The sequence below is a fragment of the Procambarus clarkii genome, chromosome 11 (genome assembly GCF_040958095.1).
Source record: "Procambarus clarkii isolate CNS0578487 chromosome 11, FALCON_Pclarkii_2.0, whole genome shotgun sequence".
Classification (NCBI taxonomy): domain Eukaryota; kingdom Metazoa; phylum Arthropoda; class Malacostraca; order Decapoda; family Cambaridae; genus Procambarus; species Procambarus clarkii.
Window position 1 is genome coordinate 3,368,450 of NC_091160.1, and position 72,089 is coordinate 3,440,538.

The following is a 72,089-nucleotide window of genomic DNA, read 5'->3' on the forward strand; positions in this document are numbered from 1 at the left end:
TGGCGGTGATGGCGGCTGGTGGTGGTGGTGGTGGCGGCTGGTGGTGGTGGCAGCTGGTGGCGGTGATGGCGGCTGGTGGTGGTGGCAGCTGGTGGCGGTGATGGCAGCTGGTGGTGGTGGTGGTGGTGGCGGCTGGTGGTGGTGGCAGCTGGTGGCGGCTGGTGGCGGTGATGGCGGCTGGTGGTGGTGGTGGTGGTGATGGCGGCTGGTGGCGGGCGGTGGCGGGCGGTGGCGGCTTGTGGCGGCTGGTGGTGGCGGCGGTGGTGGGTGGTGGTGGTGGTGGTGGTGGTGGGTGGTGGTGGTGGCTGTGGTGGGTGGTGGCGGTGGTGTCGGCGGCGGCTGTGGTGGGTGGTGGCGGCGGCGGCGATGATGGGTGGTGGCGGCGGCGGCGGTGATGGGTGGTGGCGGCGGTGGTGGTGGGTGGTGGTGGCGGCGGCAGCTGGTGGTGGTGGGTGGTGGTGGTGGGTGGTGGCGGCGGGTGGCGGTGGTGGGTGGCGGTGGTGGGTGGCGGTGGCTGGTGGCGGCTGGTGGTGGGTGGTGGCGGCGGGTGGTGAGTGGCGGTGGCTGGTGGCGGGCGGTGGCTGGTGGCGGGTGGCGGCTGGTGGCGGGTGGCGGCTGGTGGTGGGTGGTGGCGGGTGGCGGCGGGTGGCGGCTGGTGGTGGGTGGTGGCGGCGGGTGGTGAGTGGCGGTGGTGGGTGGTGGTGGCTGGTGGCGGCGGGTGGCGGCTGGTGGTGGGTGGTGGCGGGTGGCGGCTGGTGGTGAGTGGTGGCGGGTGGCGGCTGGTGGTGGGTGGCGGGTGGCGGCTGGTGGCGGGTGGTGGCGGGTGGCGGCTGGTGGCGGGTGGTGGGTGGCTGGTGGCGGCTGGTGGTGGGTGGTGGCGGCGGGTGGTGAGTGGCGGTGGCTGGTGGCGGGCGGTGGCTGGTGGCGGGTGGCGGCTGGTGACGGGTGGCGGCTGGTGGTGGGTGGTGGCGGCGGGTGGTGAGTGGCGGTGGTGGGTGGTGGTGGCTGGTGGCGGCGGGTGGCGGCTGGTGGTGGGTGGTGGCGGGTGGCGGCTGGTGGTGGGTGGTGGCGGGTGGCGGCTGGTGGTGGGTGGCGGATGGCGGCGGGTGGCGGCTGGTGGCGGGTGGTGGCGGGTGGCGGCTGGTGGCGGGTGGTGGCGGCTGGTGGTGGGTGGTGGCGGGTGGCGGCTGGTGGTGGGTGGCGGCGGGTGGTGGGTGGTGGCGGCGGGTGGTGAGTGGCGGTGGGTGGTGGCGGGTGGCGGTGGGTGGTGGCGGCTGGTGGTGGGTGGCGGCTGGTGGTGGGTGGCGGGTGGCGGCTGGTGGTGGGTGGCGGGTGGCGGTTGGTGGTGGGTGGCGGCGGGTGGCGGCTGGTGGTGGGTGGTGTCGGGTGGCGGCTGGTGGTGGGTGGCGGCTGGTGGTGGGTGGTGGGTGGTGGCGGCTGGTGGTGGGCGGCGGGTGGCGGCTGGTGGCGGCCAGCTGGGACACACCCTTCACCACTGAAGGTCTGAGTACAACTAACCATGTCTCTCTCACCCACCAGCCCAGTGTTGCCAGCTCGCGCTCTCAAAATGTTTCCTTCAAAGATTGTATATTATCTTTGAACAACAAGTTTGATTATCAAGGAAATAATGCATATATTATTGTCACATTAATACTGTGCAATATCTTATTACATTCCTGCTAAATAATTATAATTTGAAACAGGACAAAAAATCCAACATATATATAAAAACCAACATTAGAGATCACGAGGCCTAGGCCTCGCCTGTGACCACACATCCTGCCTCCCTGGCCTGCTACCCTCTCACACCTCACACTCTTAACTCTCTCATAATCACTCTCACTCTCTTACTCTGTCACTCTTACTCTCTGTCACTCTTACTCTCTGTCACTCTTACTCTCTGTCACTCTTACTCTCTGTCACTCTTACTCTGTCACTCTTACTCTCTGTCACTCTTACTCTCTGTCGCTCTTACTCTCTGTCACTCTTACTCTCTGTCACTCTTACTCTCTGTCACTCTTACTCTCTGTCACTCTTACTCTGTCATTCTTACTCACTCTCAGTCACCCTTACCCATTCATACTCACTCTCTCACTCTTACTCTCATACTCTTACTCTCAATTACTCTTACTCTCAATTACTCTTACTCTCAATCACTCTTACTCCCAATCACTCCTACTCCCAATCACTCCTACTCTCAATCACTCCTACTCTCATTCTTACTCTTACTCCTACTCCCAATCACTCTTACTCTCAATCACTCTTTTTCTCATTCTTACTCTTACTCTCACTCTTACTCTTACTCCCAATCACTCTTACTCTCAATCACTCTTACTCTCATTCTTACTCTTACTCACTCTTACTCTCAATCACTCTTATTCTCATTCTTACTCCTACTCCCAATCACTCTTACTCCCAATCACTCTTACTCTCAATCACTCTTACTCCCAATCACTCTTACTCTCAATCACTCTTACTCTCAATCACTCTTACTCTCAATCACTCTTACTCTCAATCACTCTTACTCTCATTCTTACTCTTACTCACTCTTATTCTCATTCTTACTCCTACTCCCAATCACTCTTACTCTCAATCACTCTTACTCCCAATCACTCTTACTCTCAATCACTCTTACTCTCAATCACTTTTACTCTCAATCACTCTTACTCTCAATCACTCTTACTCTCACTAACTCTCAATCACTCTTACTCTCATTCTTACTCCTACTCACTCTTACTCTCAATCACTCTTATTCTCATTCTTACTCCTACTGTCACTCTAACTCCTACTCCCAATCACTCTTACTCCCAATCACTCTTACTCTCAATCACTCTTACTCCCAATCACTCTTACTCTCAATCACTCTTACTCTCAATCACTCTTACTCTCAATCACTCTTACTCTCAATCACTCCTACTCTCACTAACTCTCAATCACTCTTACTCTCATACTCACCCTTACTCTCAATCACTTTACTCTCACTCTTACTCATTCTGTCACCCTTACTCTCACTCTTACTCACTCTGTCACTCTTACTCACTCTCAGTCACTCTTACTTATACTCACTCTTACTCACACTTACACACTCTCTGGCACTCTCACTCACCTTCAGTCACTCTTACTCACTCTTACCCTCTCTCGCTCACTCTTACTCACTCTAGTTAATAAGAACACGCCAATATAAGACAACAAAACGTTTTCAGATTCTTTCTCACCACTTTCCAGCAACTTTTATAATTTATATAAATTATCTTAGGGAATAATACATAAATTATATATTTAAACATGATATTAGTGTTTAGTGGAATGCATAAGGAGTCAAATTGTGTTAAAAAGAGCGATTTTTAGAAAATTTGGAAAACTACTTTTTTCTGTTCATATTATAACTAAATGGATTTTAAAGGTTTCACTCAGCCAATATATATCATTCACAATTTATTAATGAATTTTACAAAAAAACACCATAAATTTTATATTTAAACATGTAAAAACTATTTGTTTTACATTTGGAAGAAAATAATTGTAGAAAAACTATTTATAATTAAACCTTTGTGTTTGGATTTTTTGAGTAAAAGTTTCTCAAAGGCTCTCCTGCACCATTCTCAATGCAAATCATTCCCACACCTATGGGAAGAGATAGGCGAACGTTGTGTAGATGATTTGTGTTTGCTGGGTATCATTTCATAAGAAAAAAAATTGAGAAAATATATTAATTCAGGAAAACTTGGTTTATTAGGCAAATCAGGCCTTGCATAGTAGGCTGAGAAGTGCGTTCTGGCTACTAGGTACGACATATATATATATATATATATATATATATATGTCGTACCTAATAGCCAGAACGCACTTCTCAGCCTACTATGCAAGGCCCGATTTGCCTAATAAGCCAAGTTTTCATGAATTAATGTGTTTTTGACTACCTAACCTACCTAACCTAACCTAACCTAACTTTTTCGGCTACCTAACCTAACCTAACCTATAAAGATAGGTTAGGTTAGGTTAGGTAGGGTTGGTTAGGTTCGGTCATATATCTACGTTAATTTTAACTCCAATAAAAAAAAATTGACCTCATGCATAATGAAATGGGTAGCTTTATCATTTCATAAGAAAAAAATTAGAAAAAATTTATTATTTCAGGAAAACTTGGCTTATTAGGCAAATCGGGCCTCGCATAGTAGGCTGAGAAGTGCGTTCTGGCTACTAGGTACGACATATATATATATATATATATATATATATATATATATATATATATATATATATATATATATATATATATATTTATATATATATATATATATATATATATATATATATATATATATATATATATATATATATAACTGAAAACTCACACCCCAGAAAGTTTGCATATAGTCCTGGGGACCATTCAGGCTTGTTCGCATATATATATATTATATATATATATATATATATATATATATATATATATATATATATATATGTCGTACCTAGTAGCCAGAACGCCCTTCTATGCCTACTATGCAAGGCCCGATTTGCCTAATAAGCCAAGTTTTCTTGAATTAATATATTTTCTCTAGTTTTTTTCTTATGAAATGATAAAGCTACCCATTTCATTACGTATGAGGTCAATTTTTTTTATTGGAGTTAAAATTAACGTAGATATATGACCGAACCTAACCAACCCTACCTAACCTAACCTAACCTATCTTTATAGGTTTGGTTAGGTTAGGTAGCCGAAAAAGTTAGGTTAGGTAGTCGATAAACAATAAATTAATGAAAACTTGGCTTATTAGGCAAATCGGGCCATGCATAGTAGGCTGAGAAGCGCGTTCTGGCTACTAGGTACGACATATATATATATATATATATATATATATATATATATATATATATATATATATATGTCGTACCTAGTAGCCAGAACTCACTTCTGAGCCTACTATGCAAGGCCCGATTTGCCTAATAAGCCAAGTTTTCATGAATTATTTGCTTTTCGACTACCTAACCTACCTAACCTAACCTAACCTAACTTTTTCGGCTACCTAACCTAACCTAACCTATAAAGATAGGTTAGGTTAGGTTAGGTAGGGTTGGTTAGGTTCGGTCATATATCTACGTTAATTTTAACTGCAATAAAAAAAAATTCACCTCTTACATAATGAAATGGGTTGCTTTATCATTTCATAAGAAAAAAATTGGAGAAAATATATTATTTCATGAAAACTTGGCTTATTAGGCAAATCGGGCCTTGCATTGTAGGCTGAAAAGTGAGTTCTGGCTACTAGGTACGACATATATATATATATATATATATATATATATATATATATATATATATATATATATGTCGTACCTAGTAGCCAGAACGCACTTCTCAGCCTACTATGCAAGGCCCGATTTGCCTAATAAGCCAAGTTTTCATGAATTATTTGTTTTTCGACTACCTAACCTACCTAACCTAACCTAACCTAACTTTTTCGGCTACCTAACCTAACCTGACCTATAAAGATAGGTTAGGTTAGGTTAGGTAGGGTTGGTTAGGTTCGGTCATATATCTACGTTAATTTTTACTCCAATAAAAAAAAATTGACCTCATACATAATGAAATGGGTAGCTTTATCATTTCATAAGAAAAAAAATAGAGAAAATATGTTAATTCAGGAAAACTTGGCTTAATAGGCAAATAAGGCCATGCATAGTAGGCCGAGAAGTGCGTTCTGGCTACTAGGTACGACATATATATATATATATATATATATATATATATATATATATATATATATATAATTATATATATATATATATATATATATATATATATATATATATATATATATATATATATATATATATATATGCGAACAAGCCTGAATGGTCCCCAGGACAATATGCAACTGAAAACTCACACCCCAGAAGTGACTCGAACCCATACTCCCAGGAGCAACACAACTGGTATGTACAAGACGCCTTAATCCACTTGACCATCACGACCGGACATAATGAGGTGATAGCCGAGGCTATTTGAACCACCCCACCGCCGGCACTCGGATAGTAATCTTGGGCATAGCATTTTACCAAATCACCTCATTCTTTGGGGCACACGTGAGGAACACAAATGCGAACAAGCCTGAATGGTCCCCAGGACAATATGCAACTGAAAACTCACACCCCAGAAGTGACTCGAACCCATACTCCCAGGAGCAACGCAACTGGTATGTACAAGACGCCTTAATCCACTTGACCATCACGACCGGACATAATGAGGTGATAGCCGAGGCTATTTGAACCACCCCACCGCCGGCACTCGGATAGTAATCTTGGGCATAGCATTTTACCAAATCACTAGATTTGATTAAGATTACTAATTTGATAAGATTACTATCCGTGTGCCGGCAGTGGGGTGGTTCAAATAGCCTCGGCTATCACCTCATTATGTCCGGTCGTGATGGTCAAGTGGATTAAGGCGTCTTGTACATACCAGTTGCGTTGCTCCTGGGAGTATGGGTTCGAGTCACTTCTGGGGTGTGAGTTTTCAGTTGCATATTGTCCTGGGGACCATTCAGGCTTGTTCGCATTTGTGTTCCTCACGTGTGCCCCAAAGAATGAGGTGATTTGGTAAAATGCTATGCCCAAGATTACTATCCGAGTGCCGGCGGTGGGGTGGTTCAAATAGCCTCGGCTATCACCTCATTATGTCTGGTCGTGATGGTCAAGTGGATTAAGGCGTCTTGTACATACCAGTTGCGTTGCTCCTGGGAGTATGGGTTCGAGTCACTTCTGGGGTGTGAGTTTTCAGTTATATATATATATATACATATATATATATATATATATATATATATATATATATATATATATACATATTTATATATTCATTGAGGACGGAGGATATTTATATATACATTGAGGATACATTGAGGACGGAGGAGGGGGAAGGACACGTGGTGAGCAAGGTCCTACACTTGAACCAATTTCAACGAGGATCACGATGCCTGAGCCAGCCAAGACTTGACCTGTGAAGGTATGAATACCTGCTGAAGGCCCCGGGGGTGACAAGAAGAACCGTATCTCCTTCATTCCAACACTATGAACGTTGAAAGGTGCGTTGTCTGAGCTTTGTGTATGGCGAGGCAGGTACAGTGTATGGGTGAGGGTGAGGGGAGGGTCGCCGCCGTCTCAGTGCCGCCACCCACCAGCCCCCAAGGCGGGGTACGGGGGGAAGGGGGGAGTGATGGGGGAGGCTCTCGAGCTGCCTACAGTGATGTTAGTGGAAAGTTAGTGCGTTCATAAGCAAATCGGTGAGTGTAGTGTTAAAAACAAAGTGCACTAGTGATTTCCCCTAGTGTTTGATAGTGTGTAACAAGTGTGACGGCAGCCTCCCTCGTGTGCCCCCCCTCCACCACCCCCGCCCGTCATCTTCCCCCACCCCGCTACCTGCGCCCTACCCAGCCAGCCGCCCATCAACACACAGCCTACCCACACACGGTGCCCAGGCCATGCCCAACTCCCCCAGGAGGGTAATGCTTACCGTGTTACTCTCCATCTGGGAAGGAGAGGGTGCACTCAGCGGGCAGCCAGGCGTCATCACATCTAGGCATGGCACATGTCGCACCTGACACACAGCCTCTTTCCAGCCAAGAAGATGGCCACCCAAGAGGAAACTGTCAAGTGTGTGACAGACGGTATCGTCTCAATTCAAATGGAACTGTCCGCTATCATTCTCTCAATTCAGGTGGTTGTCTAGGGTCTAGGCGCCTGCCCCGGGGCAGTGACGATGGACAACCTGCTGCAGGAGCGAGGAACAATACCTCCCTCAACTTCATTTCAGCAGATAATCTGCTTGAAGCAATCAAAGCGACGTCCACCAGGACCTTGCCCCACATCCCCAAGGCTGCCCGTCATCAAGCAGCAGCCAAACTCACCAGTCTGCTGACAAAGGTCAACAATGCTCCTAGAACCATTGGAGCATGGCACAATCTCCTTCTATTTGGGAATGCATGCCTAGCATTACCGCCCAGGAGAGACAAGTCATTAGCAACCTCTGTAATCAGAGCTCTTAATGAATTCCCCAGAGCAGACAACCTGGTCCGCCTCCCCCCTCGTGCCAAGAACACCAGCCGCAGGACGACCAACAATAACTCATCTGAGAACCACAAAATGAGAGCACAGATCACCAGGAAAATAGAAGAGGGCAATACCACAGGTGCCATCAGAATCATGACCAGCGATGACACTATTGCCCCCAGGAATGCCACGACAGCAGAGGCTCTTCAAGACAAACACCCACCCAGAGCCCCCAACAGCAGCAGGGATCCCCAGGAAAACAATGCTGGCATAGAACCCTTGACTGTTCGAGAATCTGAGGTGTACAAAGCAGCCATGTCTTTCCCAACAGGTTCAGCAGGGGGCTTTACAGGCCTAAGACCCCAGCACATCAAACAAATGCTGAACCCGGTGCTTGGAGAGGCTGCAAAGGACCTTCTAGTGGAACTTACCAGATTCTCCAACATGTGTTTGGCTGGCGGCATCCCTGAGGACATCAGGCCTGTCTTTTATGGAGCAGCACTCTGTGCTCTAAAGAAGAAGGATAGGGGAATCAGGCCCATTGCCGTTGGCAACACCCTCCGACGCCTTGTAGCTAAGGCTGCAGTGAGATCTATCAGCCAGGAAGCAGCCACCTTGCTGAAACCTCATCAGCTCGGGTTTGGGATTCCCCTAGGTTGTGAAGCTGCAGCACATGCAGCGCGGGCTTACATTGTTGATCTCCCGGACCAGAAGGCACTAGTAAAGCTTGACTTCAAAAATGCCTTCAATCAAGTCAGACGAGACGCTGTCCTCAGGGCTGTACACAACCATTTCCGTCCCCTTTACTCCTTTACATCCGATCGTGCTACAGTGGGGACTCTAAGCTTCTTTTTGGGGAGCATGAAATAAACTCCTGTGAAGGTGTCCAACAAGGTGACCCCTTAGCCCCCCTCCTTTTCTGCCTAGCTATCAATGAGGTCACTGATAGTCTGACAAGCGAGCTAAACATCTGGTACCTGGATGATGGCACTCTAGCTGGAACTCCGGAAACCATTTTGGGGGATATAAGGAAAATCCAGGAGCAGGGAGCAGCCTTAGGCCTCATTCTCAATGCATCCAAATGTGAAATAATCTCCCGCAACCCAGACATCACTGGGCAAATACAAAATGCTCTTCCAGACATTCTCGTTGTCGAGCCACCGGACTGTACTCTCCTGGGTGCCCCCATTGGCCCACGAGCAATCGAGGAGGTCCTGGCTGCAAAAATCACTGACCTAAAGAGAATGCAGGACAGGATTGACAAGATTGATGCCCATGATGCTCTCTTTCTCCTTACAAGATGCCTGTCTCTCCCTAAGTTGACCTACTTTCTGAGATGTTCTCTATCCTACAGCAGCCCTAAGTTAAATGTGTATGACACCCTTCTGAGGTCCATGCTGGTGAAAGTCCTGAACCTGCCATTGGACGACTCTCAGTGGGAGCAAGCAACCCTTCCTGTAAGACTCGGCGGCCTTGGTGTCCGCACAGCCTCCCAAATTGCTCTACCAGCCTTCCTTTCCTCCTCTCATGCATCGCACGACCTCGTCAGAGATATTTTACCTGCAACCCTGAGAGATTCAGCAGGAATACACGATCCTGCTTTCACTGAATGTTCAAATCAGTGGAATGTTCTTGCAGCCCCAGCAACCATTATAGAGCCAACAAAACAACACAAACAGTCCGGCTGGGACCACCCTCTAGTGGAAAAAGTAGCTGATGCCATGCTAAGCGTCGCAACATCAAACAAGGAGAAAGCCCGCCTCAGAGCAGTGCGTGCCCCCCATGCAGGAGACTTCCTCCTGGCAGTACCCATGTCTGCAATGGGCACGCGCCTAGATCCAGAATCCCTTCGTGTAGCAGTGGCCCTCCGCCTTGGTGCCCCAATTCACACTGAATACAAGTGTATTTGCAACAGGGTGGAAGCAGACCAATACGGACTGCATGGGTTGCATTGCGGAAGCACAAAGGGCTGGCATGCAAGACACAACGAGGTCAATGACATCATCAAGAGAAGCCTCGTCTCAGCTGGGTGCCCAGCGGAGAGAGAACCTCGCATCCTAGGGGTCCAAAACCCGGATTTCCCAGCACTTCGCCCTGATGGCATCACCATATACTAATGGAAGGAGGGTAGACAGTTGGTGTGGGACTACACATGTGTATCCACCCTGGCTGACACCTATGTACACTTCGGAGCTGATCAAGCAGGTGGGGCGGCCAACCACAGGGAAACAGCAAAATCACTCAAGTACAGGCGACTGGAAGGTCAATACCTCTTTGTTCCCATAGCGTCTGAGACGCATGGCCCCTGGGGCAAGAGTGCCTTGGGATTTCTCAAGGAATTGGGGTCCAAGCTCATTGACGTCACCAGAGACCCAAGGGCTTCCAGTTTTTTATTTCAGCGTCTCAGTGTGGCGATCCAGAGGGGAAATGCTTGCTGCGTCCTCGGTTCCTGTCCAGAAGCGGAGGAGCTTCAAGAGATCCATAACCTTTAGGCATTTGTCTTGTATGTTTTGTAACCTTCAAATACACAATAAAGGAAAAAAAAAAAGGAAGGGGGCGGTAGGAGAAAAGCACACAGAAACTGTATTGGAGGGGACTCACATTCCCTCCAATGCGTTATGTGTGGTTTCCTCCGAGGCTATGGGTCCCCCTTCTTCCAGCCAGAGGTGGTACTCCCTTCCTTATATTTAAAAAATATATATATATATATATATATATATATATATATATATATATATATATATATATATATATATATATATATATATATATATATATGTTGTACCTAGTAGCCAGAAAAACAATTAATTCATGAAAACTTGGCTTATTAGGCAAATCGGGCCTTGCATAGTAGGCTGAGAAGTGCGTTCTGGCTACTTGGTACGACATATATATATTTATTTATATATATATATATATATATATATATATATATATATATATATATATATATATATATATATATATATATATATATAAACGTTTGTGAGGGTACCACCTCTGGTGCCAATGTGGGGACCCATAGCCTCGGAGAAGAAAATAAAAAGTATTCAGAGGAGACCTTGTGGTTTCTCACTGGACACTAATATTATCCTCTCCTACCACCCCCATTCTTTTGTATGTACACATATATATTTACTTTATTTGAACTTTGTTACAAAAAAGGAGTTACATATGGGTTACAAAGATGGTTTTCATAGGTTGTCGAGTTCCTCCAGCTCCTCAGATGGCGGGCAGGAACCCTGGATGCAGTGCGCATTTCCCCTCTGTATCGTCACACTGAGGCGCTGGAAAAGAAAGCTTGCAGCTCTTGGGTCCCTTGTTGTTTCAATGAGCCTAGAACCCAGTTCCTTCAAAAAACTGGTAGCACTTTTACCCCAGGTGCCGAGTGTCTCAGAAGCAATGGGGACAAAATTGTAGTGGTGATCCAGTTCTCTATACTTACGGGATTTGGCTGCTTCCCTGTGGGTGGCAGCGCCACCTGGTTGTGCAACACTGAGGTTAATGTAGGTGTTAGCCAGGGTTGATACGCACATGTAGTCCCATACCAACTGCTTGCCATTCTTCCAGGGGTTCACTGTGATACCATCTGGGCGACCAATAAGAGCATCAGAGTTACGGGGCGTTAGGTAACGGGGCTCTCTTTCAGCTGGGCATCCAGCTGTGGTGAGGCTCTTCTTGATGATGTCGTTAACTTCATTGTGCCTCGAGTGCCATCCCCCTGTGCTTTGGCAGAGTAGGCCATGGTGGCCGTACCTATCAGCCACCACCTCGCCGCAAATACACTTATATCTGGTGTGGATTGGGGCAGCAAGGCGGAGGGCCACAGCAATTCGGAGGGCGTGTGGTGTGAGACGCGTGCCAGTTGCCGACATTGGGGTTGCTAACAGGAAATCCCCTGCATGTGGTGCTGCTACTGCTGTGAGGCGAGCAATGTCGTGTTGTGTTGTTGCAGCACCCAGGCACTCTGCAGCAACTTGGTCTACAATGGGGCCATCCCAGCTGGATTGGCTGTGGGCTTTTGGGGATGGTGGTTGAGGTGATTGGCCTGCACGAGAGGCCCACTCTGTGGCACAGCGTGTAAAATTGGGATCATGTACACCTGCCAGCTGATGTAAGTGGGCAGGTAGAATTTCCTTCACAAGGTCGTCGGATGCTGATAAGGAGGACAGGAAGGCTGGAACAGCGATTTGCGTTGCTGTTCGAACTCCGAGGCCCCCAAGTCTTACGGGAAGAGAGGCTTGTTTCCACTGTAGGTCATCGAGAGAGAGGTTAAGGGCTTTTTCTAGCATTGATTTCAGTAACCGGTCATACTCCCTTAGTTTTTGGCTACTGTAAGATGGTGAACACCTCAGAAAGTAGGTTAACCTGGGGAGGGACAGACATCTGGTGATGAGGTAGAGTGCATCATGAGCATCAATATCCTCAATCCTCCCATCCATCCTCTTAAGGTCGGCGATTTTCTTATCAAGGACCTCATCGATGGCTTTCAACCCCAGGGGAGCTCCTAGGAGTGTGCTGTCTTCAGGTTTAGTTTTATGGATATTTGGCAGAAGACCCTCTATTCTCTCTACGATGCCCTGGTTGGAACATATTACTTCACATTTAGAAGGGTTCAGGGTGAGGCCTAAAACTGCACCTTGCTCCAGGATTTTTCTGATGTCCTCCAGGAGGGAGTCTTGGGAACCAGCTAGGGTACCATCATCCAAGAACCAGATGTTAAGCTCGCTGGACAGGACCTCTGTGACTTGTTTGATGACTAAGCAGAAAAGGAGAGGAGCAAGGGGGTATATATATATACATATATATATATATATATATATATATATATATATATATATATATATATATATATATATATATATATATATATATATATATATATATATAACTGAAAACTCACACCCCAGAAGTGACTCGAACCCATACTCCCAGAAGCAACGCAACTGGTATGTACAAGACGCCTTAATCCACTTGACCATCACGACCGGACATAATGAGGTGATAGCCTATTTGAGGCTATTTGAACCACCCCACCGCCGGCACTCGGATAGTAATCTTGGGCATAGCATTTTACCAAATCACCTCATTCTTTGGGGCACACGTGAGGAACACAAATTCAGGCCATTCAGGCTTGTTCGCATATATATATATACATATTTTTTTTTTTTTTTTCAAATTAAAGAGTACCACCTCTGGCTGGAAGAAGGGGGACCCATAGCCTCGGAGGAAACCACACATAACGCATTGGAGGGAATGTGGGTCCCCTCCAATACAGTTTCTGTGTGCTTTTCTCCTACCGCCCCCTTCCCTTTTTTTTTTTCCTTTATTGTGTATTTAAAGGTTACAAAACATACAAGACAAATGCCTAAAGGTTATGGATCTCTTGAAGCTCCTCCGCTTCTGGACAGGAACCGAGGACGCAGCAGGCATTTCCCCTCTGGATCGCCACACTGAGACGCTGAAATAAAAAACTGGAAGCCCTTGGGTCTCTGGTGACGTCAATGAGCTTGGACCCCAATTCCTTGAGAAATCCCAAGGCACTCTTGCCCCAGGGGCCATGCGTCTCAGACGCTATGGGAACAAAGAGGTATTGACCTTCCAGTCGCCTGTACTTGAGTGATTTTGCTGTTTCCCTGTGGTTGGCCGCCCCACCTGCTTGATCAGCTCCGAAGTGTACATAGGTGTCAGCCAGGGTGGATACACATGTGTAGTCCCACACCAACTGTCTACCCTCCTTCCATGAGTATATGGTGATGCCATCAGGGCGAAGTGCTGGGAAATCCGGGTTTTGGACCCCTAGGATGCGAGGTTCTCTCTCCGCTGGGCACCCAGCTGAGACAAGGCTTCTCTTGATGATGTCATTGACCTCGTTGTGTCTTGCATGCCAGCCCTTTGTGCTTCTGCAATGCAACCCATGCAGTCCGTATTGGTCTGCTTCCACCCTGTTGCAAATACACTTGTATTCAGTGTGAATTGGGGCACCAAGGCGGAGGGCCACTGCTACACGAAGGGATTCTGGATCTAGGCTCGTGCCCATTGCAGACATGGGTACTGCCAGGAGGAAGTCTCCTGCATGGGGGGCACGCACTGCTCTGAGGCGGGTTTTCTCCTTGTCTGATGTTGCGACGCTTAGCATGGCATCAGCTACTTTTTCCACTAGAGGGTGGTCCCAGCCGGACTGTTTGTGTTGTTTTGTTGGCTCTATAATGGTTGCTGGGGCTGCAAGAACATTCCACTGATTTGAACATTCAGTGAAAGCAGGATCGTGTATTCCTGCTGAATCTCTCAGGGTTGCAGGTAAAATATCTCTGACGAGGTCGTGTGATGCATGAGAGGAGGAAAGGAAGGCTGGTAGAGCAATTTGGGAGGCTGTGCGGACACCAAGGCCGCCGAGTCTTACAGGAAGGGTTGCTTGCTCCCACTGAGAGTCGTCCAATGGCAGGTTCAGGACTTTCACCAGCATGGACCTCAGAAGGGGTTAAATACACATTTAACTTAGGGCTGCTGTAGGATGGAGAACATCTCAGAAAGTAGGTCAACTTAGGGAGAGACAGGCATCTTGTAAGGAGAAAGAGAGCATCATGGGCATCAGTCTTGTCAATCCTGTCCTGCATTCTCTTTAGGTCAGTGATTTTTGCAGCCAGGACCTCCTCGATTGCTCGTGGGCCAATGGGGGCACCCAGGAGAGTGCAGTCCGGTGACTCGACGACGAGAATGTCTGGAAGAGCATTTTGTATTTGCCCAGTGATGTCTGGGTTGCGGGAGATTATTTCACATTTGGATGCATTGAGAATGAGGCCTAAGGCTGCTCCCTGCTCCTGGATTTTCCTTATATCCCCCAAAATGGTTTCCGGAGTTCCAGCTAGAGTGCCATCATCCAGGTACCAGATGTTTAGCTCGTTTGTCAGACTATCAGTGACCTCTTTGATAGCTAGGCAGAAAAGGAGGGGGGCTAAGGGGTCCCCTTGTTGGACACCTTCACAGGAGTTTATTTCATGCTCCCCAAAAAGAAGCTTAGAGTCCCCACTGTAGCACGATCGGATGTAAAGGGGTAAAGGGGACGGAAATGGTTGTGTACAGCCCTGAGGACAGCGTCTCGTCTGACTTGATTGAAGGCATTTTGGAAGTCAAGCTTTACTAGTGCCTTCTGGTCCGGGAGATCAACAATGTAAGCCCGCGCTGCATGTGCTGCAGCTTCACAACCTAGGGGAATCCCAAACCCGAGCTGATGAGGTTTCAGTAAGGTGGCTGCTTCCTGGCTGATAGATCTCACTGCAGCCTTAGCTACAAGGCGTCGGAGGGTGTTGCCAACGGCAATGGGCCTGATACCCCTATCCTTCTTCTTTAGAGCACAGAGTGCTGCTCCATAAAAGACAGGCCTGATGTCCTCAGGGATGCCGCCAGCCAAACACATGTTGGAGAATCTGGTAAGTTCCACTAGAAGGTCCTTTGCAGCATCTCCAAGCACCGGGTTCAGCATTTGTTTGATGTGCTGGGGTCTTAGGCCTGTAAAGCCCCCTGCTGAACCTGAATATGTATATATATATATACATATATATATATATATATATATATATATATATATATATATATATATATATATATATATTTATATATATATATATATATATATATGTCGTACCTAATAGCCAGAAAACTTATTAGGCAAATCGGGCCTTGCATAGTAGGCAGAGCTCTATCTTATATATATATATATATATATATATATATATATATATATATATATATATATATATATATATATATATATATATATATATATATTAGGGGTACCACCACTGGTTTAATTAAAGGGACCCACATCCTCGAAGAAGAAAATAAATTGTGTTCAGAGAAGACCTTGTGGATTCTCACTGAATACTTTAATCTTTGCCTCTCCTACCACCCCTATTTTTTATATTTGATTATATTGCAATGCAATAAAATGCATTGCAATGCAATGCAATAAAATGCATTGCAATGCAATACAATAAAATGTATTGCAATGCAGTTTACAGAAAACACACACTTATATAACAATATACCAATCAGTGTTCGAAGACCTTGTCCAGTTCTTCGGGGGTCGGGTGCGTACCCAAGATACAGCACGCATTTTCCCTCTGAACAGTGACACTAAGGCGCTGGAACATGAAACTGGCCGCTCTTGGGTCTCTAGTCTTCCCAATGAGTTCCTCGCCCAGCTCCTTCAGGAACTTAAGTGCACATTTACCCCAGGCGCCCAGAGTTTCAGAGCCTATTGGCACGAACCTGTAACAACGTTCTAGGTCCCTGTACTTGTTAGTTTTCTGTGTCTCCCTGAAGGTGGCCGCCCCGCCTCCCTCAGCTGCGCTGTTAGGTAGATAGGTATCAGCCAATGTAGATGCACATGTGTAGTCCCACATGACCTGTTTACCTTCCCTCCACGGCTGCAGGGTGACTCCATCTGGGCGTTTATGGCTGTTGTCAGGCCTGCCCAATTGAGGTTCCCTTTGTGCTGGGCACCCAGCTGAAGCCAAACTTCTCTTGATGATGTCATTGACTGCTTCATGTCTGGCAATCTTTCCCTGTGTCTTACGACAGATGAGACCATGGCTGCCGTATTGGTCTGCCCGTGCATGGCCGCAAATACACCGGTGCTCGGTGGAGATAGGGACGGCAAGGCGCAGGGCAACACCAATACTTAGGCAGGTGCCCAAGGCGGAATTAGGGACTGCCAACAGGAAGTCCCCGGCATGGGGCGCTTGCACAGCTAGAAGGCGCGCTTTGTCCTTCCTGGAAGCTGCCTCCATCAATGATGTGGCGATGTTTTCCACTATGGGTCTATCCCATTTGGACTATTTGCAGTCTTTTGGAAAAGTCGGTCGAGGATGAGAGTTGACAAGAGTGTCCCACTGACCGGTTCCTTCCGCGAATTTGGGATCATAAATCCCAATGGAGTCTCTTAGGTATTCCGGTAGTATTTACTTAACTAATTCACCTGTTGCACTGGTCGAGGATAAGAATGCCGGCAGTGCTGTGTCGCCTTGCAAATACCTATTCCCCCGAGTCTAACTGGGAGCGTTGCTTGGTCCCATTGGTCATCTTGCAGGGAGAGGTTTAACACTTTCACGGTTATTGACCTTAGGAGTGTGTCATATTCTGTTAATTTTGGGCTGTCGAAGGAGGGAGCACACCTTAGGAAATAGGTCAGTCTGGGCAAAGCCAGGCACCTTGTGAGAAGGTACAAAGCATCGTGGGCGTCCAAAGCCCCAATTCTTCCCTCCATCCTCCTCAGGTCGTTCAGCTTTTCTTCGAGGACTACCTCAATGGCGCTCGAGCTCAGAGGTGCCCCTAGCAGCACACTGTCGGTGGGAGCGATCACTTGGGCTCCTGGCAATATGATTTGCACTGCATCTATGGTTGATTAGCTAGATGAGATGATTTCACACTTTAATGGGTTTAGGGTGAGTCCTAACTCCTCTCTCTTAGATTTCACCAGCTGTAGATCTTCTAGCAGGGACTCCTGTGTCGCTGCCAGGGTGCCATCGTCCAGGAACCAGATGTTGAGTTAGCTGATCAACCTGCTTGTGACCTCTTTAACAGCAAAAAAGAAAAGGGGCAAGTGGGTCTCCCTGCTGGACACCTGCAGAAACAACTTCATGTTCCAAAAACAGCAGCGTCGATTCCCTACTGTACCCTGCTGAGACGAAGGGGAGTAGAGAAGGAAAGCTTGTTCGAACTGCTTCCAGTACCACATCCCTTTTTACCTGGTTGAAGGCATTTTTAAAGTCTAATTTAATTAATGCCTTATTTTCTGGGAGGTGCTTGATATAGGCTCGTGCTGCATGAGCTGCTGCTTCACAGCCATAGGGGACACCAAAACCTAGTTGATGGAGTCGAAGCATCGTTGCAGCGTCTATGCTAATTTTTCTGACAGCTGCCCTAGCAACAAGGCGCCGAAGTGTGTTACCCACGGCAATGGGTCTGACTCCACAATCCTTCTTCTTAAGGGCACAAAGGGATGCTCCAAAGAAAAAGGGTTTAATTGTATCTGGGATCAACCCAGAGAGGCAGTCGTTGACAAACTTCGTGACCTCTGACAATAGTGTCTCGGCAACTTCTCCGAAAACTGGGTTTACCATCTCCTTGAGGTGTTGAGGTCTTACTCCAGTGTATCCCCCTGCCGAGCCTGGCGGAAATGACATGATGGCTTTGTATACCTCTGACGCTTGGAGGAATAGAGGTCCCATGTCTGGGACATTTGTGTCCTGAGCAGTGGGTTCTCCAGGTACTCTAGGAGGGTGCTTCTCTCTCAGTGAGTTGGCGGTTGTGGTATTTCTAAGGGCGATTGTGTCTTCGCTGGTAAGTAACCTAATTGCCCCTACTGTGTTGCCCTCTTCAATTTTTTTGGTCACTTGTGTTCCTAGTTTAAAATTGTCATTGGAACTCTTGGGTCTGCCACGACGGTTTTTGCGTTGAGGAAGGATGGGGATCAAGTTGTCAGCTCTGGGGAAATTATTTATTGCCCTAGTGACTGATGAGGCTAGTGACTTGCCTCCTCTTGCAGGTACGCCTAAGCAAATATTGCTAAACAGGAGCAAATTATGCCATGCTTTGATGGTGGCCGCAGCATTAAGATTTGCAGAACGTTCATTTACTTTCCTTAGAAGGTCTGTATATTTCCCTGTTGCAAATGGCCGCGCTGCTTTAGGAATGTGGGGAAGAGTTCTGGTGGTGGATGCTCTGATGGCCCCCAGGAGGTCATCTGATGACATGAAGTTTGCTGGGATGTGTGGGCCTTCTCTCTCTACAGGTACCGTCAATGAACCCTCACAGTTGTTGTCTTGACGTAGGGTTCCATCGTTTCTAAGGCCGTGAGATTCGTCACACACCCAACACGTTCCTCTGGGTCTGGGTCCTCTGGTTGCACGTCTGGGTGCACTGTTCCCAGGACCGTGCAGCTGGAGCGAACATCTGCTCCAGCTGCAACGATTGTTCTCCAAGCTCCTGACAGCTGGCCTTACCATCAACTTGGGCAAGTCCACCTTTGCTAAAGGTAAAGTGCGTTCTCTTGGTCATGTAATAGGAAGTGGCAGCCTAGCTCCTTTAACCATTCATTCAAGCCATTCAGAATTACCCACAACCTACAACTAGGAAGCGGCTGCTGGGCTTCCTTGGCCTTGCATCTTACTATCGTAGGTTCGTGAAAATTTTTAGTACGGTAGCGACACCATTGATTAATCTGACCAGCCCCAAGCAACAGTCATTGGACCATTCAACAGACCGTTGCCTTTGAACAACTAAAATCTATGCTATGTTCTGATCCCATTCTCGCCTCTCCAGATATTATGAAGCCCTTCATCATCATTGTCGACGCAAGTGGCACCTGCATCAGGGGGCGTCCTAATACAACAACATGGCGAAGAGGTTCTTCCTGTCAGCTACTACAGCTACAAGTTGCAGCCTCATCAGAAGAACTATAGCACCATAGAAAAGGAACTACTCTTCATCGTCCTGAACCTGCAACATTTCGAACTTTACCTACAGGGTAATCGGTCTATTATTATCTACTCAGATCACAATCCCCTAAGGTTCCTGCAACAGGCCCAATTTAGCAATCAACGTCTTCTACGCTGGGCTCTGTACCTGCAGAATTTTAACCTGGAGATCTTCTTCATAAAGGGCTCAGATAACATCATAGCAGATGCCCTCTCCAGAGTCTGCGAGGTAGAGGCTGCTACTCCTACCACTCTACCACCTACTGAAGTAACTTAACCCATAAGAGCAGACTTCGGGGGAGAACTGTGACAGTAATCTCTTTCAAGATATTTTTGCCTGTTCTTTCCTAAGTCACGTTACTTCAGTACGTCTGCAACATAAAGATACTAGATGCAAGAGTAGTATATATAGTAGAATACGTTTCTACAGGAGGTATACGTACCCTACACTCACTCCACCTCGCTGTCGCCACACCACCCTCGTCGATAACCAAACTACCACTTCAAGCCAGCACGCTTCCCAATGGTGAATCGGCAACTTCACGCGACTACAGCGCCATCTGCTCGCCTATATATAGTCTTGCACGAGCAGGTGGACTGGCATTTACACCAACCATAGGGAGGGCTGCATTACACCTACATTTTCCCATCACATTAAATATATATATATTTATAATATATAACTGAAAACTCACACCCCAGAAGTGACTCGAACCCATACTCCCAGGAGCAACGCAACTGGTATGTACAAGACGCCTTAATCCACTTGACCATCACGACCGGACATAATGAGGTGATAGCCGAAGCTATTTGAGCCACCCCACCGCCGGCACTCGGATGGTAATCTTGGGCATAGCATTTTACCAAATCACCTCATTCTTTGGGGCACACGTGAGGAACACAAATGCGAACAAGCCTGAATGGTCCCCAGGACAATATGCAACTGAAGGTCAAGTGGATTAAGGCGTCTTGTACATACCAGTTGCGTTGCTCCTGGGAGTATGGGTTCGAGTCACTTCTGGGGTGTGAGTTTTCAGTTGCATATTGTCCTGGGGACCATTCAGGCTTGTTCGCATTTGTGTTACGAACCCGGATCCAGCGTTCGAGCCTGGAGCAGTGACAAACACGCCATCTGTGGGTCAGCTCCCGAAACCCCCTCCAAACGAACGACGACACCTAGTGAGGACAGCGTGTACTGGCCTCGAGGACCAGTTTCTAGTCTGGTTCAGCGCTCAACACCGCCGCTCCTGACCTCTGGTGAGGTGGTGCTCCGACGACAGCGCCATCTATGGAGTGGATATGTCGGGCGTTTGTATCTGAGCCTGTGAGTGTGGTGTATTAGTGTCCCTGTTATTAATGACGTGTCTGCTTACAGAGCCGACCTGGGACCACTGTGTTGAAGGTGGAGTCAGTCTACCCGAGGCAGCCAGTCTCCATACAGTGAAGTTTGCTGCAGCTGTCGTGACGTCGTCCCCCCGGAAGAACACTGTGGTGTGTTAAGCCTGCCAGTGGAGTGGCAGTGGAAGGATTTACCCGGGACCGACGGTTGGAGACGATAATCCACTGGGGTATTGAGGACAGGAGGGTGATTGGTGATATCACACGAGACTCCTGTCTAGGGCGTACCCCTTTTATCGTTCGTGGCGTGGCCGTACCAGCCTTGGTGGCTCAGTACCTGCCAGCAGACCTGCTGGACGTGTGGTTGACGGCCTCCACGACGGTGCCCCCAGTGGACCTGTGTTGTGGCTGACCTGTGGCCAGGGTAGACTCAGCGTTCTCAGAGGACACGTCTTGAGGCCACGAAGAAAGCACCGCGGACTCAGCACCTAGCTTCGAGGATCCATAGTCTCCAGCAGAAGACTACAGTGTTGATCCCCTTGTAAAGTGTTAATACCCCTCCCCCTTGTGTACTCTTTTATTATATATATTTAAACGGTGAAGGTGAACATTATATTATATTAAGTTCTTACCTTTCTTTCCCTACTCCCTTTAAGTTACTTGCGTCACGGATCGCATCCCTTGATAGCCTCTACTGACTTGGGGCCGGATATATATCTTCCTCTAACTACATCAGAGTAAGAACCCCGTTGCGTCCCGAGAGGGCGGTAACATAATTGGCATCCCCAGCGGGATCCGTCCCCTTGTTAAGTATGTTTGACAGGGGTGGTGAAGTGGCGTAATCCCTGTATATAATTCCCCCTGTGTGACGATTGTGACGTTATACGTCCTGTGCGGTGCTCAGTGACTAAGTGCGATATTGTGCAGTGCGGTGCTCGCTGTGATTAAGCGATTAAGTGCAATATTAACTAGTGCGGTGCTCAGTGATTTAGTGCAATATTGTAGAGCGAAGTGTTCGCTTGGACTCAGTGCAATATTGGGTAGTGCGGTGCCCGAAGTGATTACGTGCAATATTGGCAAGTGCAGTGTTTGGTGCGATAAAGTGCAATATTGGCGTAGAACAGTGCTCGTTGCGTTAAGTGCTAACGTGTAAGCAGTGTGTTAAGTGCTAAGTGTTCCATCTGTGACAATGGCAGACAAAGCTACCATCGATGATCTGGACGATGTTCAGGCTTTTCTGAACAGAGTGGACTGTCTTGCCAGATTAAAGTATCTGAGCAAACCGGAACTTGTACTAGTGAGCGCCTACCTGGAGATCAAGATCCGTGCCAGTGATTCCCGTGTGGAGATCTTGTCCAAGGTTCACCGGCACCTGAAGGCAGAAGAGAAACAGGAAGGCGAGACTCCTAGTACAAGGGAAGGTGAGGAAATAGCTTCCACAGAAAAGGAAGATAAGGGCAGTGACATTGACAGTGATGCAGGTGAGCTTAATATCAGCTTCCTAACAGTCAAAATGCGTGCCCTAGAGATCAATCGCGAGATAGAGTGGAAGAAGTTAGAAGTAGAACGAGAATTAAAAGATAAAGAAGTGGAGATGAAAAATAAAGAAATGGAGATGAAAGAAAAAGAATTGGCGATGAGGCGTTTAGAATTAGAAAGAGAAGAAAGAAGAGAAGAGCGAGAAAGAGAAGAGAAACGAGAGAGAGAAGAACGAGAAAGAGAAGAGAAACGAGAGAGAGAAGCACGAGAAAGAGAAGAGAGACGAGAGAGAGAAGAACGAGAAAGAGAAGAAAAAGAAAGACAGAGACAACATGAACTAGAAGTATTACGACTAGGCGTTGGACAGAGACAAACTGGAGTAAGCGGTTTCGATCCGGTAAGGAATATCAAAATGGTCCCCAAATTCAACGAGAGAGAAGTTTCGAAGTTCTTCGCAGCCTTCGAGAAAGTCGCTGCCTCTTTGGAGTGGCCAAGGGAGAATTGGGCCATCATGATACAGTCAGTCTTGACTGGGAAGGCCCAAATCGCCTACTCTACGTTATCCCTTGACGACTCCGGCGATTACGATATGGTGAAGAAAGTGGTGCTCATGGCGTACCAATTGGTACCTGAGGCATATAGGCAAAAGTTCAGAAACCTGAAGAAGACCTCAGAGCACACTTTCACCGAATTCGCCACCATCAAGGAGCGACTTTTTCAAGAATGGTGTGCATCTCGGAAGGTGGAGACCAAGGAAGACCTCGAGCAGCTGATTCTGCTCGAGGACTTCAAGGATTGTTTATCTGGAGACCTCAAGACGTACTTAGAGGAACAGCAGGTAGAGACCTTGAGTGCAGCAGCCACCATGGCTGAAGAGTATATTCTGACTCATAGGCCGTCTGCTAAGTACGTCCCAAGGAATTACCAGCGCCGGTTCGACAGACCTCATGATGAAGAAGAGAGACCCGTCCCACAAAGTGCTAAGAAGACGCCCCCAAGTAGCCCTCGAAGGACTAGTCCTAGTAGTCCGAAACACCGGAGTCCAAGGAGGAATATGGTGTGCTGGACTTGTGGGCAGAAAGGGCATATAGCTGCTAGGTGCCGAGGCAGAAGAGGTGGCAGCGCACGGAGGGAGGTGATGATGATGAGCTGTGTTACACCACCAGCAGGAAGCCAGTCGACGACGACGCAGGAAGGACCAAGTTTGTTGGCCCCTCACACTTCAACCGGGTATGTAACGAGTGATCATACTGGTAGATCAATTGTAGTGCTCAGAGATAGTGGAGCAGCCCAGTCCCTGATCGTGAAGAGCTCGTTACCCGAGGGAGTAAGTGTGGATGGGCGACAAAAGGTTGTCCTGGTTGGGTTTCCTAGGACGCAGTATATCGCCCCCTTAGTGCCAGTACATCTTGACTCGCCTTATTTCAGCGGCACATGTGAGTTGGCAGTAGTCGATACCCTCCCTGTGGCTGGGATTGACGTGGTACTAGCCAACGACTTGGTGACCGATTGGAGCAACAATCATCCCAAGATAGCGGACGAGTCAGCCAGAACAGTACAGTCAGAGGTGTCTACAGGCAATGGTAATGTCCAGGTAAAGACAGACCCGGATGTAACTATGTTTAATTTGTCCTCTCGCCTACAGATTGAGAACGTTCTAGCAGTGTCTCCTGATTCTCTCGACAAGGAACATGAGGTTACGATGGAAGAAGTACCTGAGCTTGAAGAGAGGCCTTGTGTGCAGACACCCACGGATACCAACGAGTCTGGAGCGAAGGCTGAGGTGTGCTTGCGGTATGGCAAGTTACAGCATGTAGTGAACCAGCCAGAGATTCCCCAGACGTCAGAGGTATGTGAGGCATGTTCTAAAGGTCTAGTGCCCTCTTTGGTCCAAGCCAGGCTAGTGGATGGTGCCGGCTATGGACATGACAAGCTCAGGAAACTTATCCCTCGACTTACCAAATGTTTCCTATCGGCATTTTGTTTTGTTCTCCTATGTGCTCTCTGTGTTCTCAGTAAGGATCAGTGGACGACCCGAAGGATGATGGCTCCCGTGAACATCGAGAAGAGGTCCCAGGGATTGGAGAGTTGTACTGCAAGTGTTGCAGTTGAAGAAGGGACCTGGGAGGTAATAGATGATACAGGAGGTACGACATGTGATAATGTGAGTAACTGTTTCCGACAGGTTGACACCCCCCGCGTGACTGCTGAGCCTCAACACAGCGTTATACGGAACGTTGGTCGACCTGACGGGGGCAGAGCGAATGCCATCTTTGGTGAGCAAGCAGCCCTGTTGGAACTAGGTGTGGGCCTAGTAGAAGAGTGTATAGTAAGTACTGACTTGCCCATTGTCGCTATCACTCTGAATTATCAGACCCCTGTATTCCAGGTTCCTGTCTCCCTGACGGACCATCGGACTGGCACCAGAAATGCCGTCTGTGGTCAGCCATCATCGGTGCCACGACATAGGAAAGTGTCAAGTCACCCCAGATCGTGTCAAAACCAATCCGTACTAGAGAGGTGTAAGATGATGCCCCTGCTTGACATCGCAGTGGAGATGTGGACGATTATATCAGGCAGATTATTGCTTTCTATCTACAAGTTCCCTTTGTGCCAGGGTTCCTCAGTACAGTTCTGTAGACGTGACAGCCTCGACATCCCAGATTATAAAGCATGTAAGTCCATTTGGAGTTGTGTCGCCCTGCTAATTTGGTTTGTGTTTTTTATAGAACCCCAAACCAAATTCTTTTTGGTGGGGAGGTGTTACGAACCCGGATCCAGCGTTCGAGCCTGGAGCAGTGACAAACACGCCATCTGTGGGTCAGCTCCCGAAACCCCCTCCAAACGAACGACGACACCTAGTGAGGACAGCGTGTACTGGCCTCGAGGACCAGTTTCTAGTCTGGTTCAGCGCTCAACACCGCCGCTCCTGACCTCTGGTGAGGTGGTGCTCCGACGACAGCGCCATCTATGGAGTGGATATGTCGGGCGTTTGTATCTGAGCCTGTGAATGTGGTGTATTAGTGTCCCTGTTATTAATGACGTGTCTGCTTACAGAGCCGACCTGGGACCACTGTGTTGAAGGTGGAGTCAGTCTACCCGAGGCAGCCAGTCTCCATACAGTGAAGTTTGCTGCAGCTGTCGTGACGTCGTCCCCCCGGAAGAACACTGTGGTGTGTTAAGCCTGCCAGTGGAGTGGCAGTGGAAGGATTTACCCGGGACCGACGGTTGGAGACGATAATCCACTGGGGTATTGAGGACAGGAGGGTGATTGGTGATATCACACGAGACTCCTGTCTAGGGCGTACCCCTTTTATCGTTCGTGGCGTGGCCGTACCAGCCTTGGTGGCTCAGTACCTGCCAGCAGACCTGCTGGACGTGTGGTTGACGGCCTCCACGACGGTGCCCCCAGTGGACCTGTGTTGTGGCTGACCTGTGGCCAGGGTAGACTCAGCGTTCTCAGAGGACACGTCTTGAGGCCACGAAGAAAGCACCGCGGACTCAGCACCTAGCTTCGAGGATCCATAGTCTCCAGCAGAAGACTACAGTGTTGATCCCCTTGTAAAGTGTTAATACCCCTCCCCCTTGTGTACTCTTTTATTATATATATTTAAACGGTGAAGGTGAACATTATATTATATTAAGTTCTTACCTTTCTTTCCCTACTCCCTTTAAGTTACTTGCGTCACGGATCGCATCCCTTGATAGCCTCTACTGACTTGGGGCCGGATATATATCTTCCTCTAACTACATCAGAGTAAGAACCCCGTTGCGTCCCGAGAGGGCCGTAACACCGGACATAATGAGGTGATAGCCGAAGCTATTTGAGCCACCCCACCGCCGGCACTCGGATGGTAATCTTGGGCATAGCATTTTACCAAATCACCTCATTCTTTGGGGCACACGTGAGGAACACAAATGCAAACAAGCCTGAATGGTCCCCAGGACAATATGCAACTGAAGGTCAAGTGGATTAAGGCGTCTTGTACATACCAGTTGCGTTGCTCCTGGGAGTATGGGTTCGAGTCACTTCTGGGGTGTGAGTTTTCAGTTGCATATTGTCCTGGGGACCATTCAGGCTTGTTCGCATTTGTGTTCCTCACGTGTGCCCCAAAGAATGAGGTGATTTGGTAAAATGCTATGCCCAAGATTACCATCCGAGTGCCGGCGGTGGGGTGGCTCAAATAGCTTCGGCTATCACCTCATTATGTCCGGTCGTGATGGTCAAGTGGATTAAGGCGTCTTGTACATACCAGTTGCGTTGCTCCTGGGAGTATGGGTTCGAGTCACTTCTGGGGTGTGAGTTTTCAGTTGCATATTGTCCTGGGGACCATTCAGGCTTGTTCGCATTTGTGTTCCTCACGTGTGCCCCAAAGAATGAGGTGATTTGGTAAAATGCTATGCCCAAGATTACCATCCGAGTGCCGGCGGTGGGGTAGCTCAAATAGCTTCGGCTATCACCTCATTATGTCCGGTCGTGATGGTCAAGTGGATTAAGGCGTCTTGTACATACCAGTTGCGTTGCTCCTGGGAGTATGGGTTCGAGTCACTTCTGGGGTGTGAGTTTTCAGTTGCATATTGTCCTGGGGACCATTCAGGCTTGTTCGCATTTGTGTTCCTCACGTGTGCCCCAAAGAATGAGGTGATTTGGTAAAATGCTATGCCCAAGATTACTATCCGAGTGCCGGCGGTGGGGTGGCTCAAATAGCTCCGGCTATCACCTCATTATGTCCGGTCGTGATGGTCAAGTGGATTAAGGCGTCTTGTACATACCAGTTGCGTTGCTCCTGGGAGTATGGGTTCGAGTCACTTCTGGGGTGTGAGTTTTCAGTTGCATATTGTCCTGGGGACCATTCAGGCTTGTTCGCATTTGTGTTCCTCACGTGTGCCCCAAAGAATGAGGTGATTTGGTAAAATGCTATGCCCAAGATTACCATCCGAGTGCCGGCGGTGGGGTGGCTCAAATAGCTTCGGCTATCACCTCATTATGTCCGGTCGTGATGGTCAAGTGGATTAAGGCGTCTTGTACATACCAGTTGCGTTGCTCCTGGGAGTATGGGTTCGAGTCACTTCTGGGGTGTGAGTTTTCAGTTGCATATTGTCCTGGGGACCATTCAGGCTTGTTCGCATTTGTGTTCCTCACGTGTGCCCCAAAGAATGAGGTGATTTGGTAAAATGCTATGCCCAAGATTACCATCCGAGTGCCGGCGGTGGGGTGGCTCAAATAGCTTCGGCTATCACCTCATTATGTCCGGTCGTGATGGTCAAGTGGATTAAGGCGTCTTGTACATACCAGTTGCGTTGCTCCTGGGAGTATGGGTTCGAGTCACTTCTGGGGTGTGAGTTTTCAGTTGCATATTGTCCTGGGGACCATTCAGGCTTGTTCGCATTTGTGTTCCTCACGTGTGCCCCAAAGAATGAGGTGATTTGGTAAAATGCTATGCCCAAGATTACCATCCGAGTGCCGGCGGTGGGGTGGCTCAAATAGCTTCGGCTATCACCTCATTATGTCCAGTCGTGATGGTCAAGTGGATTAAGGCGTCTTGTACATACCAGTTGCGTTGCTCCTGGGAGTATGGGTTCGAGTCACTTCTGGGGTGTGAGTTTTCAGTTGCATATTGTCCTGGGGACCATTCAGGCTTGTTCGCATTTATAATATATATATATATATATATATATATATATATATATATATATATATATATATATATATATATATATATATATATATATATATATATATATGTCGTACCTACTAGCCAGAACGCACTTCTCAGCCTACTATGCATGGCCCGATTTGCCTAATAAGCCAAGTTTTCATGAATTAATTGTTTTTCGACTACCTAACCTACCTAACCTAACCTAACTTTTTCAGCTACCTAACCTAACCTAACCTATAGAGATAGGTTAGGTTAGGTTAGGTAGGGTTGGTTAGGTTCGGTCATATATCTACGTTAATTTTAACTCCAATAAAAAAAAGTTGACCTCATACATAATGAAATGGGTAGCTTTATCATTTCATAAGAAAAAAATTAGAGAAAATATATTAATTCTGGAAAACTTGGCGTATTAGGCAAATCGAGCCTTGCATAGTAGGCAGAGAAGTGCGTTCTGGCTACTAGGTACGACATATATATATATATATATATATATATATATATATATATATATATATATATATATATATATATATATATATATATATATATATATATATATATATACAGGCCCAATTCAGCAATCTATATATATATATATATATATATATATATATATATATATATATATATATATATATATATATATATATATATATATATATATATATATATATTATTATAAATATATATATATTTAATGTGATGGGAAAATGTAGGTGTAATGCAGCCCTCCCTATGGTTGGTGTAAATGCCAGTCCACCTGCTCGTGCAAGACTATATATAGGCGAGCTATATATATATATATATATATATATATATATATATATATATATATATATATATATATATATAACTGAAAACTCACACCCCAGAAGTGACTCGAACCCATACTCCCATGAGCAACGCAACTGGTATGTACAAGACGCCTTAATCCACTTGACCATCACGACCGGACATAATGAGGTGATAGCCGAGGCTATTTGAACTACCCCACCGCCGGCACTCGGATAGTAATCTTGGGCATAGCATTTTACCAAATCACCTCATTCTTTGGGGCACACGTGAGGAACACAAATGCGAACAAGCCTGAATGGTCCCCAGGACAATATGCAACTGAAAACTCACACCCTAGAAGTGACTCGAACCCATACTCCCAGGAGCAACGCAACTGGTATGTACAAGATGCCTTAATCCACTTGACTATCACGAACGGACATAATGAGGTGATAGCCGAGGCTATTTGAACCACCCCACCGCCGGCACTCGGATAGTAATCTTGGGCATAGCATTTTACCAAATCACCTCATTCTTTGGGGCACACGTGAGGAACACAAATGCGAACAAGCCTGAATGGTCCCCAGGACAATATGCAACTGAAAACTCACACCCCAGAAGTGACTCGAACACATACTCCCAGGAGCAACGCAACTGGTATGTACAAGACGCCTTAATCCACTTGACCATCACGACCGGACATAATGAGGTGATAGCCGAGGCTATTTGAACCACCCCACCGCCGGCACTCGGATAGTAATCTTGGGCACAGCATTTTACCAAATCACCTCATTCTTTGGGGCACACGTGAGGAACACAAATGCGAACAAGCCTGAATGGTCCCCAGGACAATATGCAACTGAAAACTCACACCCCAGAAGTGACTCGAACCCATACTCCCAGGAGCAACGCAACTGGTATATACAAGACGCCTTAATCCACTTGACCATCATGACCGGACATAATGAGGTGATAGCCGAGGCTATTTGAACCACCCCACCGCCGGCAGTCGGATAGTAATCTTGGGCATAGCATTTTACCAAATCACCTCATTCTTTGGGGCACACGTGAGGAACACAAATGCGAACAAGCCTGAATGGTCCCCAGGACAATATGCAACTGAAAACTCACACCCCAGAAGTCACTCGAACCCATACTCCCAGGAGCAACGCAACTGGTATGTACAAGACGCCTTAATCCACTTGACCATCACGACCGGACATAATGAGGTGATAGCCGAGGCTATTTGAACCACCCCACCGCCGGCACTCGGATAGTAATCTTGGGCATAGCATTTTACCAAATCACCTCATTCTTTGGAGCACACGTGAGGAACACAAATGCGAACAAGCCTGAATGGTCCCCAGGACAATATGCAACTGAAAACTCACACCCCAGAAGTGACTCGAACCCATACTCCCAGGAGCAACGCAACTGGTATGTACAAGACGCCTTAATCCACTTGACCATCACGACTGGACATAATGAGGTGATAGCCGAGGCTATTTGAACCACCCCACCGCCGGCACTCGGATAGTAATCTTGGGCATAGCATTTTACCAAATCACCTCATTCTTTGGGGCACACGTGAGGAACACAAATGCGAACAAGCCTGAATGGTCCCCAGGACAATATTCAACTGAAAACTCACACCCCAGAAGTGACTCGAACCCATACTCCCAGGAGCAACGCAACTGGAGTGTACAAGACGCCTTAATCCACTTGACCATCACGACCGGACATAATGAGGTGATAGCCGAAGCTATTTGAACCACCCCACCACCGGCAGTCGGATAGTAATCTTGGGCATAGCATTTTACCAAATCACCTCATTCTTTGGGGCACACGTGAGGAACACAAATGCGAACAAGCCTGAATGGTCCCCAGGACAATATGCAACTGAAAACTCACACCCCAGAAGTGACTCTAACCCATACTCCCAGGAGCAACGCAACTGGTATGTACAAGACGCCTTAATCCACTTGACCATCACGACCGGACATAATGAGGTGATAGCCGAGGCTATTTGAACCACCCCACCGCCGGCACTCGGATAGTAATCTTGGGCATAGCATTTTACCAAATCACCTCATTCTTTGGGGCACACGTGAGGAACACAAATGCGAACAAGCCTGAATGGTCCCCAGGACAATATGCAACTGAAAACTCACACCCCAGAAGTGACTCGAACCCATACTCCCAGGAGCAACGCAACTGGTATGTACAAGACGCCTTAATCCACTTGACCATCACGACCGGACATAATTAGGTGATAGCCGAGGCTATTTGAAACACCCCACCGCCGGCACTCGGATAGTATTCTTGGGCATAGCATTTTACCAAATCACCTCATTCTTTGGGGCACACGTGAGGAACACAAATGCGAACAAGCCTGAATGGTCCCCAGGACAATATGCAACTGAAAACTCACACCCCCAGAAGTGACTCGAACCCATACTCCCAGGAGCAACGCAACTGGTATGTACAAGACGCCTTAATTCACTTGACCATCACGACCGGACATAATGAGGTGATAGCCGAGGCTATTTGAACCACCCCACCGCCGGCACTCGGATAGTAATCTTGATCATAGCATTTTACCAAATCACCTCATTCTTTGGGGCACACGTGAGGAACACAAATGCGAACAAGCCTGAATGGTCCCCAGGACAATATGCAACTGAAAACTCACACCCCAGAAGTGACTCGAACCCATACTCCCAGGAGCAACGCAACTGGTATGTACAAGACGCCTTAATCCACTTGACCATCACGACCGGACATAATGAGGTGATAGCCGTTTCTCTTCAAGATATTTCCTCACTGAGGGGCCAAAAACATCATTGATCCATTCAGTGAAGAATATCCGCGTTACCCAGGATTTCTTATTGGACCTCCACATTACATTCAGTCGCGCCTTATACACTTTACATGCCTTGAACACGCGTGGATTTTCTGAGTGGTAGACCAGCAGTGGCTTGACCTTGCAATCTCCACTTGCATTGGCGCAGAGGACGAGAGTAAGCCGATCCATCATCGGTTTGTGGCCAGGCAAAGATTGTTCCTCCTGTGTGATGTAGGTCCTCTTCGTCATTTTCTTCCAAAACAGGCCAGTCTCGTCACAATTAAAAACTTGTTGGGGCAAGAACTCCTTTTCAGCAACAAATTCCTGGAACTCTGGTACAAATTTCTCAGCAGCAGCTTTATCAGAGCTGGCAGCCTCCCCATGTCGCACAACACTGTGGATACCGCTTCTCTTCCTAAATTTCTCAAACCATCCACGGCTTGCCTTAAATATCTCCTCCTCTTCAGACGACGCACCTGGTGTCTTCCTGACAAGGTCCACATACAACTTTTTGGCCTTTGCACAGACAAGAGCTTCAGAGACACTATCGCCATGCAATTGCCTTTCATTCATCCAGACTAGCAGTAGCTTTTCAACCTCTTCTAGGATTTGTGGACGTTTCTTGTTAACCTTGGTAACTCCTTAAGCCACCTCAAGCGTCTTAAATTGTTCCTTCCTCTTCAGAATGGTACAAATCGTTGATGAGGTCCTGCCATACTCCCTGACGAGATCAACCACATGCACACCACGCTCGTGCTTTGCTATTATTTCCTTCTTCACTTCAACAGTAATTGTTGCTTTCTACCCCTTGCCAACACTGTCTTTAGCAACCAGCTTCTTTGGCGACATCGTGCGTTACAAATTGCAGTCACCAAACCACAAAAACACAGAGAAAAGCGCAAATAAATCCAGAGGGATGCTTGTCGTGTGAGATACAACAACAACACTGGCGTCGGAGGCGTCCGAGAATTTGCGAGAACCCGCGAGACGCTAGGAAGCGCTATGTGGTTTCACTCGTTAATAGAGACGAGCACGTCAATAGAGACAAATTTGCTGCGAGTGGCTTGCTCGTTACTGGAAAAACTCGTTAATAGAGCCACTCGTTAATAGAGGTTCCACTGTATATATATATATATAAATATATATATATATATATATATATATATATATATATATATATATATATATATATATATATATATATAATATATATATATATATATATATATATATATATATATATATATATATATATATATATGTCGTACCTAGTAGCCAGAACTCACTTCTCAGCCTACTATTCAAGGCCCGATTTGCCTAATAAGCCAAGTTTTCCTGAATTAATATATTTACTATAATTTTTTTCTTATGAAATGATAAAGCAACCCTTTTCTCTATGTATGAGGTCAATTTTTTTTTATTGGAGTTAAAATTAACGTAGATATATGACCGAACCTAACCAACCCTACCTAACCTAACCTAACCTATATTTATAGGTAAGGTTAGGTTAGGTAGCCAAAAAAAGCTAGGTTAGGTTAGGTTAGGTAGGTTAGGTAGACGAAAAAACATTAATTCATGAAAACTTGGCTTATTAGGCAAATCGGGCCTTGAATAGTAGGCTGAGAAGTGCGTTCTGGCTACTAGGTACGACATATATATATATATATATATATATATATATATATATATATATATATATATATATATATATATATATGTATATATATATATATATATATATATATATATATATATATATATATATATATATATATATATATATATATATATATATATATATATATATATATATATATAACAAAGTCACTAGAGAAAGGGAGTGTGAAGAATAAGAGGGGGAGCATGTTCCTGAAAATTGCATACACAAACATAGATGGAGTGAGATCAAAGATACTGTACAAAACTTGAAGATGATATTTTAAATGAGGTCATATTCTCATGGGGTTACTCAGTTTGGAGACGGGACAGAAAAATTAGGAAAGGGGGTAGTGTTGCTGTGCTGGTGAAAGAACAGCTTAAGGTAAATTAAATAATGATTGTGAATCCACAAGAAGTTGATATAATAGCACTAGAGATCTGCAATCAGGATGATAAACTAACAGTCATAAATGTATATAGTCCACCGCCATGCAACACATGGTCAAAGGAGGAGCTGGATAATAAGAGAGGGTTTTATAACAATAATGAGAGATTATAGCGAGAGACAGATCACAACTCTTGGTAGTTGGCGACTTCAACTTGAAATAAATCCATAGACTAGGAGGCATATGAAGCTAGAACAGAGGATTTTTGGACTTGTTGATTCGTAAACCTCATCCTGAAAACATTCGTGTTTCTGCATGTTAAACAAGCTACGAGGATGAGGGAAGGGGATGTTTTCTCCATTCTGGATGTTATATTTACAAGGAAAGAGGAAGAGATATTTATCATTCAGTACCTCCCTCCCTTGGGTAAAAGTGACCATGTCTTTTTGGGAATAAAGTATGCAATGCATTATAATCTGGAAAAAAATAAGCTTGAAGCAGTTGAAAAACCTGATTTGTGGAGAGGTCATTATGGGGAACTCAGATATTTTCTTAAGGAATTTGACAAACACTTGCTGTTAGGACATGAAGTAAATGAGATGTATGTCAAGTTTCGTGAAATATATGATAAAGGCACAACAAAATTTATACCAAATGAGAGATGCAGAACTAGGAAAAGGGGATTTGTTTGTTGATATCATCCGGATTTTTCCGAGTTTTGGAGTTTCCGAGATATTTTCTATTGATAAAAATATGTATAATGTTAATTTAAAGTTTTTTGATAAATGAGCTTTCCTGTCTACTTAGGTAATGATTCCAAAGATCGTCCTTCCTTTCCTCCCTGGAATCTGGATGTAGCAGGTACTCAATTGTCAAAAGTGAAAATTTTGTTTGTCATCCGAATGCACCAAATTGGTAAATTTTGTAATAATCTTTTAAAAATTGTAAATGACACTATTTTTGCAAAATCCTTTCAAGATCTATTATTCTAATATGCTACCACAAGTGAGGCATATAAGAGTATTTATGAGTAAGATGTAATTGAGTCTTTGACACTAATAAAATTAAGTACTGTGGTTTTATATACTGATAATTAGCTAAAAATATATACATGTAAATTATTTTGCCTTGCACCTAGATCCACGGAGCCTGTATGGTGTGCGTTTCAGTACTTCGGAAATCTGGAACGATCTGGAATCTCTTGTCTGCAATGAAACGATACATATTATTGCACTTACCAAAATATGGATGAATGTAGAAAATAGAGAACTATTAGCTGAATATCAAATAAATGGATTTAATCTATTTCACACAGATAGATATATTAGACAAGGAGGGGTAGTAGCTATGTATGTTAGGTAATATTTGAAATGTAGTCTCGAAAAGACCACATTTCAACAGAAACATGCCACATACCAGTCACAAGAATGAACCTCGTCGAGGCCAAACGTCTAAATGAGAGCATGAACGAGTAAGAAATAATTTTTTAACACCAGGCATCATAAACACAATGAATGCACCTGCAGACACACAACGAGCACTATCACCATAGCAAAGATTACTCCTGTAACGGTTCTATTGTTACGTAAAGTATGGTGACAAATAAACACAGACACTAAGATACTATATATATATTTGGTCGAATATACAGAAGTACACAGGTGATACTTTGGTGTGAGTTGAGCGCACTGAGCGTCGGTACAGTATCTCACAAGTGTCTGCTCTAGACCACACTTGAAAGTAGACTAGCCAATGTTCGCTACTCCGCTGCTTATATGCTCGGGCAACACCTCACCGTGTTCCCCGGGCAACGCCTCACCTCATTCATCTCCAAAGGTTGACAGGAATATTAACAATGCATTTGGAGCGAGTATATTATTGGGATAATCTACTCGCTACAGAACTCCCCCTCCCAGGGGATGAAAGGAAAAATACTTGATCAAGGAACTTAGCTGGTCGGTGAATTGTACGCCCTGCTCGCGTTACATAACCATCAAAGTTAACTTCCTCCTCTTCGCTGATGTCATCTAACTGGGGTCGTAGGAGGATCCTGTGCTGTGAGGTCGCACAGGATCGTCCGTCGTCGTAGGAGGCGGTGCTGTTGGTAACTGTGGTCGAAAAGTGAACTGCGTAGTCGGCGGATGTGTCTCTGGATTTAGCAGTGTCGCAGACGTTGAGACGAAGCCTGGAGCAGAGCAGAGAGCTGAGTGAGGCTGGAGTCGTGGAGCTCTATGTGGGAGAGCGTGGCGGCTCGATTGAGAATTGTGAGTGTCTGAACTCGGGGAGCGAGAGCGTGGCGGCTCGATGCGGTCGTAGTCTGCTGTCTGCTCTGTGTCGAAGCTGTAGCGTCTTGGGTTGATTAGGACTGTACACGCCGAGTACTACATGTGTTGACTGTGGAAATTGTAGTCTGGAAACAAAAGATGTAGGTACAGTGTGTGGACAAGCTCGGTGTAGCAGGAGAGAAGAATATGCATAATTGTTGCGTCCTTGGGTCGCTGTCGCAATGTGGAGCATTGTAAAAATTGTACATCACTACTCCTCTTAATACAACAAATATGAGAAAAGAACTAACAATTCATCATGAATGATCAGACATCCTTAAAGCTTTACCATCAATCTAACATGTACTTAGAAGTCACTGATGATAAGTTCATCTATGCCCCAATCTTCAAAAGATCCGTCTGGCAAATATCTGCGAATGATGATGGGAATTTTCCTTTCTCTCAATTCTTTGGCAGCAATTTGGAGCGGATCCGATTCTGCATCAATTTCCACCATGACAGGCGCACACATTGCAATCTGCAGTGCTCTCGTGCCCAATACTCTAGCTCTTTCATATTTTGTCATATAAGGTGTCGTGATTCTCTTGAGCATAGGCACTGGCTGACCTTCCCCTGCAGGTACCAACTCTGTCTGGTTATCATCATCCTCCTCTCCTTGCAGGTCATCCAGATTTTCATCATCTTCTGCCTCCTCGAAGTCATCACCAACATCATCACCATCGAACTCCTCGTCAGCCATCTCGCGTTCCTGTTTGCACCAAGGTCTTCTCCCAGCTATAAGCAAGACTCGCGTGGCCGTGTGTGACGCAGCACTGGAACTCCCCCTCCCAGGGGATGAAAGGAAAAATACTTGATCAAGGAACTTAGCTGGTCGGTGAATTGTACGCCCTAAAAAAAATCATTAAATTTGATTGACAATGAGATGAAATAATGCATAGTATGTCAATTTTGTGAATTTTTTTAATTACTGAACTAGGTTTTCAATGCTTACATTTGTTATTCTCGGCATTCTTTGCTTCATATCTGAAGCTTCGTTTTCAGTTTCCACTTCAGACGTGTCTTCCGCAGCTATGCATCTCCGGTTTGCAGCATCAAAATCATCTGTAATAACTGAATATAATTAATAATATATCAGTGAGATATATGTTTATCATTACCTAGTAGTAGTGAACACTAAAAAATAACATAAATCAGCTTTCTAAAGAGATGTTTAATAATACGACACACATGATTTGGAACTTATAACTGGGTTAAGTACTTTGCACATAAGTCTTAACCCTTTAACTGCGCGGCCTATAAATATGACATCCCCCCAGTGCGCAAGAAATGAAACCTCGGGAAAAAATTCCTTTTTCTTCTGAAAGTGTAAAAAACCCCTCCCTGTATATGGGTATAGCAACGGAAGTTCGAAATTGTACTTACTTTGGCTGCTATAGGGTCCGAAAAGGGGGCGTGACGTCATCATTCCTCATGCGCCAGAGCAGTATGCTCCTGGGGCCGGTGGGGCGCCCGGGGCGGGGCGCGCGAGTTGCCGCGAATATATTTTTGTTCATTTTTTGCGCACAGTTCCAAATACATTTTATTTGTTTTTACATGCTAATCCTATGTATAATGAACACGTACACTATATTATGGCAGTAAAACATCCGTACTGTCCGAAGACACTGTGTTACGTGCATGACACTTGTGTATACATATGTTGCACATATTTACCATGTATCATGCTAATTTATTTATATATACAATCTATTTACAGAATATACACTGTCACACACTATATATATTCACCATCAATACATTCAGAACACCGCGAGTGTGAGCTGTCACACCCAGCCAGCCCTCCCTCACTCCAACATCTTACTCGCCAACATTGCTCCTCCCACCATTCTGTTATTGTTCTTATTACACTAATTACACATGTTATATATACCTATCTACAGGTTTTATTTACCAGAACTATGCAAGTAAGCCAGTATTGTGTCCAAACAGTACAGTGGCCACCATATACTGCATGACAAATCACACAGCCAACCCATTCTCGCACTTTCGTATAGTCAATATTGACTTATTAATTATGTGCATATGTGACGTGCTGAACATACTAGTTTACCTTGAAAAGCTTCATAGAAAATACCGACCTTACCTAACCTTCTTAGTATGTTGAAAAAAGCATCTTATTGCTTCGTAATTACAATTATTACTTAACCTATTATAGGTATAGGTTAAGTAATCACCACCACTGTCCCTCGCCTCGTCATACACAAGCACTTGCCATTCGCCTCCCCATACACCAGCACTTGACCCTCGCCTCCCCATACACCAGCACTCGCCCCTCGCCTCCGCATACACCAGCACTTGCCCCTCACTTCCCCATACACCAGCACTCGCCCCTCGCCTCCCCATACACCAGCACTCGCCCCTCACCTGCCCATACACCAGCACTTGCCCCTCGCCTCCCCATACACAAGCACTCGTCCCTCGCCTCCCCATACACCAGCACTCGCCCCTCACCTGCCCATACACCAGCACTTGCCCCTCGCCTCCCCATACACAAGCACTCGTCCCGCGCCTCCCCATACACCAGCACTCGCCCTTCACCTGCCCATACACCAGTACTTGCCCCTCGCCTCCCCATACACCAACACTTGCCCCTCGCCTCCCCATACACAAGTACTCGTCCCTCGCCTCCCCATACACCAGCACTAGAATGTAATAATATAATAAAATATAAGTGTTTAATTACGATAATATTTGCATGATTGCATGAAGCGTTTGTCCTCCCGCAGACTGCACTTATGACAAATTGGCCGCTCCGTTGATACTGGCAGCGGATGACGCTGTGACGTCACTGGTGAGGGCAGCACTGCGCATTTCCTCCCTCATCTCTTAATCATTCCCTCGTTTATATAATTGGCAAGACAATTTACTTATCTTAGTTAGCAAATAGGGGATATTTGGCTAAGATTTCTGGTAGCAGATAATTTTGAATGAAATATTAAAACATCTCTGGAACATTTATTATAAAATTGTCTCTGAATTCATGTATCTTTTTGCACTCCATCACATCCAGTCGGTCAGGTGAAGTCACAGAGAGAGGTTGTGTTAACCGGAGCTCCTGAGTGTTGTTATATTATCATAGCAAATATGGAAGTTGTAGTGAAGGACCTGGTGACTCTAGTGGGAGCCCTGAGGACAGAGTTGGACTCTCTGCGGGAGGAGGTGCGTCAGCTTAAAAAACAACGAGAAGTAACGAAGGAGGAGACCAGCAGTAAAGGGACCTCGTCTTGGAGAGTTGCGAAAGACAGGGGCCTTAAGAAGACTTTGATAAAGCCGCCTTCAAACGCCATAGCAACTTCAAATTCATTTGACGTTTTGGAGGACGAGTGCTGTGGAGAGACTGTGGATCGCGCAAAAGGGAAAGCAACGAAGAGAAAGGAAGCGCAGGCCCCTCAGAAAGTAAAGGAAGTACCTAAGCAAACATTAGTTGTGGGAGATTCCCAGATAAGGTATTTGGATAGAACGTTTTGTGCTAGAGATAGGGGGAACAGGTTAAGGGTTTGCTATCCCGGAGCTGGCATTGGTGATATTATAAACAACATGAATGATATTATGGCTGGTAATGGGAACAATCCCATTATTTGCATTAGCGTGGGAGGAAATGATGTTGGTCGAGTCAGGAGTGAGGAACTGATTCAGAGGTATAAAACAGCCATAGAGTTAGTTAGGAGCAAGGGAGGAATCCCGATCATATGTGGCATTCTTCCAAGAAAGGGAGTGGGAAATGAATGGATATCGAGGGCACTTGGTGTCAATTGCCGGCTGGAAAGATATTGCAAATCAAATGCAATATCTTTCATAGACAACTGGGAACACTTCTATGGAAGAAATGAAATGTATGCTCGTGATGGGGTGCATCTATCGAGAGCTGGGGTTGTTGCTGTTGCGAACTCGCTAGAAGAAGTGGTTAGAGGCGTTTGTTTGGGTTTAAACTGTTAGTAGATAGAGGTATGGGAATTGATTTGGAGGAAGGAGGTAATAAAAGTATGTGTTTGTGGGAGAAGGGAATTGGCAAAACGATCAGGGAAAGAGAAGGTCCGCAAAATAACAATTCACTTAGGGTATATTACACTAACAGTAGAAGTCTAAGAAATAAAATTAACGAATTAAATGCTCTTGTCTGCACAGAAAAAATAGATATTATTGCACTTACCGAAACGTGGATGAATGTAGAAAATAGAGAACTATTAGCTGAATATCAAATATATGGATTTAAACTATTTCACACAGATAGATATATTAGACGAGGAGGTGGAGTAGCCATATATGTTAGGGACAATTTGAAATGTAGTCTCAAAGAGGGAATCAAAACAGAGCCACACACAGAAACTATTTGGATTGAATTAAACGAAAAAGCTAATAATATTATAATAGGAGTAATATATAGGCCACCAAATTTAGACAGAATGGAAGCAAAGCATCTATGGGATGAAATATCTAGAGCATCTAGATCTAACAGTATTTATGTCATGGGTGACTTTAATTTTAGCGGAATAAACTGGTTGAACAAAACAGGGAATAGTGAAGCAGAAGATTTTCTAGAATTAATTGACGATTGCTTTCTTACGCAACACATTAAGGAACCAACACGGGAAAATAATATTTTAGATTTAGTGTTAACTAACAGGGAAACGCAAATTAATGACATCGAAATAGGGAGTGAGCTAGGGAGCAGTGATCACAAAGAAATCAGATTTAGCATAGAATGGAATAGACTAGTAGGAGAAAATTCTGTTAAAGTGCCAGATTTTCGAAAAGCTGATTTTAATAGCCTAAGAAATTTTTTGGGTCAAATTGATTGGAAAAGCTTGGGTATGGGGTGTGGGCCGGTCTTGGAGCGAGACATGAACCCAGTGATAGGTGACTTAAATGGGGATTTAGATGTGGATTCAATATATAACTTATTTAAGAATATTCTTAAATAAATGCATTCTAAACAAATGCAATATCTTTCATAGACAACTGGGAACACTTCTATGGAAGAAATGAAATGTATGCTCGTGATGGGGTGCATCTATCGAGAGCTGGGGTTGTTGCTGTTGCGAACTCGTTAGAAGAAGTGGTTAGAGGTGTTTGTTTGGGTTTAAACTGTTAGTAGATAGAGGTATGGGAATTGATTTGGAGGAAGGAGGTAATAAAAGTATGTGTTTGTGGGAGAAAGGAATTGGCAAAACGATCAGGGAAAGAGAAGGTCCGCAAAATAACAATTCACTTAGGGTATATTACACTAACAGTAGAAGTCTAAGAAATAAAATTAACGAATTAAATGCTCTTGTCTGCACAGAAAAAATAGATATTATTGCACTTACCGAAACGTGGATGAATGTAGAAAATAGAGAACTATTAGCTGAATATCAAATATATGGATTTAAACTATTTCACACAGATAGATATATTAGACGAGGAGGTGGAGTAGCCATATATGTTAGGGACAATTTGAAATGTAGTCTCAAAGAGGGAATCAAAACAGAGCCACACACAGAAACTATTTGGATTGAATTAAACGAAAAAGCTAATAATATTATAATAGGAGTAATATATAGGCCACCAAATTTAGACAGAATGGAAGCAAAGCATCTATGGGATGAAATATCTAGAGCATCTAGATCTAACAGTATTTATGTCATGGGTGACTTTAATTTTAGCGGAATAAACTGGTTGAACAAAACAGGGAATAGTGAAGCAGAAGATTTTCTAGAATTAATTGACGATTGCTTTCTTACGCAACACATTAAGGAACCAACACGGGAAAATAATATTTTAGATTTAGTGTTAACTAACAGGGAAACGCAAATTAATGACATCGAAATAGGGAGTGAGCTAGGGAGCAGTGATCATAAAGAAATCAGATTTAGCATAGAATGGAATAGACCAGTTGGAGAAAATTCTGTTAAAGTGCCAGATTTTCGAAAAACTGATTTTAATTGCCTAAGAAATTTTTTGGGTCAAATTGATTGGAAAGTCTTGGGTATGGGGTGTGGGCCGGTCTTGGAGCGAGACATGAACCCAGCGATAGGTGACTTAAATGGGGATTTCGATGTGGATTCAATGTATAGCTTGTTTAAGAATATTCTAAACAAAGCACAGGAACGTAGTATACCATACAAATTGAATAGATCGAATACTAATGACCCAAAGTGGATAACAAAGAATTTGAAGAACCTTATAGGTAAAAAGAGAGCTTGGTACAAAAGGATTAAAAATGGGGAGGTCACTTTAGAACAGGAATTCGTACAACTGGTTAGAAATGTTAAAAAAGAGATAAGGAAAGCAAAAAGAAACTATGAAGTTCGCATAGCAGGGCAAGCAAAGACAAATCCTAAAGGGTTTTTTCAGTTATATCGTACTAAGACTAGGGAAAGGATAGGTCCATTAAAAACTGAGACAGGTCAAATAACAGATAGTGATGAAGAGATGAGTAGTATTTTTAATAAATATTTTGTATCTGTATTTACTAAAGAGGAACTTAACAATATGCCTTCAGCCGAACAAGTCTATGTGGGTGGGGACGAGGACAGGTTGACGAGTTTAACAGTTACCAGGGAGGATGTTCTTAAACAAATAGTAAAACTCAAACCAAACAAATCCCCAGGGCCGGATGAAGTGTTTGCCAGGGTGCTTAAAGAATGCAAAGAGGAGCTTTGTGACCCACTGTCAACCATATTTAATAAATCAATAGAGTCAGGCAGAGTGCCAGAGTTTTGGAAAGTTGCTAATGTGATACCAGTTTTTAAGAAAGGAGATAGATCACTTGCGTCTAACTATCGACCAATTAGCCTAACGTCTATTGTGGGAAAGTTACTCGAATCTATAATAGCAAATAAAATTCGTCTTCATCTTGAAAAACATAAATTAATAATTGAGTCGCAACATGGTTTTATAAATGGCCGTTCATGTTTAACAAATTTGTTATCTTTTTATTCTAGCATTGTTGAGGCAGTTGATAGTGGTAAGGATTGCGATGTTGTATACCTTGACTTTAGCAAAGCTTTTGATACAGTGCCACATGAAAGACTGATTAAAAAGATAGAGTCTCATGGTATTGGGGGTGCTATATTAAGCTGGATTAGGGCATGGCTATACCAAAGGAAACAGAGAGTTAGTATAAATGGAATCAAGTCAGAGTGGGAAAATGTTGTAAGTGGAGTGCCTCAAGGCTCTGTCCTGGGACCTCTGTTGTTTATAATATATATAAATGATTTAGATTCAGGTTTGAGTAGCAACATTTGCAAATTTGCCGATGATACGAAAATCGGTAGGGAAATTAATTCGGAGGAGGACTCACTATCACTTCAAGTTGATCTAGATAGGGTTTTGAAATGGTCAAAGGATTGGCAGATGCAGTTTAATGCTGATAAATGTAAAGTTCTGAGGTTAGGTAATGTTGATAGAGTTACAAGATACGAGCTAGATGGTGTTGTGATTGCGAAGTCGGATTGCGAAAGGGATCTGGGAGTTATGATTAGTAAGAATTTAAAACAAAAGGATCAATGCATAAATGTTCGTAATAAGGCAAATCGGACACTTGGATTTATTAATCGCAGCGTTAGTAACAAGACACCTGGTGTGGTTCTCAAGCTATATCTTGCTCTAGTTAGGCCCCATTTAGATTATGCAGTTCAGTTTTGGTCGCCATATTATAGAATGGATATAAATTCACTTGAACGTGTCCAGCATAGGATGACTAAGTTAATTCCCCAAATTAGAAATCTTTCATATGAAGAAAGATTAACAAAGCTTAAGTTGCATTCACTGGAAAGGCGAAGAGTTAGGGGTGACATGATAGAGGTTTACAAGTGGATGAATGGACATAACCGGGGGGATATTAATAGGGTATTAAAAGTATCAACACAGGACAGAACACGAAACAATGGGTATAAATTGGATAAGTTTAGATTTAGGAAAGACTTGGGTAAATACTGGTTCAGTAACAGGGTTGTTGATTTGTGGAACCAATTGCCGCGTAACATTGTGGAGGTGGGGTCCCTCGATTGTTTCAAGCATGGGTTGGACAAGTATATGAGTGGGATAGGGTGGTTATAGAATAGGAGCTGCCTCGTATGGGCCAATAGGCCTTCTGCAGTTACCTTTGTTCTTATGTTCTTATGTTCTTATTCTAAACAAAGCACAGGAACGTAGTATACCATACAAATTGAATAGATCGTATACTAATGACCCAAAGTGGATAACAAAGAATTTGAAGAACCTTATAGGTAAAAAGAGAGCTTGGTACAAAAGGATTAAAAATGGGGAGGTCACTTTAGAACAGGAATTCGTACAACTGGTTAGAAATGTTAAAAAAGAGATAAGGAAAGCAAAAAGAAACTATGAAGTTCGCATAGCAGGGCAAGCAAAGACAAATCCTAAAGGGTTTTTTCAGTTATATCGTACTAAGACTAGGGAAAGGATAGGTCCATTAAAAACTGAGACAGGTCAAATAACAGATAGTGATGAAGAGATGAGTAGTATTTTTAATAAATATTTTGTATCTGTATTTACTAAAGAGGAACTTAACAATATGCCTTCAGCCGAACAAGTCTATGTGGGTGGGGACGAGGACAGGTTGACGAGTTTAGCAGTTACCAGGGAGGATGTTCTTAAACAAATAGTAAAACTCAAACCAAACAAATCCCCAGGGCCGGATGAAGTGTTTGCTAGGGTGCTTAAAGAATGCAAAGAGGAGCTTTGTGACCCACTGTCAACCATATTTAATAAATCAATAGAGTCAGGCAGAGTGCCAGAGTTTTGGAAAGTTGCTAATGTGATACCAGTTTTTAAGAAAGGAGATAGATCACTTGCGTCTAACTATCGACCAATTAGCCTAACGTCTATTGTGGGAAAGTTACTCGAATCTATAATAGCAAATAAAATTCGTCTTCATCTTGAAAAACAAATTAATAATTGAGTCGCAACATGGTTTTATAAATGGCCGTTCATGTTTAACAAATTTGTTATCTTTTTATTCTAGCATTGTTGAGGCAGTTGATAGTGGTAAGGATTGCGATGTTGTATACCTTGACTTTAGCAAAGCTTTTGATACAGTGCCACATGAAAGACTGATTAAAAAAATAGAGTCTCATGGTATTGGGGGTGCTATATTAAGCTGGATTAGGGCATGGCTATACCAAAGGAAACAGAGAGTTAGTATAAATGGAATCAAGTCAGAGTGGGAAAATGTTGTAAGTGGAGTGCCTCAAGGCTCTGTCCTGGGACCTCTGTTGTTTATAATATATATAAATGATTTAGATTCAGGTTTGAGTAGCAACATTTGCAAATTTGCCGATGATACGAAAATCGGTAGGGAAATTAATTCGGAGGAGGACTCACTATCACTTCAAGTTGATCTAGATAGGGTTTTGAAATGGTCAAAGGATTGGCAGATGCAGTTTAATGCTGATAAATGTAAAGTTCTGAGGTTAGGTAATGATGATAGAGTTACAAGATACGAGCTAGATGGTGTTAAGAACATAAGAACATAAGAACAAAGGTAACTGCAGAAGGCCTATTGGCCCATACGAGGCAGCTCCTATTCTATAACCACCCAATCCCACTCATATACTTGTCCAACCCGTGCTTGAAACAATCGAGGGACCCCACCTCCACAATGTTACGCGGCAATTGGTTCCACAAATCAACAACCCTGTTACTGAACCAGTATTTACCCAAGTCTTTCCTAAATCTAAACTTATCCAATTTATATCCATTGTTTCGTGTTCTGTCCTGTGTTGATACTTTTAATACCCTATTAATATCCCCCCGGTTATGTCCATTCATCCACTTGTAAACCTCTATCATGTCACCCCTAACTCTTCGCCTTTCCAGTGAATGCAACTTAAGCTTTGTTAATCTTTCTTCATATGAAAGATTTCTAATTTGGGGAATTAACTTAGTCATCCTACGCTGGACACGTTCAAGTGAATTTATATCCATTCTATAATATGGCGACCAAAACTGAACTGCATAATCTAAATGGGGCCTAACTAGAGCAAGATATAGCTTGAGAACCACACCAGGTGTCTTGTTACTAACGCTGCGATTAATAAATCCAAGTGTCCGATTTGCCTTATTACGAACATTTATGCATTGATCCTTTTGTTTTAAATTCTTACTAATCATAACTCCCAGATCCCTTTCGCAATCCGACTTCGCAATCACAACACCATCTAGCTCGTATCTTGTAACTCTATCATCATTACCTAACCTCAGAACTTTACATTTATCAGCATTAAACTGCATCTGCCAATCCTTTGACCATTTCAAAACCCTATCTAGATCAACTTGAAGTGATAGTGAGTCCTCCTCCGAATTAATTTCCCTACCGATTTTCGTATCATCGGCAAATTTGCAAATGTTGCTACTCAAACCTGAATCTAAATCATTTATATATATTATAAACAACAGAGGTCCCAGGACAGAGCCTTGAGGCACTCCACTTACAACATTTTCCCACTCTGACTTGATTCCATTTATACTAACTCTCTGTTTCCTTTGGTATAGCCATGCCCTAATCCAGCTTAATATAGCACCCCCAATACCATGAGACTCTATTTTTTTAATCAGTCTTTCATGTGGCACTGTATCAAAAGCTTTGCTAAAGTCAAGGTATACAACATCGCAATCCTTACCACTATCAACTGCCTCAACAATGCTAGAATAAAAAGATAACAAATTTGTTAAACATGAACGGCCATTTATAAAACCATGTTGCGACTCAATTATTAATTTATGTTTTTCAAGATGAAGACGAATTTTATTTGCTATTATAGATTCGAGTAACTTTCCCACAATAGACGTTAGGCTAATTGGTCGATAGTTAGACGCAAGTGATCTATCTCCTTTCTTAAAAACTGGTATCACATTAGCAACTTTCCAAAACTCTGGCACTCTGCCTGACTCTATTGATTTATTAAATATGGTTGACAGTGGGTCACAAAGCTCCTCTTTGCATTCTTTAAGCACCCTAGCAAACACTTCATCCGGCCCTGGGGATTTGTTTGGTTTGAGTTTTACTATTTGTTTAAGAACATCCTCCCTGGTAACTGCTAAACTCGTCAACCTGTCCTCGTCCCCACCCACATAGACTTGTTCGGCTGAAGGCATATTGTTAAGTTCCTCTTTAGTAAATACAGATACAAAATATTTATTAAAAATACTACTCATCTCTTCATCACTATCTGTTATTTGACCTGTTTCAGTTTTTAATGGACCTATCCTTTCCCTAGTCTTAGTACGATATAACTGAAAAAACCCTTTAGGATTTGTCTTTGCTTGCCCTGCTATGCGAACTTCATAGTTTCTTTTTGCTTTCCTTATCTCTTTTTTAACATTTCTAACCAGTTGTACGAATTCCTGTTCTAAAGTGACCTCCCCATTTTTAATCCTTTTGTACCAAGCTCTCTTTTTACCTATAAGGTTCTTCAAATTCTTTGTTATCCACTTTGGGTCATTAGTATACGATCTATTCAATTTGTATGGTATACTACGTTCCTGTGCTTTGTTTAGAATATTCTTAAATAAGTTATATATTGAATCCACATCGAAATCCCCATTTAAGTCACCTATCGCTGGGTTCATGTCTCGCTCCAAGACCGGCCCACACCCCATACCCAAGCTTTTCCAATCAATTTGACCCAAAAAATTTCTTAGGCTATTAAAATCAGCTTTTCGAAAATCTGGCACTTTAACAGAATTTTTTCCTACTGGTCTATTCCATTCTATGCTAAATCTGATTTCTTTGTGATCACTGCTCCCTAGCTCACTCCCTATTTCGATGTCATTAATTTGCGTTTCCCTGTTAGTTAACACTAAATCTAAAATATTATTTTCCCGTGTTGGTTCCTTAATGTGTTGCGTAAGAAAGCAATCGTCAATTAATTCTAGAAAATCTTCTGCTTCACTATTCCCTGTTTTGTTCAACCAGTTTATTCCGCTAAAATTAAAGTCACCCATGACATAAATACTGTTAGATCTAGATGCTCTAGATATTTCATCCCATAGATGCTTTGCTTCCATTCTGTCTAAATTTGGTGGCCTATATATTACTCCTATTATAATATTATTAGCTTTTTCGTTTAATTCAATCCAAATAGTTTCTGTGTGTGGCTCTGTTTTGATTCCCTCTTTGAGACTACATTTCAAATTGTCCCTAACATATATGGCTACTCCACCTCCTCGTCTAATATATCTATCTGTGTGAAATAGTTTAAATCCATATATTTGATATTCAGCTAATAGTTCTCTATTTTCTACATTCATCCACGTTTCGGTAAGTGCAATAATATCTATTTTTTCTGTGCAGACAAGAGCATTTAATTCGTTAATTTTATTTCTTAGACTTCTACTGTTAGTGTAATATACCCTAAGTGAATTGTTATTTTGCGGACCTTCTCTTTCCCTGATCGTTTTGCCAATTCCTTTCTCCCACAAACACATACTTTTATTACCTCCTTCCTCCAAATCAATTCCCATACCTCTATCTACTAACAGTTTAAACCCAAACAAACACCTCTAACCACTTCTTCTAACGAGTTCGCAACAGCAACAACCCCAGCTCTCGATAGATGCACCCCATCACGAGCATACATTTCATTTCTTCCATAGAAGTGTTCCCAGTTGTCTATGAAAGATATTGCATTTGATTTGCAATATCTTTCCAGCCGGCAATTGACACCAAGTGCCCTCGATATCCATTCATTTCCCACTCCCTTTCTTGGAAGAATGCCACATATGATCGGGATTCCTCCCTTGCTCCTAACTAACTCTATGGCTGTTTTATACCTCTGAATCAGTTCCTCACTCCTGACTCGACCAACATCATTTCCTCCCACGCTAATGCAAATAATGGGATTGTTCCCATTACCAGCCATAATATCATTCATGTTGTTTATAATATCACCAATGCCAGCTCCGGGATAGCAAACCCTTAACCTGTTCCCCCTATCTCTAGCACAAAACGTTCTATCCAAATACCTTATCTGGGAATCTCCCACAACTAATGTTTGCTTAGGTACTTCCTTTACTTTCTGAGGGGCCTGCGCTTCCTTTCTCTTCGTTGCTTTCCCTTTTGCGCGATCCACAGTTTCTCCACAGCACTCGCCCTCCAAAACGTCAAATGAATTTGAAGTTGCTATGGCGTTTGAAGGCGGCTTTATCAAAGTCTTCTTAAGGCCCCTGTCTTTCGCAACTCTCCAAGACGAGGTCCCTTTACTGCTGGTCTCCTCCTTCGTTACTTCTCGTTGTTTTTTAAGCTGACGCACCTCCTCCCGCAGAGAGTCCAACTCTGTCCTCAGGGCTCCCACTAGAGTCACCAGGTCCTTCACTACAACTTCCATATTGCTATGAACCATATTGTTCTATTATATAGAACATATTGCTATTTGTGTTGTGATTGCGAAGTCGGATTGCGAAAGGGATCTGGGAGTTATGATTAGTAAGAATTTAAAACAAAAGGATCAATGCATAAATGTTCGTAATAAGGCAAATCGGACACTTGGATTTATTAATCGCAGCGTTAGTAACAAGACACCTGGTGTGGTTCTCAAGCTATATCTTGCTCTAGTTAGGCCCCATTTAGATTATGCAGTTCAGTTTTGGTCGCCATATTATAGAATGGATATAAATTCACTTGAACGTGTCCAGCGTAGGATGACTAAGTTAATTCCCCAAATTAGAAATCTTTCATATGAAGAAAGATTAACAAAGCTTAAGTTGCATTCACTGGAAAGGCGAAGAGTTAGGGGTGACATGATAGAGGTTTACAAGTGGATGAATGGACATAACCGGGGGGATATTAATAGGATATTAAAAGTATCAACACAGGACAGAACACGAAACAATGGATATAAATTGGATAAGTTTAGATTTAGGAAAGACTTGGGTAAATACTGGTTCAGTAACAGGGTTGTTGATTTGTGGAACCAATTGCCGCGTAACATTGTGGAGGTGGGGTCCCTCGATTGTTTCAAGCACGGGTTGGACAAGTATATGAGTGGGATTGGGTGGTTATAGAATAGGAGCTGCCTCGTATGGGCCAATAGGCCTTCTGCGGTTACCTTTGTTCTTATGTTCATAAGAACAAAGGCAACTGCAGAAGGCCTATTGGCCCATACGAGGCAGCTCCTATCTATAACCACCCAATTCCACTCATATACATGTCTAACCCGCGCTTGAAACAATTGAGGGACCTGTAACACAGGGGGGGGGGGGTTCTCGAAAGATCTTTCCTACCTTTTCCTCCCTCTACCCGTAGTCTTACTTTGTTCTCTATACCACGGGACTCCAAAACTTTTACTAAAGCCGACTCCACGCCATGTGGTCCTAAGACGATTGACCGACTTTGGACTCTACAACCCGTATGACGTGACATAGGCTTTGAGCAAAACCCTAGAGTCGCCTCCGCCGCCACCACCAGACCAGTAACACTGAGCAATGATCGAGGTCTAGATCGATCATAATAATTAATCAACCTTGGGGCTTGATCCCCACTATATCCGATACCCTTTAAGATCTTAAGTGTGGAATTAATTAAACGGTAATGATGAATTCCGATTCGATGTTAGAATCGGCGCCCAATTCAACTCTGCCTCGTGGAGACCACGTGGAGACCACGACCAATTCACATACATATAACAAACACATGGAAATAATGAAAATGCAGATTATTAACTAATTAATTTATTCAAAATTAAGCAAAATCTAAATTGTTAGCGCTCCCTACTTGAACACTCCCTAATTGACCAGATCGGCAATGTATTGACTATCCCAATAATTTAACAAGAGCAACTATACCTCTATGTTGACCAGCTTGGGTGGAGTGCTGGCCTTGGGGGAGAGGTGAGATGGTTGACCTCCCCCAGTTGATCTCGATCTCACACTGACCTCTCCTCGTCTGGTCTTCCCCAGACTAGAGCATTGTATCCTTCCGCATAGTCTAAGTTTTACCAAGTTACTAGCCGGGCTTAAATTTAACAATTAAACTCTGTTGCACTGAATTGATCCAGATTGGTTGAAATATTTTACTGAAGTTAAATTACACAAGCCTCTTAAGGAAGGGCTATTCCCAAATCTCCAAAATGGCTATTTGACCTTTGAGAATTACTGAATGTGGAAACTGTTGACCTATGACCGCCAGGTCACTCAAATTCTTCCGCGCCGAGGTCTAGTCATGGATAGTGACGTCACTGATGGTGACTTAAACTCATTCTCCTAATAATTAGAATACTCTTGATATTGTACCCAGTAATATTATACAATACAATTTTAATACAAAATGAATAAAGGCTAATTTCTCTAAATAAGTGAATACTATAGAATGGTTCATTATACAAAACTATGAACAAAGATGTCAGCCATTTTGTGACTCAGACTTGCTAATCCCCAGAGGAATGCGCGTTGTGAGGTCAGGTCCTTACACGACTTCTGGAACCTTCTGGATAATTCTTACAACAGCCTAGTTTGTTACAACCCCCCCCCCCTTCCCGCACAAGCACTTAATAAACCTTGTTAATTTCTTAAAAATAACGAGGTTTAGTATCCAAATCCGCAATTCAACTCATGCCACAAACAAAAGCTAACCTAACTAAGAAAATTTGACAATTAATAGAGTCCAACATCATAATAAACATGTTCAAATTTCATAAATTTCTCAGCTGTCAACTGACAGCAATCCTCCGACATCAGGAAACATTCATCCTATCCTTACTGACATAGCTAAATAACATGTCCCTACTCTAATCAAAGACTAGCTATTAAACTCTCTTGGCTCTTCACTAGCCAAGTTCACGTGTCCTCTAGAGCCGGCCACACCGTGCTCAAACATAAAACATAAAAGTTATATCTACGGACTGAACTTTCAGTCATCCGGGAGCGTACTACGGAACTATCAAGTTCACCTCCGTGTACTAACCACTCCCCACTCAATGTCAACCTTGACATGCTAAGGAACACACCTAATGTTTATTACATGTATCTAAAAATATAAACAAAAACTCCTATACTAGTTCACAGGTTTCAGCTGACTGTACAGCCAAGTGTTCGCACTCGCTGTAAGAGTGTCAATGTTTCTATTGGTCCGCCTCTCCTGTGTTCAAACATTCTGAAAAAAATAGGACACAACATAATTTTCCATAACCGTTTGTTCTGGGCTTAAACAATTACACAGGGGATTCGATTTTAATCAATGACCAATATATAGAGTAAAATTTTCATGTATCATTATACCAGAATTATTTTAAATCTGTTTTTCAACATTTAAACAAAAGTGTCCAGATATTCTTTACACAGATGTTCAGAGCCAACTTTGTTTGTATCAATTGTTCATATTGAGTAATCGAGAAAAAAAAATCGATGCTGCTGGATGCTGAATGTAGTCGCTGACGATGACGGTGTCGATCTTGCTTCTTCCCATGTGTAGACATCAATACCTGGTCCTCTTGTACTCCGATCCGGTACTCTTGAATGACGACAGAGTGTAGTAGAGCGGAGTGCCAAGTGACAGCTGTAAAATACTGTTACTTCGGCCATTGATCTTGCTCTCGACACTCCACATGCCTTCATATCAATCACAGTTCACACGGCAGTCTTGATGTTAAACTTGACGGCGCAGATGACCACAACAGAGCGGGACTTGATTTACCAACGGTGTCTCGTAACAGGAGTGGTGTCAGAGGGTCGTAGAGGTGGGTTGCTTGTTTGCAGAACAGGTGAATCTCGTCTTCGATCATTGCTCACGTCATCTCAGGCGTTTCTTAATGTCACCAGGTTACTAGGCCGTAAACACCAACTGTGTATACCCTCGTACAGCCGACTTTAGGCCAAAGGAGGCAATTTTGCAACCTTCTATTGGCGAGTCCCGGTACTCTGTAGGGAAACCGTACCTTCCACCTGTGACCGCCTTAGTTCCGCTTTCTTGTTGCTGCAGATGACGTAATCATTAATCTTCCGGCGAAATTCTTGAGTACTGCTACGCACTTTCCATTTCTTGACCTCTCCGCCAACACTGCTGGATGATTGATGAAGATTAAGCCACCCAAAAGGTGGCACGGGCATGAATAGCCCGTAAGTGGTGGCCCTTTTAAGCCATTACCAGTATCAAGAGCTGATACTGGAGATCTGTGGAGGTGCGAATGCACACTGCATGACGGGAGATGTCTCCCTTGTGAATGTGTTAAGATGAAGATGAAGCAACCCAAAAGGTGGCACGGGCATAAATAGCCCGTAAGTGGTGGCCATTTTAAGCCATTACCAGTATCAAGAGCTGATACTGGAGATCTGTGGAGGTGCGAATGCACCCTGCATGACGGGAGATGTCTCCCTTGTGAATGTGTTAAGATGAAGATGAAGCCACCCAAAAGGTGGCACGGGCATGAATAGCTCGTAAGTGGTGGCCCTTTTGAGCCATCACCAGTATCAATAGATGATACTGGAGATATGTGGAGGTGCGACTGCACCCAGCGTGACGGGAGATGTCTCCCGGACCAAATGGTGACCAGATGGTGGACAAACACGAGAGAGAGAAGATTAAACCACCCAAAAGGTGGCTTGGGCATGAATAGCCCATAAGTGGTGGCCCTTTTGAGCCATTTCCAGTATCAATAGATGATACTGGAGATCTGTGGAGGTGCGACTGCACCCTGCGTGACGGGAGATGTCTCCCGTGACACTGCTGGAATGGCTGCAGTCTTGACGACGCAGCAAGTGGGTAGTGGTGATCTCGAGACAGCTACCCGACATTGTATGGCACCTCCGGTGACTGCTATATGTAGACAGCTCGCTGGCCCTGACAACCTTGTTAGTGACGTGAGGCGTCGGCCGGGTGACTCTTGGATAGTCACTCATCCCCAAAGTAACTGATGTATGGGTTACTGGCTCTGGTGGGGGAAGGGCTTTGTGTAACGTGCCTCCCCCCTCGGTCTTTACAGACAAGGGTTTACGTGTGGCTGGAACAACTGGGTCGGTGTACCAATCAGACCTGGAAACAGACAGACATAACACAGCGGAAGCATAGATATACTCTGGGTTTGGTGGATGTGGAACACCAGAGCATGGTAAAAGTTGCTACCTGAGTCAAGTATAAAGATAGTTCACCTCATTGCCTTTACAGGAAAATCTAATAAATACTAAATTATACTAACCAAGGAAGTTACTTTACTGTATAGCGCGAGAACTCGTCACCATAGTGTGGCGAGACTGCACCCGACTACTGATGAGCGATGACAGAGGGTCATCCTCATCTTCTGACTCGTCGGTGAAGCCATGCGTCAGCACTGCTGAGTCAGGAACTAGACCCGCTGAAGGCAGTTCTAATTCCTCTCTAGCATGATATTGTTTCAATTTATTTACATGAATTGTCCTTTCCACCTGGTCCTCGAATACTCCTTTTATAACAAGATTAACCGGCCCCGCCCTTTTAATTACTCTATATGGCCCTCGCCACCTCGGAGCTAGTTTCCTACTCTGATTGGCGGGCGCAGCCTCATTCACTCTCAATACGAGGCTTCCTTCCTTCAACTCAAGAGGGCGCACTTTCTTGTCATAAAAATGAGCATACCGATTCCGTGCCTTCTTGGACGCTTCAGCTGCAATATTCCATGCATTTCTCATTTTTCCAAGGACCACTGAAGGATAGTCCTCCCCGTATGCAACATTATGTCTGTTAAGCAGACCTGAGGGGAAATTGCATGAATTACCAGTAAACAAATGAAGTGGTTGGGTGTTAATTGATTGGTGGATGGCAGTATTCAAGGCTAATTGAACATAGGGTAGGTGTTCATCCCAAGAGTTTGCATCATGTTCAGCAAGGATTGCAAGCATATCCTTGACTGAACGATTAGTCCGTTCCGTCATTCCGTTTGCTTGTGGGTGGTAGGCTGTTGTAAAAGCCGAAGTTGTCTCTAAAATCTTACAAACTTCTCTAAATATATTCCCATTGAATTCTTGACCCCCGGTCAGAGACTAAAACTTTAGGAGGTCCGAATACAGTAACGAACCTACGCAAGAACGCATCTGCAACCGTACGAGAATCCTTCTGAGGCAATGCAACTAGTGTAGTGTACCTAGACAGATGGTCAACTAGCACCAACACGTATCTGTTACCTGAATGACTGTCATGTAAATCAATCAAATCGGCCCCCACACGATCTAACGGCTCACGAATTTCAGGAAATTCCTGAAGTGGGGCTTGTACCTTAAGGGTACCTTTCCACCTCTGGCAACGAGGGCACGACTTCACGAAATTGATTACTTCAGAAAGTAATCCTGGGAAATAAAATAGACTTTGCTTTTAAGTGCGTTTTAAAGACCCCCGGATGCCCTGCAATTTTTGAAGCATGCGCAAGCTTTAATGCTGATGACCGCAACGCGTCCGGAATAACTAGTTGAAATACTGCCCTATCATTCTGGCTATTAACATAATACAGGACGCCCTGTTTCATTTCAAAATCATGAATAGATAAATTCTTTTTCTTTTTCGGGTATTATCCCCCCTCTAAATACTCAATAATTTCTTTCCATCTAGGCTCGCTCATCTGGTATTCTCTCATTTTATCTGATGGAATGGTTTTAATATTTTCGTTAACTTGAACTGCCACTATGTTTCTACTTAGCGTATCTGGCACAACATGTGCTGGACCCGGCTTGTACAAAATCTGGAATGAGTGGGCCGAAAGTTCGTGAGACCAGCGTGACATTCGTGGGCATTTTGTTCGCTTTTTAAATATGTGTGTCAACGCTCGATGGTCTGTGTAGATTACAAAGTGCCACTGAAATAGGTAAGGCTCGAAATACCTAACTGATTCTACTACTGCCAGTGCCTCCCGATCCGTAGCTGAATAACGAACTTCAGGTCCTTTGACTTTCCTACTGAAATAGGCTACTGGATGGGGTAAATTATCCGCATCTCGCTGAATTAAGCACCCGCCAATAGCTATACCGCTGGCGTCAGTATGCACTTCCCACTCTTTCTCAAAATCAGGAATAGCCAATACCGGTGTCGTGATTAGTTGGTCTTTCAGTTTGCGATAGGCCTCGTCATGTTCTGATTTCCACACAAACTTCGCATTTTTCTTTGTCAGATCAGTCAGGGGTGCTGAAATGCCAGCGAAACCTTCAATATGACGACGAAAATATCCGGCCGCCCCCAAAAACCTATGCACGTCCTTTGCTGTCCTTGGAGTAGGCATGTCAGCAATGGCGCGGCAAGAATCTGGGTCAGGTCGGATACCGTCTGGGCACACCTGGAACCCCAGAAATTTGAATTTCTGAGCCGCCAGGGTGCACTTCTGAACATTCAGCCTGAAACCTGCCTGATCTAACAACTTCAAAGTCTCAGTCAAGTCCCGTAGGTGTTCCTCAAACGTCCTGGAATATATCACAACATCATCCAGGTACGCTAAAGAATGCCTACCCAGGACCGGACTAAGGATGAAGTTGATGGCCCTCTGAAATGACGAGGGCGCTGTCTTCAAACCAAACGGCATCCTACGGAATTGATAAGTGTGCCTACCATCCGAGAATGCTGTTTTTTCCCTATCCTGTTCTGCCACCGGAATCGCCCAATACGCCGATTTCGCGTCAAGAGTTGAGAAATACTTAGCAGCACCAAATTGATCTATTATCTCCTGTATTCGGGACAACGGATACACATCACCCTTAGTTAATTCGTTCACCTTCCGGTAGTCAAAACAGAAACTATAACTACCATCCGGTTTCCGAACTAGCACAACAGGAGAGAGCCACGGTGACGTACTAGGCTCTATCACGCCCTGTCTCAACATTTTCTGGCACTCGTCCCTGATAACGTTCTTCACTTGTTCCGGCAACCTCCACTGTCTCGTGTACACAGGCAAATGATCACCAGTTGGAATGGTGTGCTCGATCTTATCAAGGAGACCAATCTGGTCATCGTCTGTCGCAAATAATTTCGGGAATTTCCGCAAAACTCCTCTCAGTGCCTTCCTATCCGCCTGTGTAACATGTTGCAAATCAAGTGCTGAAATTAATTTTTCTACTTCTTCTACATTCTGTGCAACATTTCTCGTCTCGTATTGTACTTTGGATGGAGTTTTCGTATCTACCATGTGCAATGCACTACATTGTGCAGTGACGGTTGGCGTCTCAGCTGACTCATGGTGAAAGATTTCTGTGTCCTCCACCATTGTTCCCTGAGATACCCTATCACCTGCCCTGAAGCGAAAAGTCTTATGTGAAAGATTGACAACTGGAATGAGTGCACCTTTATCGAGCACTACAATTAAGTGATGAGGAATTAATAAACTATCACATCTCCCAGCCACCTGAAGGATGGTACCTGGTTGGATGTTACGTCCCACGGCTACTTTAATAAATGTAACAGAATGTGGTGGGCAACTCTGTTTGGTCAATGCATGCAATGCGCATGACCTCTTAACTGTGTCTGGAAGAGACTTAAAAATCAATTTGGGATAGTGCGCATTATATTTCTGCTTCCTCTTAATTGAAGCTACAACTGGGGGATAGTCGATCATCTCCACTGGGTAGGAAGTCTGTCCCAACTGCAATCTGCAGTTCCTAGCCACTTTTTGAGCAGACAAGGAATAATCAAATCGCGACAGAAAATCAGTTCCCATTAAGATGTGACCAGGAAAATCAAGGTTCTCTACGATCGTACATGTGTGAGGCTGCAATTCCCCATCAATCTCAAAATTAACTGTACCTTGACCTACAATCTCGATCTTTTCCCCATTGACCGCTGTTAATGTCTTTGCGCAACGTTTAAGACGTGCATACTTAAAATTGCTGAAGGCTGACTTTTTAATTACCGTTGCCTGGCTTCCTGTATCAACAAAAGCTGTCAATTTTACACCTTCCACTTTCACCTCAAAAGTAGGCCTACCATCACTAGGAGCCTGCTTTGATAGTAGTGACTTTACAGTCCCTCTGTATATGCCCGCGCTTCCCCCAGGAGTAACACCTCCGCGGGTTCCTGCTGGTACCCCGCGCAGGGTAGCTCGAACTTGCAGCTGTGGGCTGCTTCCCACCTGATGAACCCGCGCTACAGTTACTCGGCTTGGCTCCCTCGCCTTTACTTAACGCCTCTACATATAGCGACAACCGAGTGCCCGATGTCCCTGCGCGCGTCTGCCTGTCTAGGGCTGGGGCGGCCTGTTGGACTAGGTCTTTATAACTCACAACCGCTCCCTCCGCAAGTAACAATGGCCCCATATCAGAAGGTAACGTTTTGCAGAACAATTGTTTAGCGAACCGCTCTGCCTGACTCGAATCTAACCCCAGTTCCTTAGTGAGGTCGTCAACCCTGCTCTTTAATATTGTCCCGAAATCCTTGACAGTGCTGCGGTCATCCTTCCTAAGTGACTGCAGATAAAAATGAGCCTCATCTTCTGACACCTTTTCCTTGAATCTGTCCATAATCGCCTGGACAAACTGTGGCCAAGTCGTCAGGTGCTGAAACTCTGGCTGTCTCGCCAGTGGACCGGCTTCGTCCACGCAAGCCTCCATAGCAAGAGTAATTTTCAAACTATCCTCTGGGACAGCCTCCAGCATGGAACTAATCTCACAAAGCCAGTCTTCCACTCGGCGGTTGCGTTCCACCTTAATAAGCGGCAACTCCATGCCTCTGAGTGTCGGCAGAGTCAACTTGGGAATCAGACTCACAATTCCCGATTTGTATGACGCGGGAATACTGGCAGTGGGTGGGCCCTGGGGTTGGAAACTGGGTTGAGGTTTGGTGTGGGTGGCCCTGGGTTGGGGTTGAGGTATGGTGTGGGTGGCCAGGGGTTGGGGTTGAGGTATGGTGTGGGTGGCCTGGGGTTGGGGTGTGGATGGAGGTTGGGGTTGAGGTATGGTGTGGGTGGCCTCGGGTTGGGTTGTGGATTGAGGTTGGGGTTGGGGCTGAGGTATGGTGTGGGTGGCCTCAGGTTGGGGTGTGCATTGAGGTTGGGGTTGAGGTGTGGTGTGGGTGGCCTGAGGTTGCAATGGGTATGGGGTGGCCTGAGGTTGGAATGGGTATGGGGTGGCCTGGAATTGGGATGGGTATGGGGTGGCCTGAGGTTGGAATGGATATGAGGTGGCCTGGGGTTGGAATGGATATGGAGTGGCCTGGGGTTAGGGGAAGGGTGGGTATAGGAATGGAGGTTGGGGCTGGTATAGGAAGTGAGGATGGGGTTGGTATGGGGATTGAGGATGGGGTTGGTATGGGAGGTGGGGTTGGGGTTGTTGTAGTGACGGATGAGGTGTACCTAGGTGTTGCGGTATTGGTGTTGTGTGGGGTAGTCCCTGCTGTTGGTGGGGTTGTTCCTGTTCCCGTTGAACAGGTTGCTGGTGATGTTCTCTACCGAGCGAAGTGGGACGTCCTACCGTAGTAACTGACGCCCCCTGTCCAGCTCCCTGTCTGCCCTGTTGGCATGGCGTCGATGTTATTTGTGGGGGAACCCAAGACGACTCTCCCCACTCTTGGGACGAATCCTCGCAAGACTCCCCACCCATGTCAATAATCGTATCTGTACTGGGATGGAAAGATACCCTCGACTGCCCAGTCCCATGGGGAACCCGTGAACTCGTCGCTTCAGTCTCTCTGACCCCAATTGTCACGTCAGCTGAGCTACCTGAGCGGACCCCAGTGGTGTCGGAAGAGGTGCTGTCCTCTACGCTTCCACTCCCACTGGTCCCCACTGACTGGTCACTGTCTGGGTTAAACATTTCCTGAGATTTCTGGTGTCCCACGTCTCTTGTAACTGCCCTTTAATACGCCCTCGACCCGGACTCACTACAACCGTGATCTTACACAAAATAAAAAAAAAAATCACAACTCTTTTCTAAGAAAAAACCAACGAAATTCCCAAAATAGGAAATACACCGATTTATCGAGAGAATCGCTGAAGTGAATTCGATGAATGAGTGTCTGCCCCGCACTTGTGTCTGACCATGAACTAACCCGCAGTTCTATTACTGAAACCTAAGTCCTTTACGTTAAAAAAAATTAAAGAATCTAATTTATATATAACAATTCAAATGATAACGCAACTAACGCGCAGCACTCGTGATGGATTAATAAAGAGTATTTACTGTACTTGAATACTAATACGCACTTGATGTGACCAGCGTGGCCACTAATGACTGATGGAGTGGGGCCAGCTGCGCTGAAAAAAAAAACAAAGTCCCGCGCTTTTGCTTAAACGCTGAAAAATCAAAAATTTTGTTCTGAAGGAAAATAACTAGTTTTACTTTACTAAATCGTTCTAGCGATCAAAATAGACACCCAGGACATATATTTCCTTGCCAAAATTGAATTTTTCACCGAAAACTGCGTTTTTACTCAATGCTGGACTCTGCCAATTTCCTGCACTCGAACAAAAAAAATTCTGTCACCCCAAATATCACAAAACTCCCTTAATTCACAAAAATGGGTTTCTCGTTCACAGATATAAATACGTTATTATTTAATACTGACGCTGTATACCGAACAATACTGACACCTCGGGCGGTTTCGACATTCATTAATTCGAATTTTCGTCAAAATCCGAGATTTTCACCTCAAGTGGACTCTGACAAAATTACAACACGATTTTCTCGAAAAACTAACTAAATTCGGCAAAAAATGTAATTATCACTGTTTAATGCTTAAGAACAGAATTACGTCCCTTGCACGCACTAGAGAGTAATACTGACCCTAGAATATACACGAAACATGAAAATTCGAATTTTCGCCAAAATGTACGATTCTAGCCCAAGGCTGGACTTAGAATATTTTTCACCTACGTTTCTACAAAAAAAAATTCTAAGTCTAAAACACAATTCTACCGTCTTACTGGTAAAAACTAGAAAATATCACTCGCATCGACTGGGGAATCCTAATGACGCCCAGATCATACACGTGACCCACAAATACAAATTAATTACAGTTAACGACTTTCCGACGTTGACTTAGCCGAAAACTTATCCCAAAATACTTAGAAATATTTCCACAAGCTCTATCAAGCATTTACAGCGAAAATTGCTATCCCTTAACAAATTCCTTAACTAACTATAGTGACCAATATACAGCCCTAATTCCAGAGGATTAACTACACTCTAGAAAACAACACCTCTGACTTAGACTAATACAATAGGGAATAGCAAAGCTTAATGTACGCACTTAGCCTAATATGCAAGAAAATGCTAAACACTTGGGAAAAATGTTTTAACCGGGGATTGCATTTAGGGGAATCAAAAATTAATCTCTAAAACAAGGCAAATAAACGGAATTACTTTATAAATTTAGTATACTCAATTCAAAGATACACTCGACTTAATCCTATAATTGCTCCTACCAGCCCGCCGTACCGCACCTAGCCTAGGGGTCTCGACCATCTAGATTCTAACAGAGCGACACGCAGCTTTCAGCAACAATTAAGACTAGAGACGACTCAACCTCCACTAAGTTATGGCGTATCTTTTTATTCTAGCATTGTTGAGGCAGTTGATAGTGGTAAGGATTGCGATGTTGTATACCTTGACTTTAGCAAAGCTTTTGATACAGTGCCACATGAAAGACTGATTAAAAAAATAGAGTCTCATGGTATTGGGGGTGCTGTATTAAGCTGGATTAGGGCATGGCTATACCAAAGGAAACAGAGAGTTAGTATAAATGGAATCAAGTCAGAGTGGGAAAATGTTATAAGTGGAGTGCCTCAAGGCTCTGTCCTGGGACCTCTGTTGTTTATAATATATATAAATGATTTAGATTCAGGTTTGAGTAGCAACATTTGCAAATTTGCCGATGATACGAAAATCGGTAGGGAAATTAATTCGGAGGAGGACTCACTATCACTTCAAGTTGATCTAGATAGGGTTTTGAAATGGTCAAAGGATTGGCAGATGCAGTTTAATGCTGATAAATGTAAAGTTCTGAGGTTAGGTAATGATGATAGAGTTACAAGATACGAGCTAGATGGTGTTGTGATTGCGAAGTCGGATTGCGAAAGGGATCTGGGAGTTATGATTAGTAAGAATTTAAAACAAAAGGATCAATGCATAAATGTTCGTAATAAGGCAAATCGGACACTTGGATTTATTAATCGCAGCGTTAGTAACAAGACACCTGGTGTGGTTCTCAAGCTATATCTTGCTCTAGTTAGGCCCCATTTAGATTATGCAGTTCAGTTTTGGTCGCCATATTATAGAATGGATATAAATTCACTTGAACGTGTCCAGCGTAGGATGACTAAGTTAATTCCCCAAATTAGAAATCTTTCATATGAAGAAAGATTAACAAAGCTTAAGTTGCATTCACTGGAAAGGCGAAGAGTTAGGGGTGACATGATAGAGGTTTACAAGTGGATGAATGGACATAACCGGGGGGATATTAATAGGGTATTAAAAGTATCAACACAGGACAGAACACGAAACAATGGATATAAATTGGATAAGTTTAGATTTAGGAAAGACTTGGGTAAATACTGGTTCAGTAACAGGGTTGTTGATTTGTGGAACCAATTGCCGCGTAACATTGTGGAGGTGGGGTCCCTCGATTGTTTCAAGCACGGGTTGGACAAGTATATGAGTGGGATTGGGTGGTTATAGAATAGGAGCTGCCTCGTATGGGCCAATAGGCCTTCTGCAGTTACCTTTGTTCTTATGTTCTTATGTTCTTAAGTGTGCGATCACTTAGTTGTTGAATCGTTGCTAGGTAGGTTACTAGTCCGTCCCTCGGAGGCCGCAAGGCCCTTCACGGATTTACGTTTTTCCTAGCGTTTTGGGTCGTCTAATAACGCCCTCGGACTATCTCCTGGCGTCCCACAGATATATCCGCCCAGACAGCCCAAAAGGAACTGCTGTTGAGAGTATGGCGGCTCCCAACACCTCTGAATTAATTGCAATGGGTCGAGTATGGTACCCAGTCCAATCAACTCGGAGCGGTCTCCTTAGCCAATAAATCTTAACAGCCTAATCTTACGAACTAAACCTTAATCGTATCAGCCCGCATGAACCCAAAATTCACCAATCCCCACTCAAACGCACTGTTGTGAGGCGCACGACTAATCCTGGCCCGCGGCTGTCTCCTTAGCATCCACGCACGTGTTCGAATGGCTAGACGCGTGAGCCTTTCAACAATTTCAAACAAAATTGTTGAAACCACCGCTGTGCACCATTGTAACACGGGGGGGGGGGGGTGTTCTCGAAAGATCTTTCCTACCTTTTCCTTCCTCAACCCGTATTCTTACTTTGTTCTCTATAGCACGGGACTCCAAAACTTTTACTAAAGCCGACTCCACGCCACGTGGTCCTAAGACGATTGACCGACTTTGGACTCTACAACCCGTATGACGTGACATAGGCTTTGAGCAAAACCCTAGAGTCGCCTCCGCCGCCACCACCAGACCAGTAACACTGAGCAATGATCGAGGTCTGGATCGATCATAATAATTAATCAACCTTGGGGCTTGATCCCCACTATAACCGGTACCCTTTAAGATCTTAAGTGTGGAATTAATTAAACGGTAATGATGAATTCCGATTCGATGTTAGAATCGGCGCCCAATTCAACTCTGCCTCGTGGAGACTACGTGACAAGGACCAATTCACATACATATAACAAACACATGGAAATAATGAAAATGCAGATTATTAACTAATTAATTTATTCAAAATTAAGCAAAATCTAAATTGTTAGCGCTCCCTACTTGAACACTCCCTAATTGACCAGATCGGCAATGAATTGACTATCCCAATAATTTAACAAGAGCAACTATACCTCTATGTTGACCAGCTTGGGTGGAGTGGTGGTCTTGGGGGAGAGGTGATATGGTTGACCTCCCCCAGTTGATCTCGATCCCACACTGATGTCTCATCGTCTGGTCTTCCCCAGACTAGAGCATTGTATCCTTCCGCATAGTCTAAGTTTTACCAAGTTACTAGCCAGGCTTAAGTTTAACAATTAAACTCTGTTGCACTGAATTGATCCAGATTGGTTGAAATATTTTACTGAAGTTAAATTACACAAGCCTCTTAAGGAAGGGCTATTCCCAAATCTCCAAAATGGCTATTTGACCTTTGAGAATTACTGAATGTGGAAACTGTTGACCTATGACCGCCAGGTCACTCAAATTCTTCCGCGATGAGGTCTAGTCATTGATAGTGACGTCACTGATGGTGACTTAAACTCATTCTCCTAATAATTAGAATACTCTTGATATTGTACCCAGTAATATTATACAATAAAATTTTAATACAAAATGAATAAAGGCTAATTTCTCTAAATAAGTGAATACTATAGAATGGTTCATTATACAAAACTATGAACAAAGATGTCAGCCATTTACATAAGAACATAAGAACAAAGGTAACTGCAAAAGGCCTATTGGCCCATACGAGGCAGCTCCTATTCTATAACCACCCAATCCCACTCATATACTTGTCCAACCCGCGCTTGAAACAATCGAGGGACACCACCTCCACCACGTTATGCGGCAATTGGTTCCACAAATCAACAACCCTGTTACTGAACCAGTATTTACCCAAGTCTTTCCTAAATCTAAGCTTATCCAATTTATACCCATTGTTTCGTGTTCTGTCTTGTGTTGATATTTTTAATACCCTATTAATATCCCCCCTGTTATGTCCATTCATCCACTTGTAAACCTCTATCATGTCACCCCTAACTCTTCGCCTTTCCAGTGAATGCAACTTAAGCTTTGTTAATCTTTCTTCATATTAAAGATTTCTAATTTGGGGAATTAACTTAGTCATCCTACGTTGGACACGTTCAAGTGAATTTATATCCATTCTATAATACGGCGACCAAAACTGAACTGCATAATCTAAATGGGGCCTAATCAGAGCAAGATATAGCTGAAGAACCACACCAGGTGTCTTGTTAAGAACATAAGAACAAAGGTAACTGCAGAAGGCCTATTGGCCCATACGAGGCAGCTCCTATTCTATAACCACCCAATCCCACTCATATACTTGTCCAACCCGCGCTTGAAACAATCGAGGGACCCCACCTCCACCACGTTACGCGGCAATTGGTTCCACAAATCTACAACCCTGTTACTGAACCAGTATTTACCCAAGTCTTTCCTAAATCTAAACTTATCCAATTTATACCCATTGTTTCGTGTTCTGTCCTGTGTTGATACTTTTAATACCCTATTAATATCCCCCTTGTTATGTCCATTCACCCACTTGTAAACCTCTATCATGTCGCCCCTAACTCTTCGCCTTTCCAGTGAATGCAACTTAAGCTTTGTTAATCTTTCTTCATATGAAAGATTTCTAATTTGGGGAATTAACTTAGTCATCCTACGCTGGACACGTTCAAGTGAATTTATATCCATTCTATAATATGGCGACCAAAACTGAACTGCATAATCTAAATGGGGCCTAACTAGAGCAAGATATAGCTTGAGAACCACACCAGGTGTCTTGTTACTAACGCTGCGATTAATAAATCCAAGTGTCCGATTTGCCTTATTACGAACATTTATGCATTGATCCTTTTGTTTTAAATTCTTACTAATCATAACTCCCAGATCCCTTTCGCAATCCGACTTCGCAATCACAACACCATCTAGCTCGTATCTTGTAACTCTATCATCATTACCTAACCTCAGAACTTTACATTACTAACGCTTCGATTAATAAATCCCAGTGTCCTATTCGCCTTATTACGAACATTCATGCATTGGATGAGTGTAGAAAATAGAGAACTATTAGCTGAATATCAAATAAATGGATTTTATTTATTTCACACAGATAGATATATTAGACGAGGAGGGGCAGTAGCCATATATGTTAGGGACAATTTGAAATGTAGTCTCAAAGAGGGAATCAAAACTGAGGCACACAAAGAAACTATTTGGATAGAATTAAACGAAAAAGCAAATAATATTATAATAGGAGTTATATATAGGCCACCAAATTTAGACAGAATGGAAGCAAAACATCTATGGCATGAAATATCTAGAGCATCTAGATCTAACAGTATTTATGTCATGGGTGACTTTAACTTTAGTGGAATAAACTGGTAGAACAAAACAGGGAATAGTGAAGCAGAAGATTTTCTAGAATTAATTGACGATTGCTTTCTTACGCAACACATTAAGGAACCAACGCGGGAAAATAATATTTTAGATTTAGTGTTAACTAACAGGGAAACACAAATTAATGACATCGAAATAGGGAGTGAGCTAGGGAACAGTGATCACAAAAAAATCAAATTTAGCATAGAATGGAACAGACCTGTAGGAGAAAATTCTGTTAAAGTGCCAGATTTTCGAAAAGCTGATTTTAATAGCCTAAGAAATTTTTTGGGTCAAATAGATTTTAAAGTCTTGGGTATGGGGTGTGGGCGGGTCTTGGAGCGAGACATGAACCCAGCGACAGGTGACGTAAAAGGGGATTTCGATGTGGATTTAATATATAACTTATTTAAGAATATTCTAAACAAAGCACAGGAACGTAGTATACCATACAAATTGAATAGATCAAATACTAATGACCCAAAGTGGATAACAAATAATTTAAAGAACCTTATAGGTAAAAAGAGAGCTTGGTACAAAAGGATTAATAATGGGGAAGTCAGTTTAGAACAGGAATTCTTACAACTGGTTAGAAATGTTAAAAAACAGATTAGGAAAGCAAAAAGAAACTATGAAGTTCGCATAGCAGAGCAAGTAAAGTCAAATCCTAAAGGGTTTTTTCAGTTGTATCGAACTAAGACTAGGGAAAGGATAGGTCCATTAAAATCTGAGACAGGTCAAATAACGGATAATGACAAGGAGATGAGTAGTATTTTTAACAAATATTTTATATCTGTATTTACTAAAGAAGAACTTAACAATATGCCTTCAGCCGGACAAGGCTATGTGGGTGGAGATGAGGACAGGTTGACTAGTTTAGCAGTTACCAGGGAGGATAAGAACATAAGAACATAAGAACAAAGGCAACTGCAGAAGGCCTATTGGCCCATACGAGGCAGCTCCTATTTATAACCACCCAATCCCACTCATATACATGTCCAACCCATGCTTGAAACAATCGAGGGACCCCACCTCCACAATGTTACGATTGTGGAGGTGGGTATTTGCAAATACCACATTTGCAAATTTGCCGATGATACGAAAATCGGTAGGGAAATTAATTCGGAGGAGGACTCACTATCACTTCAAGTTGATCTAGATAGGGTTTTGAAATGGTCAAAGGATTGGCAGATGCAGTTTAATGCTGATAAATGTAAAGTTCTGAGGTTAGGTAATGATGATAGAGTTACAAGATACGAGCTAGATGGTGTTGTGATTGCGAAGTCGGATTGCGAAAGGGATCTGGGAGTTATGATTAGTAAGAATTTAAAACAAAAGGATCAATGCATAAATGTTCGTAATAAGGCAAATCGGACACTTGGATTTATTAATTGCAGCGTTAGTAACAAGACACCTGGTGTGGTTCTCAAGCTATATCTTGCTCTAGTTAGGCCCCATTTAGATTATGCAGTTCAGTTTTGGTCGCCATATTATAGAATGGATATAAATTCACTTGAACGTGTCCAGCGTAGGATGACTAAGTTAATTCCCCAAATTAGAAATCTTTCATATGAAGAAAGATTAACAAAGCTTAAGTTGCATTCACTGGAAAGGCGAAGAGTTAGGGGTGACATGATAGAGGTTTTCAAGTGGATGAATGGACATAACCGGGGGGATATCAATAGGGTATTAAAAGTATCAACACAGGACAGAACACGAAACAATGGGTATAAATTGGATAAGTTTAGATTTAGGAAAGACTTGGGTAAATACTGGTTCAGTAACAGGGTTGTTGATTTGTGGAACCAATTGCCGCGTAACATTGTGGAGGTGGGGTCCCTCGATTGTTTCAAGCACGGGTTGGACAAGTATATGAGTGGGATTGGGTGGTTATAGAATAGGAGCTGCCTCGTATGGGCCAATAGGCCTTCTGCAGTTACCTTTGTTCTTATGTTCTTATGTTCTTATTATAAACAACAGAGGTCCCAGGACAGAGCCCTGAGGTACTCCACTAACAACATTATCCCACTCTGACTTAACCCCGTTTATACTCACTCTCTGTTTCCTTTGGAATAGCCATGCCCTAATCCAAGTTAATATAGCACCACCAATACCATGAGCTTCTATTTTATTAATCAGTCTTTCATGTGGCACTGTATCAAAAGCTTTGCTAAAGTCAAGGTACACAACATCGCAATCCTTACCACCATCAACTGCCTCAACTATGCTGGAATAAAAAGATAGCAAATTTGTTAAACATGAACTGCCATTTGTAAAACCATGTTGTGACTCATTTATTAATTTATGTTTTTCAAGATGAAGACGAATTGTATTTGCAATTATCAATTCAAGTAATTTTCCCACAATATTTCCCAGTCGGTCAGGTGAAGTCACAGTGAGAGGTTGTGTTAACCGGAGCTCCTGAGTGTTGTTATATTATCATTGCAATATGGAAGTTGTAGTTAAGGACCTGGTGACTCTAGTGGGAGCCCTGAGGACAGAGTTGGACTTTCTGCGGGAGGAGGTGCGTCAGCTGAAAGAACAACGAGAAGTAACGAAGGAGGAGACCAGCAGTAAAGGGACCTCGTCTTGGAGAGTTGTGAAAGACAGGGGCCTTAAGAAGACTTTGATAAAGCTGCCTTCAAACGCCATAGCAACTTCTAATTCATTTGACGTTTTGGAGGACGAGTGCTGTGGAGAGACTGTGGATCGCGCAAAAGGGAAAGCAACGAAAAGAAAGGAAGCGCAGGCCCCTCAGAAAGTAAAGGAAGTACCTAAGCAAACATTAGTTGTGGGAGATTCCCAGATAAGGTATTTGGATAGAGCGTTTTGTGCTAGAGATAGGGGGAACAGGTTAAGGGTTTGCTATCCCGGAGCTGGCATTGGTGATATTATAAACAACATGAATGATATTATGGCTGGTAATGGGAACAATCCCATTATTTGCATTAGCGTGGGAGGAAATGATGTTGGTCGAGTTAGGAGTGAGGAACTGATTCAGAGGTATAAAACAGCCATAGAGTTAGTTAGGAGCAAGGGAGGAATCCCGATCATATGTGGCATTCTTCCAAGAAAGGGAGTAGGAAATGAATGGATATCGAGGGCACTTGGTGTCAATTGCCGGCTGGAAAGATATTGCAAATCAAATGCAATATCTTTCATAGACAACTGGGAACACTTCTATGGACGAAATGAAATGTATGCTCGTGATGGGGTGCATCTATCGAGAGCTGGGGTTGTTGCTGTTGCGAACTCGTTAGAAGAAGTGGTTAGAGGTGTTTGTTTGGGTTTAAACTGTTAGTAGATAGAGGTATGGGAATTGATTTGGAGGAAGGAGGTAATAAAAGTATGTGTTTGTGGGAGAAAGGAATTGGCAAAACGATCAGGGAAAGAGAAGGTCCGCAAAATAACAATTCACTTAGGGTATATTACACTAACAGTAGAAGTCTAAGAAATAAAATTAACGAATTAAATGCTCTTGTCTGCACAGAAAAAATAGATATTATTGCACTTACCGAAACGTGGATGAATGTAGAAAATAGAGAACTATTAGCTGAATATCAAATATATGGATTTAAACTATTTCACACAGATAGATATATTAGACGAGGAGGTGGAGTAGCCATATATGTTAGGGACAATTTGAAATGTAGTCTCAAAGAGGGAATCAAAACAGAGCCACACACAGAAACTATTTGGATTGAATTAAACGAAAAAGCTAATAATATTATAATAGGAGTAATATATAGGCCACCAAATTTAGACAGAATGGAAGCAAAGCATCTATGGGATGAAATATCTAGAGCATCTAGATCTAACAGTATTTATGTCATGGGTGACTTTAATTTTAGCGGAATAAACTGGTTGAACAAAACAGGGAATAGTGAAGCAGAAGATTTTCTAGAATTAATTGACGATTGCTTTCTTACGCAACACATTAAGGAACCAACGCGGGAAAATAATATTTTAGATTTAGTGTTAACTAACAGGGAAACGCAAATTAATGACATCGAAATGCAATAGAACGTTTGGATAGAACGTTTTGTGCTAGAGTTAGGGGGAACAGGTTAAGGGTTTGCTATCCCGGAGCTGGCATTGGTGATATTATAAACAACATGAATGATATTATGGCTGGTAATGGGAACAATCCCATTATTTGCATTAGCGTGGGAGGAAATGATGTTGGTCGAGTCAGGAGTGAGGAACTGATTCAGAGGTATAAAACAGCCATAGAGTTAGTTAGGAGCAAGGGAGGAATCCCGATCATATGTGGCATTCTTCCAAGAAAGGGAGTGGGAAATGAATGGATATCGAGGGCACTTGGTGTCAATTGCCGGCTGGAAAGATATTGCAAATCAAATGCAATATCTTTCATAGACAACTGGGAACACTTCTATGGAAGAAATGAAATGTATGCTCGTGATGGGGTGCATCTATCGAGAGCTGGGGTTGTTGCTGTTGCGAACTCGCTAGAAGAAGTGGTTAGAGGTGTTTGTTTGGGTTTAAACTGTTAGTAGATAGAGGTATGGGAATTGATTTGGAGGAAGGAGGTAATAAAAGTATGTGTTTGTGGGAGAAAGGAATTGGCAAAACGATCAGGGAAAGAGAAGGTCCGCAAAATAACAATTCACTTAGGGTATATTACACTAACAGTAGAAGTCTAAGAAATAAAATTAACGAATTAAATGCTCTTGTCTGCACAGAAAAAATAGATATTATTGCACTTACCGAAACGTGGATGAATGTAGAAAATAGAGAACTATTAGCTGAATATCAAATATATGGATTTAAACTATTTCACACAGATAGATATATTAGACGAGGAGGTGGAGTAGCCATATATGTTAGGGACAATTTGAAATGTAGTCTCAAAGAGGGAATCAAAACAGAGCCACACACAGAAACTATTTGGATTGAATTAAACGAAAAAGCTAATAATATTATAATAGGAGTAATATATAGGCCACCAAATTTAGACAGAATGGAAGCAAAGCATCTATGGGATGAAATATCTAGAGCATCTAGATCTAACAGTATTTATGTCATGGGTGACTTTAATTTTAGCGGAATAAACTGGTTGAACAAAACAGGGAATAGTGAAGCAGAAGATTTTCTAGAATTAATTGACGATTGCTTTCTTACGCAACACATTAAGGAACCAACACGGGAAAATAATATTTTAGATTTAGTGTTAACTAACAGGGAAACGCAAATTAATGACATCGAAATAGGGAGTGAGCTAGGGAGCAGTGATCACAAAGAAATCAGATTTAGCATAGAATGGAATAGACCAGTAGGAGAAAATTCTGTTAAAGTGCCAGATTTTCGAAAAGCTGATTTTAATAGCCTAAGAAATTTTTTGGGTCAAATTGATTGGAAAGGCTTGGGTATGGGGTGTGGGCCGGTCTTGGAGCGAGACATGAACCCAGCGATAGGTGACTTAAATGGGGATTTCGATGTGGATTCAATATATAACTTATTTAAGAATATTCTAAACAAAGCACAGGAACGTAGTATACCATACAAATTGAATAGATCGTATACTAATGACCCAAAGTGGATAACAAAGAATTTGAAGAACCTTATAGGTAAAAAAGAGAGCTTGGTACAAAAGGATTAAAAATGGGGAGGTCACTTTAGAACAGGAATTCGTACAACTGGTTAGAAATGTTAAAAAAGAGATAAGGAAAGCAAAAAGAAACTATGAAGTTCGCATAGCAGGGCAAGCAAAGACAAATCCTAAAGGGTTTTTTCAGTTATATCGTACTAAGACTAGGGAAAGGATAGGTCCATTAAAAACTGAGACAGGTCAAATAACAGATAGTGATGAAGAGATGAGTAGTATTTTTAATAAATATTTTGTATCTGTATTTACTAAAGAGGAACTTAACAATATGCCTTCAGCCGAACAAGTCTATGTGGGTGGGGACGAGGACAGGTTGACGAGTTTAGCAGTTACCAGGGAGGATGTTCTTAAACAAATAGTAAAACTCAAACCAAACAAATCCCCAGGGCCGGATGAAGTGTTTGCTAGGGTGCTTAAAGAATGCAAAGAGGAGCTTTGTGACCCACTGTCAACCATAT

The 72,089-nt window shown here is 43.7% G+C and overlaps 1 protein-coding gene and 1 pseudogene across 1 annotated transcript; both read right to left on the minus strand.

The window, feature by feature from the left end:
- Window positions 1-31,550: 31,550 nt before the first annotated feature.
- Window positions 31,551-32,198, minus strand: LOC138363505 (tigger transposable element-derived protein 1-like). The gene has a single exon (XM_069322859.1). The coding sequence runs from the start codon at window positions 32,196-32,198 to the stop codon at window positions 31,551-31,553; it is 648 nt and encodes a 215-aa protein (XP_069178960.1).
- Window positions 32,199-36,189: 3,991 nt separating this feature from the next.
- LOC123762199 (DNA-directed RNA polymerases I, II, and III subunit RPABC2 pseudogene) lies at window positions 36,190-36,760 on the minus strand (annotated as a pseudogene).
- Between the last annotated feature and the right edge of the window lie 35,329 nt (window positions 36,761-72,089).

Bases quoted from the DNA above. Each gene is read 5' to 3' on its own strand.
- LOC138363505 (XM_069322859.1), bottom strand. From the start codon at position 32,198: ATGAATGAAAGGCAATTGCATGGCGATAGTGTCTCTGAAGCTCTTGTC.